Raw genomic sequence first — 72089 nt, forward strand, 5'->3', positions numbered from 1 at the left:
TGTAGTTTCCCGTTGCTTTCAGCCGTGTAGCAGTATCAACACAGCTAAGCCATGTTGAGTATTATTACAAGGCCGTATCAGTCAATCATCTAAACTGCCGCCCTTGCAACTACCGAAAGGCTGCTACCCCCCTTTCGATGAACCATTCGTTAGTCTGGTCTCTCGACAGATACCCATCCGATATGGTTGCACCTGCGGCTCGGCTATCTGCATCATTGGGACACGCAAGCCTCCCCACCGCGGCAAGGTCACATGGTTCGCAGAGGAGGGTAAAAGTATTAAGAAATAAAAAAGAAAAATTCTTAACATGTTCAAATATTAAGGATACCCTTTTTCACAGAAACAACCTCAAATCTAATCGACATGTCAATATCGAGCCCACTATCTTGAAAATAGTAGGACTACGACCACAACCGATTATTTCAACGAGTTCGGCTGGAGGTGGAGTACGTAATTGGATTTCTCGATAGCAGTTCGTAAAATACGGAAATTAGACTACCACTGCTGTGGAGGCACATGGCCCTTGAGTTCATTCAGCCCACAATTAAAATAAGTATGTAGCTACTTAATGGGGATAAATATTTTTGGATGTAGAACTTTTCACTTATTTGAATTGCTGTCAAGATTGACTTCACTATAACGGAATATGGCTTTAACATCTTTTGGTCTTCTTTACCAATTTAAAGCAACTGCTGCAGTATTTAGAGGAGAAAATCCTTTGAACTTCGTATTTGCTCCCCAAATTAGAAAATGAGTAATTTCTAGAGCCTGTTTTACAAGCGCTCTTGTACCTGGGATATTTTTACCGCGGTGTGGATCAAATAAGCTCTCGACACGTTCACGATTCTCTTCACGTACCAGTTATAGAGAAGTGACTCCAAAGACTATTCAATCTCTTGATCATTTATTTCTAACTAGATGGATACCACTTTATGGAATTTATAGGCATTTTATAATAGAGTGGAGAGAAGAACGGACTCAATAATTATACTGTAAGTTCCAAATTTCAAGATATTCGTTTAAACAGAAATAGAAACAAATGTTAATGCATTTCTAAATATTATGAGTGTGATTTTATCTAATCTGATAAAGAATGAAATTGAGAGTTTTCCAATATAGTTTTTTGCGATTTGGCTTTCGAATCAGCAGCATCGGCAGCAGCTGTCTATGTTCTAGCGTTATTTTGAAGAATAAAGATGCTGTAGATCGGAATTTTGTATCCATTTGAACGATCGGCAAACCTAAGCTTACCCAAGAGTTCACAAAAATATAAAGCATTGACAGTTCATCATTCTAGTAGAAAATCGATGTCCACAACACCTTCAGCATTCCTAAAGACGACCGTGAGAATCTTACCAACTGACAAACATGTTTCTGCGTTCACAAGAGTTGTTCCCCATTTTTCACGCCACTCATTACTTCATGTCTCCATTTCAGGGGAATATTGGTGCATGAGAAATGATTCTCCTTCGACCTCGAATCAGTCCAAAAGTGTACGATGTGTTTCACTGTTCCACTGTTGCGCCAGAGCCGAGGAGGACGCAGATCTGTCCTGCAATGCCATTCGGATGAGGTGTCGATCTTCTCGGGAGCTGGTCTCAGTGGTGCAACCAGACCAATCTCGTCCTGTTCTACGGCCTTCTCTGAACCATTCTGAACACACCCGTTGTACTGCCGATACACTTCGTCCCATACGAGCAGCAATTTCCTGGATGGATTCATCACATTCTCTCATGGAAATAATGCTCCCTCTCTCAAACTCACTCATTTGACGGTACGGTTCTCGCATACATCTCCTCAAGCCACACTGATAAATTAACCTTAGGTTTATAGAGACAGCGAGATCCGCTGACACATTTTACCAGTCGGTGGTGGTGCGCCGAGATATCGATGTGGACCATGAACCTGAGGTTCAAATGCTAATAATTCCTTCAGTGCATAGTAATGCACATGCCCTGTGAACTTCCTATTTCTAGTCTTTTATGGTGTTCTGGTTTTTATGAACATGAGTGTATACTATTATAATATAACATACCTGTAAAAAACGCATCATTAAACAAAGAATGACAAGTTTCGTTCGTAAAAGAACATCATCACATTCTATGAAGTCACATTCAATATTTAGAAATATTTATGTATTTTTCCGTCCAAATACCTGTGCATTTAAAATTTTGGAAATTATCTTAATGAAGTACTGTCTTGTTTCAACTCCAGCGAACACTGCCAGCTGGCTGCTCATTGGATTAAAGGGTTTTTCAAATGCTTCTTTCCCCATTTCCATTCGAGGTGAGAATGTCTCCCAGGTACTGCAATTTCCGAACAGGTTGGATGCACTTTTTCACAAGATATTCTTAAACTTGTTTTGGCGGCCACGTTTTGTAATAGACCTACCTCTACTTTATTTGCGACTGAGTGTAGATTGTCAGTTAGAAGCACTACATCATCTGTGAAGGTCAACTACGATCGCACCTTTTCTCCATTCTATCTTTATCCCTTTATGTTGTTCAATCAATCAATCAATCAATTAATCAATCAATCAATCAATCAATCAATCAATCAATCAATCAATCAAAATCAATCAATCAATCAATCAATCAATCAATCAATCAATCAATCAATCAATCAATAAATAAATAAATAAATTCAATCAATCAGTGACACCTTTCGGTCATTCTTGATCTCTAATATCTGATGACCTTTTCCAGGATACAATTAAACAGCAGTGGTGAATGGCAGTTCTCTTATCTCATAACCGTTTTTATCTCAAATGGTTCTGAGATTACAACCATGAACTGAACTTGAGATGAGGTGTCTGTCAATGTCTCCTTGACTAACTCTAGGGATTTATAATCTAAACCAAACTGACGAAGGACTTTAACTGAGTCGTATGCCTTTTTGAAGTCTTTCTTGACTTCTTACTTCTGTTATTTTAATTAGAAGCCTAAGGACGAAATTATTTAATTTTTAGACGTATTCACGCCTTTAAATTTAACACTGTCACACCGATTATTTTGTTAGTGCAAGGTAAATTAATCTCCCCAGACAGCTAAAATAGACTACCGACCACAACACCCATATATATTTTGTCTACAACCTGTGCCAAATACGATGTATGCTCTAATGTGTGCATATTGCACTAACTGGACTGGAGTTCTTGAATTTAGCCTTAGAAACACCTGTCATTTGAGGAATTCAGAAGTAGAGTGAAGACCTATGACAACAATTGGGGTAAAAGAAATCTAGATATGTTTAATAAATTTATTTCACTGAAGTTGTAATGTAAATATGAATATGGCGATATAGATAGATTAATTTCTCAGTCGGTATATTGCACAATTACAAATTAATTTAACATGGATATGATTTTGGCTTGGAGTAGACAATTTTGCGGAGGGCAGAAAACCGACACTGTTTTAAACAGGCAAACAGTGTTCGTCAACTGTGTATTGTAAGTCTTCGCCATCTTCCTCCTCACATTATTACCGTGTGTCAAAACTCTGCCTTCTATATACAGTAGTTACAAATGATGCAAATTTTTAAATGAATTTCCACTCTCTTTCACTGGTGTTTCGTCTAGGTCACAGCAAAGCCCCATACAGAACGTAACGTCACCGGGGGCAGCAGAATTTTCTCATAATACGTATATTGCGAATATTTACTGTCATAAAATTGTGTGCTAAATCAGCGACCTTTTTGCTGGACGTAGATCCTGATAGGTGGAGCTATCTTGTGACATGGCACGGGAATGTTGTGTATTAAATCAGCGACCTTTTTGTTGGACGTAGATCTTGAGAGGTGGGACTATCTTGTGACATGGCTTGGGAACGTTGTTCGCTGGATCAGCTGCCACTTTATTGGACGTAGGTCTTGATTGGTGAGGCTACCTTATGACATGGCATGGGAATGTTGTGTGTTAAATCAGCGACCATTTTGTCGGACGTAGATCTTGATAGGTGGGACTATCTTGTGACATGCCTTGGGAACGTTGTTCGCTGGATCAGCTGCCATTTTATTGGACGTAGGTCTTGATTGGTGAGGCTACCTTATGACATGGCATGGGAATGTTGTGTGTTAAATCACCGACCATTTTGTCGGACGTAGATCTTGATAGGTGGGACTATCTTGTGACATGGCTTGGGAATGGTATTCGCTGGATCAGCTGCCATTTTGTTGGACGTAGGTCTTGATAGACGAGGCTACCATATGACATGGCATGGAAATGTTGTGTGTTAAATCAGCGACCTTTTTGTTGGACGTAGATCTTGATAGGTGGGACTATCTTGTGACATGGGTTGGGATGTGCTGGATCAGCTGCCATATTGTTGGACGTAGTTCATGATGATGCCTTTGCTGGCGGGACATAGTGTTTACAGTGCACTATGCCTTTTGGTGTGCGTTAGAGCAATTTTGTTATTTTCATTAATTTTCCTCTGCCTTATCCTTGGCTATGACAATATGAAAGTGACTGAGGTATGAACTATGCTAGTAATACCATTCCTTCTGCAGCCAGTCACTGCTATGAATGGTGTGAAAATGTTGCTGATAAGGTTGGTTAGTGCATCTATTTCTGTGGGCTTGGCAGACTGATAGGTAATAGCAACTTCTGGCTCGGTGAAGAAAACAACGGGAAACTACCTCACTCTTTATTTCCCTAGTACGCCTCTTCAGTGATGCCTAGGCCAACTATGACAGCTGATGGCGGAACTGTTGAGGATACAACCAGCCTTCGGGCTGAGGACTGAACATACACACATACATACATAGTACATGATGCTACATATTTCTTTCGATTCATCAGAACTCTTTATCTCCTCTGTGGGTGGAGTGATAGGGTCTGTACCGGGGGAGTTGGCCGTGCGGTTAGGGGCACGCAGCTGTGAGCTTGCATCCCGGAGATAGAGAGTTCGGACCCCAGTGTCCGCAGCTCTGAAAATGGTTTTCCGTGGTTTCCCATTTTCACGCCAGGCAAATTCTGAGGCTGTACCTTAATTAAGGCCACGGCCGCTTCCTTCCCACTCCTAGACCTTTCCTCTCCCATCGTCGTCATAAGACCTACCTATGTCGGTGCGACGTAAAACAAATAGCAAAAAGAAAGAAGAAAAGAATTGTACCCCTGCATGTCGTAAGAGACTACTAAGAGAAGAACTACCAAAGAATCTATACTCACTCTCTCGTTTTATAAGCCCAAAAACATATCAATGATTCTATTCATTTCCGTGTAGCGGAGGAAATGTACATACACATTTTTTTCTTAATATGTTCGCTTACCATGGTTAAACTCATCTCAGGATTCAAGTGAGGAACATATTCTTCACCAGAAGATTCAAAATTATTACCGGTACTGTACTCATTTTCCTTAGTTATTTACTTTATTATAATTTTCGCAATATACTACTATAATATGGTACTAGCTTAGAATGACTGTCAAGGAGATGAGAAATATTTTTTTCACATCTTCTTTGCACATATACCAACCCAGGAAAAGCAAATGTACTAATTATTTGGTTCACTATGGTGCTGAATGGAACAGAGTTTCCTGTAACTTTTGTACCAGCCATCATCATATTCCTCTTTTCCCCTCATCCAGCACTTGCTGGGTAAGGGCATTTATGGCACTTCTCCAACTTCCTCTCTCCTTCCACCATTCCTCTTCCATTATTTTGTCTCAGTCCAGGCTTCTCCTTCTTGCACTCCTCTTTATTGAATCGGTCCACCTTGTTCTATGTCGCCTTTCCGCTCTCTTTCCCTCGAACTTCACTGTATATTTTGGTATTCCCCTTCATCCTTTTTACATGTCCAAACCAACAATCTTAGTTTACTTCTATCATTTCTCTCATTTAGGTTTCCCATTCAGACCTCCTTTCTCACATCTTTGTTTCTCAACCTGTCTTTTCTTGTCCTTTCTATCATTTCACTTCAATGGCTTGACTTCCACTCTCCTCCCTACTTGTCATTGCCCAGGTCTCAGCCACATGGGTGCTTAATACATTTTTTTTACATTATCTCTTTACACGTCCTTATTCCAGACATGTTTTCTTACACTCTGTTTGAATTGCCCTGTTGCATCATTGTGCTAAGTTCTGTTTGTACCAGCCATATCAATATATAAAAAATCGGACTTAGGTCACTATAGCTTTGAACACCTTTTATCAGTCACGTTTCCGAGGTTTATGGCTAGTACAGGCGAGGGTGGCAAAAACAGGTCCTTAAAATAAGTTCGGTATTGCTTCAAACTACGTTGCACGAAGGCTCAACTCTTTAACTTTAACAATGGTAGTAGCTCCGGGCTTTTGGAGCGCTAGCAAGTGTGAGGCAGGCAAAAGTTGAATTCAAAACTTACTGTCGAACGTTCTTTAAATAGTTCCTCTATTATAAGAAAACGCTGGTACTCCATCAAAGTATGAACAAACATTTCTGCCTTCTCATTTCTTATTTCTCATTTTCTGTTGTAATGTGAAGGTAAGTTTACAGGTGCAATCTGCACTATCCTTTAGCCGCTTCAGCCTTCTCTCACTGCCATTAGAAAAGTTAACTTGCACGGAAATTTACCTCCAAGTAGGGCAGAAGATGAGCGCCCATGTCTAAAACATAATGTTGCGCTTCAAATTTTCTTTAAACGCTTTCGTTGCACCGTCTTAGGGCCACGATGGCATAAGAAAGGCCTAGGTGTAGGAAGGAAGTGGTCGTATACTCAACTAAGGTACAGCCTCAGCGTTTGCCTCGTGTGAAAATGGGAAACCCACGGATACCATCTTTAGGGCTGCCGACACTGGGGTTCAAACCCACTATCTTCCGGATGCAAGTTCATAGCTGCGCGCCCCCAACCACACTGCCAACTCGCCCAGTAAAATATGTATTAATATGTCCATATCCATGCAATATGTTACTGAAAGAGTAGAACATTTTTGTCATTAGACAACGTAGGGTTGTTGTTATTGGCAAACTCGATCATGTAGTAAGGTAACTGAATTTTTTATTACTTGCGTTCTTTAATGAGCACGTTCAGCTTCAAGTCCCCTGACGAGTGCCTAATAATGTTTTCTTGCCACTTTTACTTATACGCTCGTGTGATCGTGCGAATGATAATCAGAAATCTAAATGGGAGATAATTGATTTTTCGTTATTTGTCCAAAGCAACTCGCTTACTTATTTCTTCGCTTCCAATGCTCACCTTGTATTTTTCTTCTTTCTTCTTCTTCTTCTTCTTTGTCGTTTAGGCCTACTGAGGACCACGGGGCTCGTATCTACTCTTGGGTAAAGGTGTTGCTTTCTTCATCTTCCAATACTCCTTCATTTGCTGACTATGAGCCAGCTTTCTCTCCTCGGTCCACTTAGTTCCTGTAGTCTTCTTACTTTTAAGGGACGTTGGGAAAACTCCCTGTCGGATGGCTTGGCGGAACAGTAGTCGGTCATGAGTTTGTCCCAGTGGGATATCTAGTTGTTCCATATCCGACTTAACTGACGTGATCCATTTGTTCTTAGAAGTCTTGCCTCTTCCTGTTACTGTGAATCCAGACGAGCCAAGTGTTCATAAAAGGTCAGGTGCATTTTCCTTATAGATGTGACGATGTCCTTCTGGTGTTCATAGAGTTTATCATTATGGCGGATTCTGTAAGTGCCTTCTTCCTCTCTGATTGGTCCTAATAACCTCCTCAGGATCTTCCTCTCTTTTAACTCCAGCTTTCTGAGTTGGCCCTTCCTAGCCATTACAAGACTCGGAAGCATACAGAACAGATGGTTTGACGACCAAGTTGTAGAGTTTGAGGTTCTTGGAGAGGCACTTAGATGAATAGATACTACGACACGAGTAATAAGCCCTTTCTACTTGGTACATCTGATATCTATGGCTAGGTTCTCGCTCTGATTCGGAGAGATCCATTCTCCCAAGTACTTAATTGCAGGTACTTTTCGTATGGCAGCGTCTGTGAGAGAAATTGTAGAAGGGGCCTCCTTGATATTGGTCATAACACCTTGTATTTAATTATATATGAGCACATATATTACTTACGCATACGCAGGTCCTTAAATTCCAACAGTGAGTTCACTCCACGTGTAGTAAAGATGCAAACGTCAGTATGCTGTTGATCACTGCTATTGGAGAACAAGACAGATGACGCAGCTCATTGGTGCGGTGAGAAGAATCAGGTTTCACTGCTCTGCTAACATTGTTACTTACTGTTACCAACGGCCTGTTGGTCCGAGAATAGTGCGCGAGTAATACAAGTAAATTAATTAATTTCTTACTCTCTATCAATGCAGAAGGCAACAGTCTACAAATTATTGCTCTGAAGCTATTAAGTGCATGATAACTTTCATTGCTCATACTTGTGATGGATGCTGTCACGAAGGCCAGCACACGGAACAAGGAACTCTTGAAGGCGCAGGAATGAACACAATATTGTTTGTTGATGGAAATGAGATTTGAGAACAGGATTCTTTTTTTATTTTTATTTTTATTTTACAATTTGCTGTACGTCGCACCGACATAGGTAGGTCCTATGGCGACAATGCGGTAGGAAAAGCCTAGGAGTGGGAAGGAGGCGGCCATGGCTTTAATGAAGGTAGAGCCTCAGCATTTGCCTTGCGTGAAAATGGGAAACCACGGAAAACTATCTTCAAGGATGCGGACCGTGGGGTTCGAACCCACAATCTCTCGGATTCAAGCCTACAGCTTCCCACCTCTAACCGCACGGCCAATTCGCCCGGTAGAACAGGATGAAGGCTGCCTTTTGTTCATTAAACAACTTCTAATTATACCAAAGTTAAATTTCATTCAAGATAAGAATATATTCCAGAACATTAAAAAATATATATTATCTCGTAACAGCGGAAAGATTGCTATTACTCTATCAAGCGTATGTCGCCATGCTCATGATGTGTTGCTCCTTTATTATTCTAAGTTCACCAACTTCTGATGGGGAATCCGTGTGAATGTAAGCAAAACCATAGAATTCGTTGAACATCGAAGTCCTTTTGGAACGTATTAAGTTGCGATGAATTATTTCGAAATAAATTTCAGACAAAAATATAATTAAGAATTTGCAGTTTTATGTGAATGTTCATATAGTGATTATATCCACTACAGAGTTCAACGATTGAGGGCTCACTACTTAGATGTATAGAGAGGGCCCCAGTTCAACTTATTAAATGCAAAATGTCCAGAAAAAAATCAAAATTACAAATTACAAGCGCATGCTACAAGTAATGAAGCAACAAACTCCTCCTATACAGCATGTTTATACCTAAAGTATTTTCCTCTTTCCTTTACGAACACAAATTTGCCAATCTTTGCCTCATTGAAGTCACCAGTATCTCTAATTAATTCTTTTCGAATTGAAAGCATTCCTAAATCCGCCAATCTTCCCTCCTCCATGGTTTGCGTAGACAAGTTATATGCTCTTAAGAGTAGAAAAGCAGCGTTTGGCTTCAGGAATACTCATGGGAATGGTTATTAATATTTTGCGGATCTTAACACATTCACAACGAAACGTTATTTATAGAGTCTAGAATACATCCTCATGAATTTTCTTTTCTTTTCTTTTTTTTTTGCTAGTTGATTTACGTCGCACCGACACAGATAGGTCTTATGGCGACGATGAGATAGGAAAGGGCTAAGAGTGGGAAGGAAGCGGCCATGGCCTTAATTAAAGTACAGCCCCAGCATTTGCCTGGTGTAAAAATGGGAAACCACGGAAAACCATTTTCAGGGCTGCCGACAGTGGGGTTGGAACCTACTATCTCCCGAATACTGGATACTGGCCGCACTTAAGCGACTGCAGCTATCGAGCTCGGTACATCCTCATGAATATCCTTACTACTAGCTATATACATCATCTCTGTGTTTGCTTCCGCCACTCTCATATGTTTATTGAATAAAATACAATGATTTCTCTTAATTTGTATTCTTATAAATTTACTTGTATGAGTTGTTAACTACCAAATTATCCCTCTCATTTCCTTTTTAGTAAATATTTCCATCCTTATTATCATATATTTCCCTTAATTTACAAAATTATGCTCTTCTTCTTCTTTCACTGTTGCATTCTGTCATCACTGTTTGTTTATCTGTGTGTCCCTTTGTATCAACTTTCCTTTTCTCCTTCTTTGAGTACAAACAGGACCGAGGCATCTAATAGCAAGAACGCTCGTGGTTTTAAATGATCATATCAACCAGTCTTCCAATCTTACGCGGAATTTTAACCAAAGGGATTTTTTTTTTCATTTCAAACTATCCAACTATGTGACAGCCGAGTAGCGTTATCACAGGGTTCTCAGTTAGGAAGCCCCAGTTGGAATTCAGGCCAATGCATGTGAGGTTCTTTCAAACAAAAAATGACATACTTTTGACTTTAGATTTTTTATTTGTCTGTAGAAATCATTTAGATATAGATCAAATGTTGGCGCTGGCGCACCTATGTAGACTAGTAGTCTCCTAAATCTCCACTCCGAGGACCCGTTGAAGAGATAGTGAAAATTTCACAAACTTGCTCTGAATTTTGAAATAAACAAACAGTAAATAATATAAAAACTCTTATAATTGAATTAAACTAAAATAAAAGACAAAATTATGATATGAATAGCATCAAATACAGTTTAATATGAACATTGAAGTTACGCAATTAGCTCTGCATTGCTGGGCTTAATGTGTGATATTTAAATATTAAGTCACTCTCGGCTTCAAACCAACATTAATTTCAAACACGGGAAGTTGGACAATGCAGTTTAATACAAGTAAATAGCGGGAAGCACAGATAAATTTCAGACAGTCTAGTTGTAATTGTGGAAACTATGATATCAGTGAACTATCAGAATAATTTTCTGGCAAAGAATCTTCTTGTAGCATAAGACAGAAGGGCTGGTTGATAGCCTATTAGCAAACAGATTCTTTATCCACATGTCACTTTCATTCCTTACCGGGAGTGACTCACTCAGTCGCAAGTCTAATTGGTCTAAATGTAATTTAATAACGGTAAGGATCGCCTTTGAAACATTCTTTCCGAATATCTGCAAAAAAATCTGGCATAGAAAGGATTTGTTCTAACACTTCAGAGTTTCATCTCTGAATTCATACCTTCAGGTATTTATCATTCCCTCGGTTGAATTTCTAACATCAAGAGACTGAGAAACGGAACACACATACATACAAATTCATCACAGATTGTTATGCCTTTTAGTGTTTAGTCTGCTAGTCTCTATGAAATTTTATAGATGCCTTCGCAAACCTCTACTTATAACCAGCTCTTTGTACATGAGATCATTCTGGATACTTTTATGTCTGTTCACTTATAAATTTTCGTCTATAAACGACCGATGTAATGATATGATTGTCTGGGAGCTGCTTTCTCTATATTACAGGATACTGTTTATCGCAATTTGAGATCACTGCAGTAGCTTTGCTGCACCTTGATTCAATCTCACTTACTATACTAAATTTCATTTGGGAGATAGTAGGTTCGATCCTCCATGTCGGCAGCCCTGAAGACGGGTTTCCGTGGTTTTCCATTTTTACACCAGGAAAATGCTGGGGCTATACCTTACTTAAGGCCATGGCCGCTTTCTTCCCCACTCCTAGGCCTTTCCTATCCCATAGTCGCCATAAGACCTACCTGTGTCGGTGCGACGTAAAGCCACGAGTAAATATGTATATTTAACTTGTGTGTTTGACAGACTGGAAATTTTTAAGTTACATTTAACTGAGCAGACACTGGAGAGTATGCCTTTCTTCTTAAAAAAAATTTTTGTGTTTTTCTTTCACAGCTATCTTTTGAAATGTTTGCGCAAAAATGTAAGGAAGGCATGAAGGAAGATTAAATTTTGGACATTCTAGGGACTGGTGGTGAGCCTGTCTTTTATGAGTATAATGAAGAGTTGCAGTGAAACAAACTGTGGACATTCATCACATTGTCAAGCTCTGATAAAAGAGCCAAGAGAAAACTCTGGCTAATTTTATCGTTCAATAACTGGATACTTAACTGTAGGAAGGTGCAAAGTGCCAAATTCATGAAAAATGTGATAGGTTGGTTTGAAATGTGCAGGATACCGAGGAGGATAACATGTGAAAAGGGCTATGTCCGTTGACAAATTCATGAAAAATGTGATACGTTGGTTTGAAATGTGCAGGATACATGTGAAAAGGGCTATATCTGCTGAGAATTCCAAGCGGTTATACATGCCGCCGCTAGATGGCAATATTGCTAAGTTTACTGATGATTTCTTAAGAATTGCGCAATGTTCCATTCAATTGTTTCTATATCTATTTCCTGGTGTGATAAATGTATATATAGACTTTTATTCTGTCTTGTTTGGTGAATAATTGCTCTTCAAATTATAAGGTATGTGTATAAATATTCCCTGTGACTCCGAGTTTGCCTTGATAGAGAGAAGGACGTCAGTGACGAAGGTAGTTGTACCCTGTAACCTATGCAAAATGGTCGAGGAAGCAAAGGTCTTTAAACCTTTGAAAGTAATTTCTATTATTAATTCAAATACTTTTAACATTCAAGCTGGGGAAGACGAGATAATCTCTACAAAAATCAGTACATTTCAAAAGCTATCTGCATCACATACGATTCATCAGACATAGGAAATATAACAGCAAAACAATGCTACATCGACACAGAAAGGGTCCGTAAGGTGGAAGTCTTCAAACAACAAGAAACATTCAATCCGATCTTTGAATCTAGTTCCTCAATGAAATTAAAGATGAACAAATTAGGATTTAAAGGCTATTATCCCTTATCTGGAAAGGAATGAGCATAAAAAATAATAGTATATGCAGATCTGTGGAAAGTGTCAGAATACGTCACCTAGAATAATTTGATGGAACTTATACCTTTCATAAATGTCCATGTTTGAATTTCCTTCAGCACCAGAATATTCTAACATTGTCAAGAAACTGCCGATGATGTATGAAAGGAAACTCTCATTTGTAACTTTGAAACGTTCGAGGAATAAATAATTAAAACACTGCACTACATGCAGGTGTTTGTAATAACATCTGTTCATAAATTTGTCACTTTGCACTTTTCTACAGTTAAGTATCCAATTCTTCAGTAGCTGTGTAAATATAAGGTATTTTAGTATATTTCAACAATTGGTGAAACATCCAGAAAAATCTGGTATGGGATATGCATAAGGCTGAAAAGAACGTGGGAGTGAAAAGGTTAAGGAAATTGACCTCGCCGGAAGTCATCCAAGTCTTGCAACAAGGAATGTCAGATATTAACAAAGAAAATGAGTGCATAGAGCTGTGCTATACATGTCACTGTGACGCGGTTTGTAGATTACTGAAGTAATATTGTTTTTGAGTATTTCACGAGCAGAATCCCGCCGTGTAAGTTTAAAAACTAAATCTGCTTTAACTGTGGTGGCCGAACTCTGCATCCCGTTTGTAAATTGAGCCACGCCTGCCAGCTTGTTCGGTGTCGCTCGCCACAAAGTTTAACCCTGACAACTGAAGCTGCTACCACACAACATGGGTGTGCAAAGTCCACACACACACTTCATAACTTGATGCCTTTCATCTGATCTCGTCCAGTGGTTCCTTTGTTGCTCGGTATGGCTTTTTGTACACTTTAGAACTTAACTCTCTCCCCTCGACCCATATTTTATATTCAAATCAATATACAGAGTGACCCAAAAGTCCGTTAACATTTGACGAGGCAATACTTCACGAAATATTGGAGGTAGAGAGTTAATAATTGACACACATGATCATCATGACCAGTGGCGTGCAGTGAACATGTTCGTTACCCCAGCTGCAAACATTTTTTGTTTAAATATAAACAATCGTAGCCTCACTACACTCTCTAAAGTCAACATTACCATGTTATAAGGTTGCTTTTTTCGTAGAAAGGTCTACCTGAGAAGGATCTTTGAAGAATATTTTCAACCACACGCTCGCGCATACTTCCGAATTGACATTCACGACAATGGAGACACAATCATAACTTAATCAATAGCAGATTTTAAACAATGTACTTACAGTTTCATCCGGTGACGCTTCGTGATAGTACAGTCATGGTTTTCACAAAAATACACTGGGACTAACTATTTGTTTTTTGTTTTCTTTTTGCTTAAAACGCCTAATCTAAACTAATCAGCAAAATTTAACTGGTATTTTACCGTCGTTGAAGATTTGTAGTTTTACTCGCATACTAAGTGTACGTGCATCAACGACAAACGAGGGAAAATATTTATTACGACGTATAAGACACGTTGTATTCGTGAAGAATGCCACAGAACTCCCGAAAGCTTCACCTGTAATTCAAGAGGAACACTACAAAATTCACTATATACCATCACCACAGACCACCATTCGCGCTAAACTCTGTGTTCATGCTGGGCAACCTAAATATCTTTCTGCGGCTATCGGAACACACACTCTACCCGTGCCATCAATGAATTACTCGAATAAACTGTATAAATGCCGAAACCCAAGCCTGAAATATATTCTTCTAATGATTTCATATGCTGGCTCTATTTTTATTAGCACGACGATGTGCAAGTGGCTATCCTGCTAAGATGTTGATATTTTTCTTCCAGTCTCTAGTGTGTGGCGCTGAAGACTTCGAGTGTCAAGTATTAAAACTAACACCCCGTACTTAAGCTACCTGGCCTGTCGCCGTAAATTGCTGTCGGGGGAGGGGCCACAGCTTCGTCTCGAGGAAGCTTAAAGTGCATGCGTCACCCAAGCGACCTTCAATTTCGCTGGGGGTAGCTCTATATCGCGCCGGCAAGGAAAACCAGCTCGCTGGAATAGCTGAACTGCGGTAGTGCGAGCGGACTGTCGAGGCAGCTATACTTGGCTTGGCTTAGATGTTCGCAATTTTTTAAACATTATAAAAGACGTTCTTAGGAACTATTAGAAAATGTTAATACAAAGTTCTTTACCCGAGTAGCGGTGGGGTAGAAGGGGTTCAGTGCACGCCAGTGGGGTTTTATTGATACCAAAATAAAGTACATACAATGACCAACAGATGGCGTTTCTTACGATTCATAACAATCGCGATTGCAGGCGCATGTGATGTCCTCCCTCACGACAGCTTATTTTATACCGTATACGGGTTTCATGCGGCATTACTGACGTGTTGCTGTCCATCGCCATCTGTTGTCCTGTTTGTGCACTCATTTTTGGTGTCAATAAAATCCCATATCTTGTGAAGCAATTGTGGCCATTTTGATCTCACGCGTTGTTGTCCAGCGTCATCTGTCAGTCATTATGTGTACTTTATTTTCGTTTCAATAAAACCCCATCCCTTGACAATCATGTGGGTCAGTTATTTCTATCTACCTCCAATATTCCGTAAAGTATTGCCTCGTCAATTGTTAACGCACTGTTCGGTCACTCTATACTTCGATGATGCTATTGGTCAAGATTTGGCTTATAAATCTGGTCTCTAAAGAAGAAATCTAACAGCTGGAAAGGTGAAGTGTTGAATGTGAACAGTATCGTCACAAATACTTCGTCATACCTAATATATGCCCAGGTTTTTTCATGTTTACCGCTTATTCTATTAGTGAAGGCATTTTCTATATTTTGTACGATTCCTTGGCTGAATGTTCAGCGTTTGGCCCTACGGGAAGGGTCTTGGTTTTAATTCCCGGATGAGTCGGGGGATTTTACTCGCAACTGGTTAGTATTTTTCTGACTCGGGGACTGGATGTTTGCGTTTGTCGTAACACACTCCCCGTCATATTCTCACTAAAAGCACGCACAACACTACCATCCACCACGAAGATTTGGCGTCAGAAAGGGCATCCGGTCGCAAAAACGGGCCTAATCCATATGTGCTACATAGCTCGCAACCGCGACCCCACCAGGGTGTTGGAAAAATGGTATCAGAAGAATAAGAAAAAGAAGAAAAGAATTGAAAACTTTCCCAGATTAAGTATGTAACCAACAACTCAGTAATTTTTCACCAGAGAGGAAAATTATTTTTGGAGTTTATTGCATTGTATACACTACTTGAACTAACTGCATGTGTGTAAATGAATTTATATGTAAAACTTAGGGTTTTAATAATAATGTATGAATCTGAAGTAATACAGCGGAAAATAATCTGTGAGTATGTCTTACATATTTTGTATATAAGAGAAGAAGAGAAATCTTGTGCATGCACTTGGAAGACAAATGATAGCAAATAACATTAGTGTAATAAAAAAAATAACAACAATACAAATGTCAAGAAAATATCTCAAAATATATTTGTGATTTCGCCTATGGTCTTTATTTATGATCTTTTACACCTAGTGATGAAGCTCTATCCATCATTTTGTCTGATGTTTCATCCTTACACCACTCAGGACAAAGTTCTTCTGGCTGTAAACCAGCTTGAGGTTCAAATGTAAGACATAAGATGACACCACAGCAAAGAGGCGTGATGATACACACTATTTCCACTGAAATCCCGTTTTCCAAAATTTGTTGTCACACCCTCACTCCGGGGATGTCTTCAATTGAATATGTTTATACAAATAAATGAACGAAAATTCACGAATATTCACGTTATAAAAGTGGAAAATAAAATTGTCCAACTCCGGGAAGAAGCAAGTAAGACACAATACATGACCAACATCGAAATAGCACCCAGATAGATGACAGTTGAGAGAGAGAAAATATTCATAAAGTGAGGAAATTAAAATATTTCGGAGCGTGGATAGACAATAACTTGTCGGAAGGAAAGGTTCTGTTATCGAGAATCAACAAGATGAACTTGGCATATAAACTAAATATGAACACTTACAACAAGAATGTCTAGATCAATGCAAAACTCAGACACTACCAGACAGTGATCCGTCCGAAGGATTTATATGTGGCTGAATGTGTGAACCTTATGAAAACAGGATTGGTCAAGAAGCTGGAACTGGTGGAGAAAAAGATTCTGATAAAGATACTGGGACGCCAAAGAAGAGAGGATGGAACATGCAGAAATAAACTAAACCAAGAATAATAACTCAAGATGGAAAATATATCAGATACCATCCGGAAGAGGAGAGTCATGGTCTTCGGAGATATCTACCGAATGAACCCGGGAAGACTAACCAATCAGATAATAAGATTTTTGAGATCAGGAAAACCACAGTGCGCTGGTGTCAGGAGGTGAAGAAGGGCCTGGAAGAAACAGATATCAGCAACAGGGATGCTTACAAGTCGGTAATCAGGCCACCAAGAGGTTTTAAGAAAAAGTTCGACTGTACCCGAGTACCGTGGACAGAACAAAGGAGGATATTGCAGAGTGAAAGAATAAACGAGTACTGGACGAGGGTTAAAGCCCAGAGACGGATTAAGCTGAATTCGAATTAACGTGGTCTACAGTCGGCCAAAACGAAAGAAGAAGAAGAACAACAACCAAAGAGTAATATCTGTGAGGAAAAAAATGTGTTTCTTCTTAGAGCGCATACATGTTTTCATGTGACTATACGAATACTTAATTCCATGTCTGTATTTCAAAAGTGCTTGAACAATAAGAATCGAAACCGACAACGTTGGCACAGAAAGCCAGCGCTTTACCGTTTCAGCAAATCTACCCGGCACTAACATCCATTAATAAAGATGTATGCGTGTATATTTATGTGTAACTATATATGTATTTATGTATCAATATATGTACATTATCAGCAATCGGTAAATTCTACTTCACAGTAAAAAATAACCAACCTCATAGCAATTTTAGAAACCAAACTTTAATTTTCATCACCAAAAATACAGTGGTGACGTTATTGCTACAGCGGTCGAGAGTTCTGCTTTCAGGCAATCCAGTCTGTGGTGACCGCTCGTCGTATAATCCCACACTGAAAACAAACATGGCATGGAAAAAAATGTGGACAAAGGTCGCGTTGATTAACATTACGGTTAGGAGCACCGTAAGGGAACCACTATATACGTTTAATTTTGTTGAGTGGATGGCGTTATATTGTTCTTCCTTTTACGACATTTGCACATCTACAGGTTGTTCAAAATTTTGTAACAGATAATCCATGACACTTAAACATGAATAATAATAATAATAATAATAATAATAATTGTTACCGAGTTTTTGTGGTAGTTAAGCATGAAAGAAGGTGCTGGGTGGTGAATAGGTCTCAAGCTACTAAAGAGAAATTAAATTTTAAAATTTAACAAGGTTATATTTTCTTTTCAAAATTAGGTAACAACAAATAGAACAGGTACTTAGTAGCCAAAATACAACTTGAAATGTACAATTACAGGGATTAAAGAATTTGGGCTTCGAGCCCTGAAAACACAATTCTTGAGCAACTAGCTCAACTTTACGATATACCAATTTCAACAAAAGGGGCAGAAGACCCCAATCAAACCCTGGAGCCCTTGCTCCAAATTACACAGCAAAGCCTGCTCGAGGCATACAACTCTCAGTTTTAGAAAAGAGCCACTCGCTCTTAAAGTTAAGCCTCTCCCAGGCCACACCAAACTCAACTTTCAAGTTGTCCTCAAAGGACATATACACAGGGGTAAAATACCCAACCTACTGAGGTCTATTAGGAGAGAAAAGATTAATACATGACCTCTAAAATACAACTTGAGAGGAGGCGAACTTGCACTCCTAATACACTTTGTTTTTAAAACCTATTCTGGCTCTGGGCCACTAACGCAGGGGCTAATCCCATACTACAGAGGTGACTTAGAGAAGAACACTTTACATTACATAAACGAAGAATAGTTTGAGAAAATAAGTTCACCTCAAAACAAATGTGAGTGGGAGCTCGAGAGGGTTAGCACTCTCTATCCCAATATGTAGCTTTACAAAAAAAGATGAAAAGAGTAATTACATTTTAGGAAAAGGTTACATGATGGAAATGCTTCGAACCCGCCGCGAGTGTTAAACTGCCGACCTAGCAAGAAAAGAAGTAATTAATAGGCCATTACCTGGTGTTGAACGGCTGAAGAAGAAAGAGGCACTTCCCGCCTCCTGCTATGTACTTAATACACTGAAAGATGGAACAGAAGTGGCCCGGAGACCCCAAAATCAGCAGTTTATATCCTCTCGCGGAAGATTCTAGGCGTTAGGGGAAAGAAAACACCCTCCCACAAAATCTTTATTGGTTCGGGAAAAGAAACCCCTACATAGAGGAAAAGAAACACATTATTGGTGGAAAATTAATTAAAGAAATTCGGGATTGGCTAGATCCAAAATAAGGGGAAAAAGAGGGGTATACAGCCAACTTAAACCATGACAGAAAGAAATTTAACAAAGAACAAACTCTTGAAATAAAAATTTCTCCAACAAAATAGTTCTTTGATTTCGCACTAGGTCGCACTATTGTTGATCTTCAGTAGTGTCCTCTAGAAGAGAAAGTTCACACTTCTTACTTCAAGCGAAACAAAAACACATCAAAAGTGACACAGTTCAAAAACTCAAAATTTTCCATGTGGTGACATCTTCTGAGAAAGTAGAGAATTAATAGAATAGATAAAGTTCAACCTTCCTCCAGAAGAGGAGTTTCAACTGGCGCAACTTTTAAATAAACGGTGTAGAGGTGTACCGCCCGGTACAGACCTCCCCCCCCAAAAGTTCCTCCAGGGGTGACACATGAAATCAGTTTGAAACAAAGTCCAAGAAATGATGTTGATACGAAGGTAGATAGCAGAAGCATTTACAAGATTTCTTAATTCAGTTTCAAAATGTTGTTGTTGCAGGTGAATGAAAGTCTTTATGTTTGTAGAATTTGAATTTGTGAAGATAAACTTTTAATACTTAAAGGTGAAGAAAAATTTGGAAATGTCCACCAAATATTGTAGTTGAATTCCCAAGTATAGTTATTGCTTATGGTGACTGTCCATATAGCTGATGTAGATTAAGAAGGATGGCCAGACCGGCCGTTGCAGCTTGCGTCCAAGGGAGGCCGCTCGGACCCCTTAAGTACCCTGAGATACCGCTCGCCCGCACTATGAGGGGAGCAGAGGTGTTGAAGTACGCCGCGCCCGCGGTGAACAGATACAGGCTGCGGGCATGTAGCAGGTCGCGCGCCGCACATCAGCCTTGGCCGGGAGGTGAGCTCCGGCTCGCCGTGCACATGTCGTCCTCGCTGGAGAGGAGGGGGCCCATCCCCCTCCCCAGTCGCTGCACGGCGCTGCGCGGCTGCGGGGGCGCTGAAACATTAAAGCTAGGCGGCAGAATTGTGTTGGACTATCATCTTCTTTGAGGGTACAGGCTTGTGGAGAGGTTGAGGGGCCAGCGGCGTGTAGATATCCATGGCATTTACTATTATGAAGCCACAGTGTAAGGTGAAGCAGGAGACGGGAGCGTGGTAATGGCCGTGGCAAGAACAGGATGGCAGTTTAACGGGTCGGGGCAGGTTTTACAAAAGGCTTACATCTAAAACCCAAAATATTATAGAAGGGGCAGAATGCCATAAAAGTGAAACTCAAAAAAATATAACCTTCATATCCTTTCAAAATAATATGAAGCAAGTTAACACAAAATTACACCGGTTTCACCTGGGACAGGTGAACCCTAAATATCCTCTCGGTGGCTGGATTACTTAACAATAAGGTAACCGGCGTAAGAAAATCGAGAATGATACAAGGCCCATGAAATCTGGGGGCAAGCTTGCCCGCGGGAACAAAATTTTTGACCATAACCTGGTCGCCTACCTTCAAAGGGGTGGGTCTCCGTCCACGATCATACCTTTCCCTAACCTTTTCATGAGACACTTTAAGATTGGCTTTAGCCTTCTTCCAAAGATCTTTGATGTTGTCCGGATCTATTGTCTCGGGCAGAATGTCACTCAGAGACCAGAGGTTAGAGAGCGGCGAGTTGGGAACAAACTTGAACATCAAAGAAGCTGGAGTAAACTTGTGAGATTCATGAACCGCCGAATTCAAAGCAAAAGCTATCCAATGCAGGGACGTGTCCCACCTGGAAGGATCTTCATGATGATAGGCAATGAGTGCGGACCTGAGATTACGGTTAACCCGTTCAGCCAGAGATGGTTGAGGATAATAAGCAGATGTAGTTACATGAGAGATGGACAAGTCAAAACAGAATTTACGAAACAGATTTGATGTAAAAGCTTTAGCATTATCAGATACAATGTATTGGCACGGACCAAAAGAAGCAAAAATAGAATTTAGGCAAGTAATGGTGGACTGAGCGGTAGCCAGCTTAGTCGGAAATAACCAGGAAAATCTTGTAAAACCATCTACACACACAAAGATGAACTTGTTGGCATTACCCTTTGACTGGGGGAAGGGTCCCACATAATCGATATACAGGCGTTCCATGGGGCGCGACGCTTGATGAGAAGACAAAAGGCCTACTTTAGTGGACATGGTGGGTTTACTGATCAAACAAGATTTACAAGCTTTTACAAGTTCCCGAATTTCACCGTCCATACCTTTCCATATGAACATTTCACGAATCTTTTCACGAGTTTTAAAGATTCCAAGATGCCCCCCCAATGGGGTCTCATGATAGTATTTGAAGATCATAGGTACAAGAACCGCTGGAACAACAACTTTCATCAACTTATCATGCCTCGAAGGGCAACATAGAACACCATTCCTTAGAACATAAGGGACAGCATGTTCCCCAGAAGAAAGGGTTTCCATTATCGGAGCCAGCGTCGGATCTTCACGTTGGTATTTCTCAATATCCCTAAAAAGCATGGGAGCATCTGTTAAGATGGCATTAGCACCAGATAGTATGGACTCGGAAGGTGATGAACTGTCGACCGGTTCGTGGGTCTCTACGTCGTTATGAAACATACGGCTGAGTCCATCGGCAACAACATTTTCAGTACCTCTGATATGCCGTACATCGAATTGGAAGGCAGAAATACGGATGGCCCAACGGGCTATACGACCAGTACGACGCGGCCTACCTAAGACCCAGCTTAAGGCTTGGTTATCTGTCTCCAGGTCGAATTTGACATGTTCCAGATAGAGACGGAACTTTTCTAAGGCAAATAAAACTGCCAAACCTTCGAGCTCATAGATGGAATACTTGGCTTCTTGAGCCGACAAAGTCCTAGATGCATAGGCGATGGGACGCCTCCCTAGTTCAGTCTCTTGAAGAAGGACTGCAGCTACAGCTGATGATGACGCGTCCGTTTGGACGATGAATTTCTTCGAGAAATCAGGCATAGCAAGTACAGGGGCATTACAGAGAGCTAATTTAAGATCTTCGAAAGCGGCTTGTTGAGAAGGTCCCCACTCGAATTTGATGCCTTTCCTACGAAGAAGGTTTAAGGGCGCCGCTCTATTAGCGAAGTTAGGAATAAACTTCCTGAAGAAATTCACCATACCAATGAACCTGGCGATACCTTTAATGTCCTTGGGAGGTTTAAAATCACGGATGGCCTGTGTTCTAGAATGATCGACTGCTACACCATCAGGTGACACAATATGCCCTAGGAATGACATAGAGGGCTTAGCAAAGGCAACCTTGGACAACTTGACAGTTAACCCAGCCTTACGAAGGCGATTCAGAACTTCTCGCAGATGATCTAGATGTTCTTCAAAAGTCTCGGAAAATACGACGACATCATCCAAGTAGTGATATAAGTACTCAAATTTGATGTCGGAGAAGACCCTATCTAGTAGCCTAGTGAGCACAGCTGCCCCGGTGGGGAGCCCGAAAGGCACGCGGTTGTATTCATATAAATTCCAGTCCGTGGCAAACGCTGTAAGGTGTTTAGACTCTTCGGCAAGGGGAATTTGATTATAGGCCTGATTCAAGTCCAAGATGGTGAAGAACTTGGCCTTACGAAACCATGAAAAGCAAGAATGAAGGTCGGGAAGGGGCACAGATTGCAACACCACCTTCCGATTGAGAGCCCTGTAATCAATGACAGGCCTGAAGCCTCCTTGAGGTTTCGGTACTAGAAAAATAGGCGAAGAATACGCTGACTTAGAGGGCCTAATAATACCATCCTTCAACATCTGATCGATGATTTCTTTCAGAGCCTTCATTTTAGGTGGAGATAGCCTATACGGTGGAAAACGGACAGGAATAGAATCCGTGACCTCAATTTTGTATTCAATAAGGTCAGTAACACCAAGAGTATCAGAGAACACCTCGGGAAACGACTGACACAATTTCCGAATACTATCAGCCTGCTCCTCAGGTAGATGTCTAAGGTCTAACAACATCTCATCCTGGGTAGGCGAAATAGATGAACATGATACAGAATTACACTTTAACAAGGGAATTCTACAATTGGACGCAAATTTGAATGTGCACGACCTACTCTGGAGATCGAGCACAAGACCAGTGTGAGAAATGAAGTCCGCTCCCAATATGATGGGGCAAGACAAATGCTTGGCCACAAACAATTTGATTTTCCATGTAAATTTAAAAACACGAATTTTGACATGTAAGGAACCTAGAATTTCTAATGGAGATGAATTAGCCGAAACATATTTAACAGGAGATGAGTCAAGGTCAGGGAGTTTACAAACAGATTTCAATTTAGAATACCAATCAGCCGAAATAATGGAACAAACACTGCCTGAATCTAGGAGAGCTGTTATAGGCTCGTTATTTAACTCAATCTTAAGAAAAGGAACAGGTGCGGGGGTATCCGCCGCAATCCTAAGACACTCTCTGGGGCATTCAAAAAAAGAATTTGAAGATTGCTCATTCCCTGAATTCTCGACCCTTTTGCCCGGGGCTGAGCCTTGGAAAGCAGAATTAGTCGACTCAGCCGAAGCCGCTAGTCACTTTTTATTATTGGCATGGGTGGAATTTGCACCAGAGCAGGAGGGGGTGCTATTTGAGTTTGGGCAATTCTTGGCGATATGTGAGAAAGCCCCACATTTAAAGCAGCCTTGTGATGACCCTGCCCCATTCCTTGTCCCACTTGACTTGATCAGAGGACACTTATTCCGCAGATGGTCAGGCGACCCGCAAGCATAACATTTACGGGGATTGACTGGTCGGCGAGGTGGAGGCCGAGTGTTACTAAAGGAAGGCGGGGGTTCTTTCGCGACACGCAAAGAATCGGCGTATCTAACTCCTTCCGCTGAGACTGCCAATGCTTCAAGTTCCGAGAACGTTTGCGGGCACGCCGCGAAACACAAATATGACCTATAGGATGGTGAAATACCTTCCACAATAGCTTGTACAATTTGATCCTCAGGGAAGTGAAGAGCAAACACCCTAGTATAAAACTTAATATCTTGGATGAAGTCAGCCAAGTTTTCCTCCAAGCGCTGTACACGGTAATAGTACTTCTGAATCAGGGAGGACCTGGCCCTAGCCGGGATGAAGTTAGCTAGCAAATGGGCATGGAAATCCTCAATAGATGATTGCTCGGCAATGGCTCTTACGATTTTATCAGAGAGAATACCAATAGCATACGGATAGATAATTTGCAAAATTTGACATGGCGAAAGAGAAAAAACAAGAGCATGATCCTGAAATTCCACTAGAAATCTTAAAAATGAAATTACGTCACTGGTGGTATTAACGGAAAACTTGGATATACCTCTGAGCAACATTGCCAATGGATGAGGCAAGCTGCTAAACCCGGGCGACATAGTAGGTAAAGGTTTCAATGGCAAGGAAGTTAATTCAGCACGTACATTGTTCAACGATGTGCGGCGTTCAGACTCGTTGTCCAATGGGGCAGAGATAGTTTGAGCAGCAACGGTTATCCTATTGCCTTCTCCCTTAGCAGGTTCTTCCTCACTACTTACATTCACAACGGTGGGCTGATCAGATTTGGGAGGAACTTCCCCAGTTAACAATTGAGTGACTTTACTAGACAATTCAGAGATAGTTTCAAGGAGCGTATTAGCTTGCTTCCTCTGAACGTCATTCACCTTCAGAGACAACAGATCATTAACTCTATTTGAAAAGTGATATAGCCTGCCTTGCACACGCTTAATTTGATTAGGAGACGGATCGTTTTCATCAAAAAAACTGACTACAGATGCTAGCCCAGTAATATTCTCGACGATCGTGGAAAGAGACTCATCAATTTCTTTCTCTCCCAAATTGGGGATGGAAATGGGCAAATCAAGGGACTCTCTAAGCTTGTTGGTGTCGATTGCAACCGTGCCTCCAGATTGCACATTTCTGATAGTTAACTCGTATATCAACTCCTCTTTGCGCAAATAGTTAAGGAGGAGAACATCGCGAGGGCCGGGCATGATGACAGAACAATTTTGAAAAACTCAAAAAATTCCAGCAACTGAGACAATTATTAGAGTTCGAATCAAAGCAATGTTAGCCGTCAAAAGGGGCTAAATTGAGACCCATTCAACCACGCTCTGCTACCACTTGTTACCGAGTTTTTGTGGTAGTTAAGCATGAAAGAAGGTGCTGGGTGGTGAATAGGTCTCAAGCTACTAAAGAGAAATTAAATTTTAAAATTTAACAAGGTTATATTTTCTTTTCAAAATTAGGTAACAACAAATAGAACAGGTACTTAGTAGCCAAAATACAACTTGAAATGTACAATTACAGGGATTAAAGAATTTGGGCTTCGAGCCCTGAAAACACAATTCTTGAGCAACTAGCTCAACTTTACGATATACCAATTTCAACAAAAGGGGCAGAAGACCCCAATCAAACCCTGGAGCCCTTGCTCCAAATTACACAGCAAAGCCTGATCGAGGCATACAACTCTCAGTTTTAGAAAAGAGCCACTCGCTCTTAAAGTTAAGCCTCTCCCAGGCCACACCAAACTCAACTTTCAAGTTGTCCTCAAAGGACATATACACAGGGGTAAAATACCCAACCTACTGAGGTCTATTAGGAGAGAAAAGATTAATACATGACCTCTAAAATACAACTTGAGAGGAGGCGAACTTGCACTCCTAATACACTTTGTTTTTAAAACCTATTCTGGCTCTGGGCCACTAACGCAGGGGCTAATCCCATACTACAGAGGTGACTTAGAGAAGAACACTTTACATTACATAAACGAAGAATAGTTTGAGAAAATAAGTTCACCTCAAAACAAATGTGAGTGGGAGCTCGAGAGGGTTAGCACTCTCTATCCCAATATGTAGCTTTACAAAAAAAGATGAAAAGAGTAATTACATTTTAGGAAAAGGTTACATGATGGAAATGCTTCGAACCCGCCGCGAGTGTTAAACTGCCGACCTAGCAAGAAAAGAAGTAATTAATAGGCCATTACCTGGTGTTGAACGGCTGAAGAAGAAAGAGGCACTTCCCGCCTCCTGCTATGTACTTAATACACTGAAAGATGGAACAGAAGTGGCCCGGAGACCCCAAAATCAGCAGTTTATATCCTCTCGCGGAAGATTCTAGGCGTTAGGGGAAAGAAAACACCCTCCCACAAAATCTTTATTGGTTCGGGAAAAGAAACCCCTACATAGAGGAAAAGAAACACATTATTGGTGGAAAATTAATTAAAGAAATTCGGGATTGGCTAGATCCAAAATAAGGGGAAAAAGAGGGGTATACAGCCAACTTAAACCATGACAGAAAGAAATTTAACAAAGAACAAACTCTTGAAATAAAAATTTCTCCAACAAAATAGTTCTTTGATTTCGCACTAGGTCGCACTATTGTTGATCTTCAGTAGTGTCCTCTAGAAGAGAAAGTTCACACTTCTTACTTCAAGCGAAACAAAAACACATCAAAAGTGACACAGTTCAAAAACTCAAAATTTTCCATGTGGTGACATCTTCTGAGAAAGTAGAGAATTAATAGAATAGATAAAGTTCAACCTTCCTCCAGAAGAGGAGTTTCAACTGGCGCAACTTTTAAATAAACGGTGTAGAGGTGTACCGCCCGGTACAATAATAATAATAATAATAATAATAATAATAATAATAATAATAATAATAATAATAATAATAATAATAATAATAATAATCAGATATCTTTTGAAAATACAGAATACAAGACCTGCAACAAACAAACACCAAAATTCATGGAAGCAAAATATGACAAAATTCAACGAGTATCACAATTTAAGTATCTTGGTGAAACAATTTAGAAATTGGATTCGAAACACAAGTCAATGAAATTAGATGCCAAAATATGGAACTTTCATACTGACTAACCCAAAATATCTATAACAAAAAAGTATCTCAAAACACTCAAAACTAAGACATTAGGATACAGTCATTAAACCAGAATGTCTTCATTGGTCACTAACGCTAATATTGAACAGGAGAGTAGTCAATGAAAACATTGAGATAAAGGAACGTAAAATCATAAGAAGATTTCTGGGCCCAAAACTAGCCAACGAACAATACAAATTCAGATTTAAATAGGAAATCAAACAATACACTAATCTTCGCAGTGAAATTAGAGAACGCAGGTTAATATTCTATGGACATATTAAAAAATGCATCCATACACCCAAAACAAATAGTTGAATTCTCCAAAAACAGGTGTAAAGCTAAAAACAGACAGAATGAAATGAATTGATGAACACAGATTTGAAACGGGCAGCAGCAGATGTCCAAAATAGAATAATTTGCAGGTCCAAAATTAACAAGTGGCAAGTTTACCATGACGAAAAACTAAAAAATGTTAGGGATGTACCTTAATTAAGACGACGGCTGCTTCCTTCCCTCTTCTAGCCCATTCCTATCTGTCTGAAGAAAGAAAGGAAGCCCATAGTAAAAAACTGAAAGAAATGTGCACACAAAGGAAGGCAAGTGTACGCCTCTGAGAACTTTGCGTAGTCCTGTCGGGAAGTTCACATATATTACAAAAGTAATAATCAAACCTTCAATATCTTTAAGTAAATAGGCTAGAGAGCAAGCCTGCACATTTCCGACGAGAAAACAGAATGTATGTACTTTTGAAAAGAGTAGATCCGATCAACGAATATGGGACTAATTATAGATCCGAGAAATTCAAGTACTTAGGCGAGATTCTAACTCCAGAAGTGATTGAGAAAGCTGCTATTGAGGAGAGGGTGTGAAAAATAGAGATAGCATTCAAGTTCTCTCTAACAACATGCTTATCAAAATCCTTCTTGTATCAAGTCAAGTACAGGTACCACAATACAGTAGTCAAGCTGGAGTGTCTATACGCAACAGCACCCTTAGTCAGAGTGGAAATTTATGATAAAAGAAAAAAGAAAGAAGGTTCTAAAATGCTCCTGAATATTGATTCTCGTTGGAGTGAAATAAGGAGCTTTACCAAAAGTTCGAACCGCACGAGCTGGCCGTGCGGTAAGGGAGGCGCTGCTGTGAGCTTGCATTCGAGAGATATTGGGTTCGAACCCCACTGTCCGCAGCCCTTAAAATGGTTTTCCGTTGTTTCCCATTTTAACACCGACAAATGCTAGGGATGTACCTTAACTAAGACAACGGCTGCTTCCTTCCTTCTCCTAGCCCTTTCCTATCCCATTATCGACATAAGGGCTGCCTGTGTCAGACGACGTAGAGAAAATTGTAAACATACGTGTATATCGTTGGGTGCGATGAGGATAAGAGTTAGCCAAGAGAGCTAAAACAGGAAAGCTGAAGAAATAGAACTAGACGCAAAAAGTAGATGATATCCCTTGGTCACTACCGGTTGAATGACTTGGAAAGTAGGGCACTGGCCTTCGGAGCCCAAGTTGGTGGGTTGGATCCAACCACTGTCCGGCGGCATTTGTAGGTGCACAAATACGCGAGCCTTGTGTCGGTAGACTGTCCTTCTTCTTCTTCTTCTTCTTCTTCTTCTTCTTCTTCTTCTTCTTCTTCTTCTTCTTCTTTTTCTCTCGGTGTCTATCCGTTTCGGACGTTAGCGATCATAATGGCTATTTTCGTCTTGTTTGTGACAGCGCGAAACAGTTCTACTGACATATTGCACCAGCCTCTAAGATTGTCAAGCCAAGATATTCTTCTTCTTCCAGGAGCTCTTTTGCTGTTTATTTTCCCCTGGGGTATTTTTTGGAGTAGGTTGTATCTATCTGTGTTGCGCATTATATGTCCCAGATACTGCAAGCCTTCGGCATTTCACTATCTTGATCAACTGAGGTGCTGTGTTCATCCTTCTCATTACTTTCACGTCTGTCATTCTCTGGGTCCAAGATATTCTCAGGATCCGCCTATAAAGCCATGTTTCAGAGGCCTCCAGCTTCTTCTCTGTGTTTTTATTTAAGGTCCATACCTCTACACCATATAAAAGAACAGAAAATGCATAACAGTGCAGAAGTCTGATTTTAGTCCCTAAAGTTAGATTGTGGCTTTTAAACACATTACTCATTTTCCTTCTCATTTTCATTTTCATTGTCCTGCTAGACAAAATTTCGGCATCTTGGTGGTCATAAAACTATTCAAATAGTCAGAGGGACGTTTTACAAGTAACATAACACTTAGTCGCGACACGTCTTCTCACCGCTCGTGAGCGCCTGAGGGTAACATTCTAGAATCTATGACAAAAATTACGAACTCAAATCATGATTTTTGTACCCTACCATTGATTATACAAGTGGCCTGCAAATGTTATTTACGTTACATGTGAATTTCTGTACAATTCTTCTTATTATTATTTTGCCGTTTTTCCACACCTAGTGGTGGTGGTGGTGGTGGGGGGGAGATTTGACCCTGTTTTACGGGCAGATGGTCTTCCTGACGCCAATCCTATGTGGGGAGGGGGGCGTAATCACTATTGCACCTTTCTGTGATGTTTGGTGGTGTGGTACGTTGTCTCAACATAAAACGAAGGGTATTGGGACACACACCAACACCCAATGTCCGAGACAAGAATTAATAAGATTCGATTGAAATCCCTGACCCAGCCGGGAATCGAACCCTGGACCCTATGAACCGAAGGCCTCAACGCTCACCATTTAGCCAAGGAATCGGACTGAATTTATATACGATTGCATTGTAATTATTACGTCAGTGTCAAAAATTTTCAGTTCCATTTTGTAACATTTATGTGAATTTCTATGCAGTTGATTGTATTGAAAATCCACAGCCAGTTTCCAGTCATTGACCGGCTCAGGGATGGAACGAATGAAATCCCCATCTAGCGGCGAGGTTAGGAATTGTGCCGGCTGCCGAAGCCTGCCGCACTCCTCTGGGGAAATGATTAATGAATGACAGATGAAATGAAATGATAATGGAGAGTGTTGTTGGAATGAAATATGACAGGGAAAACCGGAGTACCCGGAGAAAAACCTGTACCGCCTCCACGTTGTCCAGCACAAATCTCACATGGAGTGACCGGGATTTAAACCACAGAACCCAGCGGTGAGAGGCCGGCGCGCTGCCTCCTGCGCCACGGAGGCTCACTGTTCATTGTATTCATAAGTAATTTTTAATTTTCCTCTATTCTTACTTTTAATTGCTTTTTTTCATATTTTTAGTCATCTTTTTCGTATAACTTCCTGTTTTCATACACATTCTTGTACTATTTTGTTTTGATTTATTACCTTCGTTGTTGTTATGTAATGTACACTGACTGACAGAGCAAATGCAACACCAAGAAGGAGTGGTTCGAAAGGGATGAAAGTTGGGGAAAAAACAGAGCCGGTACGGACGAATAATTGATGTTTATTTCAAACCGATATGCAGGTTACACAATGCGCACGGCATCGACTCAGTAGGATGTAGGACCACCGCGAGCGGTGATGCACGCAGAAACACGTCGAGGTACAGAGTCAATAAGAGTGCGGATGGTGTCCTGAGGGATGGTTCTCCATTCTCTGTCAACCATTTGCCACAGTTGGTCGTCCGTACGAGGCTGGGGCAGAGTTTGCAAACGGCGTCCAATGAGATCCCACACGTGTTCGATTGGTGAGAGATCCGGAGAGTACGCTGGCCACGGAAGCATCTGTACACCTCGTAGAGCCTGTTGGGAGATGCGAGCAGTGTGTGGGCGGGCATTATCCTGCTGAAACAGAGCATTGGGCAGCCCCTGAAGGTACGGGAGTGCCACCGGCCGCAGCACATGCTGCACGTAGAGTTGGGCATTTAACGTGCCTTGAATACGCACTAGAGGTGACGTGGAATCATACGCAATAGCGCCCCAAACCATGATGCCGCGTTGTCTAGCGGTAGGGCGCTCCACAGTTCCTGCCGGATTTGACCTTTCTCCACGCCGACGCCACACTCATCTGCGGTGACTATCACTGACAGAACAGAAGCGTGACTCATCGGAGAACACGACGTTCCGCCATTCCCTCATCCAAGTGGCTCTAGCCCGGCACCATGCCAGGCGTGCACGTCTATGCTGTGGAGTCAATGGTAGTCTTCTGAGCGGACGCCGGGAGTGCAGGCCTCCTTCAACCAATCGACGGGAAATTGTTCTGGTCGATATTGGAACAGCCAGGGTGTCTTGCACATGCTGAAGAATGGCGGTTGACGTGGCGTGCGGGGCTGCCACCGCTTGGCGGCGGATGCGCCGATCCTCGCGTGCTGACGTCACTCGGGCTGCGCCTGGACCCCTCGCACGTGCCACATGTCCCTGCGCCAACCATCTTCGCCACAAGCGCTGCACCGTGGACACATCCCTATGGGTATCGGCTGCGATTTGACGAAGCGACCAACCTGCCCTTCTCAGCCCGATCACCATACCCCTCGTAAAGTCGTCTGTCTGCTGGAAATGCCTCCGTTGACGGCGGCCTGGCATTCATAGCTATACACGTGTCCTGTGGCACACGACAACACGTTCTACAATGACTGTCGGCTGAGAAATCACGGTACGAAGTGGGCCATTCGCCAACGCCGTGTCCCATTTATCGTTCGCTACGTGCGCAGCACAGCGGCGCATTTCACATCATGAGCATACCTCAGTGACGTCAGTCTACCCTGCAATTGGCATAAAGTTCTGACCACTCCTTCTTGGTGTTGCATTTGCTCTGTCAGTCAGTGTATGTTTTAATTTAATGTCCTTACTGTGCTATTGTAAGCACATGGATATCTCCCAATTGCTTTCTATCTAATAATAATAATAATAATAATAATAATAATAATAATGAGAAATCGAATGGAAAAGAAGAAATGAAAGTAGGCCTACTAAGGACAATTCTGTATTTAAAAAATTAATGGCACCGAGCTCGATAGCTGCAGTCGCTTAAGTGCGGCCAGTATCCAGTATTCGGGAAATAGTAGGTTCGAACCCCACTGTCGGCAGCCCTGAAGATGGTTTTCCGTGGTTTCCCGTTTTCACACCAGGCAAATGCTGGGGCTGTACCTTAATTAAGGCCACGGCTGCTTCCTTGCCACTCCTGGCCCTTCCCTGTCCAATCGTCGCCATAAAACCTATCTGTGTCGGTGCGACGTAAAACAACTAGCAAAAAAAGTAAAAATATAATGGAGGAAAAGGAACAATAAAGAAATTTGAGAACTGAAATGCTTTCAGATAATAGCAGAAAATGGAATATTACGTTTTCATGGCTATTTGGTCCGGATGAATCCGCAGAGGCTGACGAAGATAATATTTGATCATTCTGATAAAAATCCTAAAACACAAATCCGATCCGGATCACAAGAAACGACATATTAGATTAAGCCATTTTCAGAAAACGGATTAAGGATTTTGGAGAGTTCCGGCAGAAAGAGAAGAAGCAAAGGAAATCGGTTTGTATGGAGGAAAAAGGAGGGAACATAGTGAATGAATGAAGAAATACTAGAAATACTAACTCGTCAAATTAGAAGAAGAAAAGTGTAATATTCAAGTGACACATGATTACCCTAAGGACTCTGTCACTCCTATTGCTTTACATGTATTACTGTATTCATTGAAATAGCTTGTAACCAGGAGGATAAAACCATACAAAGTATTACAGACCTTCAGACTATGATTACACACAGTTTACGGGCCAAGACTCGAACTGGAAGGTCCATATGAGAGTCAGAAATAAAACTCTGTGTTCGGTGGCGATTTTTATTTATTTTTAGTTCGTTTAGGCCACCTGAGGACCACGATGCTTGTGCTTTCGCTGTATTGTTGCCGAGGTGTGCCACTTCTGGTGTTCTTGATGGTGGTTTGGTTGCTGCCTTCTTCTTGGTACCTTGAGCTTTTCTGATGGTCCAGTTTTCTTGCTGGACTCAAGGCCTATCTTGCGTTCATCAGACCATTTCGTGTTGTCCCACCGTTAAATGCTTCTGTATGGAATGTTAGGAGGGGTGTGATTTTAATACAAGTAGTTAAACGGTAGTTGAAAGAAATTAAAATCCTCAGCCCGTTTCCAGTCATTCGATCGTGTCAGGAATGGAATGACTGAAGCCCCATCTTGCGACGAGGATAGGAATTGTGCCGAAACCTGTCGCACTCCTCTGGGGCAATGATTGAAGAATGACAGATGAAATGAAATGATATTGGAGAGTGTTGCTGGAATGAACGATAACAGGGAAAACCGGAGTACCCAGAGAAAAACCTGTCCCGCCTCCGCTTTGTCCAGCACAAATCTCACATGGAGTGACCGGGATTTGAACCACGAAACCCAGCGGTGAGAGGCCTGCGCGCTTCCCCCTGAGTCACGGAGGCTCTTGTACGGAATAAAGAGCGCGGTTGAACTTATTTAGCTGATGTTGTTGCCTTTTCCTCTCCAAAAATCTCTTTATCTTCTCGCTGTGGCTTTTCTTGCGATCTTTTGACCAGGTTTTTTTGGCGGCAGTGCTTGGATGGTGCGTAAAGTGGTGACTGTCGACTAATTTCCTGAAATTAGATCTGTCTAATACAGTGTCATCTGTGATGTCTATTTCCTGAAGATCTTTCCCAGCCAATTGTTGTTACTTGCATTAATAGCGCAAGGTTCAGAATTCTTTTGGTCATTGTCTGATTTCTCATTCTGAGAATATATCGTTAAAATTTCAAACGTCTTTTCCTAAATGTGTCTGAGGTTTTATCTGAGTGTTGGTACAGGTCACGAGATTCCTTATAATACAGATTACCCCTGTTCAGACTGGTCAAAACATTTTACTTAAGATTTTTCTTTCTTGCTTTTCTAAATTTTTAATCAATTATCTGCCCCCAATGATCAATGTGTCAGATTCATATAATACTTCAGACTTGATTACAGTGTTGTAATTCTTAATCTTGCATTTCGAGATATGGATTTTTTATTGTATCCGTTCGTAGTGAATCTACGCTTTACAGAGTATGGCACTATTTCACATATTTATTTATTTATTTATTTATTTATTTATTTATTTATTTATTTATTTATTTATTTATTTATTTAGTCATTTATTTATTCTTTCTTCCATTTCGGCCTACTTTGGACCAAGGTAAACAATTGACTTTCTGGTTAGTCCATTTTTCTTCTCCCAGAACTTCTTCATAAATTAGCTCTGATTTCTCTTTCTCTTTGGACTTTTCATTTTGCTTTTCCTCAAACCCCTTGAATTTATCAATTTTAGCTCGAAACGTATCTCTATTAAAGATGTCTTTTTGATTGATGCCAACTTCCTCCATGTCTTTTCTTGTTTCTTCTACCCATTTAGCAGTTGCTTTTAATTTGATGTGTAATTAAAGATTTTCTTTGTTGGTCGACTCTCGCTCATTCTTGTGAGGTGCCCATAAAACTTCAGTTTCCTCTTACGTATGGTGTCTGTCTGTCTGTCTGTCTGTCTGTCTGTCTGTCTGTCTGTCTGTCTGTCTGTCTGTCTGTCTGTCTGTCTGTCTGTCTGTCTGTCTGTCTGTCTGTCTGTCTGTCTGTCTGTCTGTCTGTCTGTCTGTCTAGATCTTCATTTCTTCTCTTCATCCAGGTACCATCCTTTCTTTCTTCGGATCCTAAGATAATTCTCAAGGCTTTCTTTCTTCTCCAGCTCATCAATTTCCCCTTTCTTATTCAGTATCAGACATTCTGAACTGTAAAGTCCCTCTGGCTTGATAACCGTGGTATAGTGTCTGATCTACCTTCTGTAAGATATTGTACTTTTATTGCATTTATTTTCTACTAATTTATGGGCTAATCACATCTTTCTTGCCCTTCCCTTATTTGCTCCCTTATAAAACCCATTCAAGTTGATCCATTCTACAAGATATTTAAATTTATCTGACCTCTTGACTTTGCCATACTTTGATTCCAGATGTTTTTCTTTATTATGTTTATATTCTATGTACTCTGTCTTTTCATATGAGATCCTGAGTCCTGATTTCTCTGCGATTTCATGAAATTTTTCAAGCAATATTTGGGCTTCTTTTTATTTATTTATTTATTTATTTATTTATTTATTTATTTATTTATTTATTTATTTATTTATTTATTTATTTATTTATTTATTTGGGTACTGATTTAAGTGGCACCAACTCAGAAAGGTTTCACGATGACGATGGGATCAGAAAGCATTAGGGCTGAGAGAGAAACGACCGTGGCCTTAATTAAGTCAAATCCCGAGCATTGCCTGATGTGAAAATAGGAGGTTTTGAAATCACCATCTTCCAAATGTAGGTAAACAGCTACACGGAGCGAACATCGCAGCCGGCTTACTGGGTGATATATTCTTCATCATGAGTATCACTGTAATATTGTGTTCTTTGAAAGGACAGAATAATACGTGCCCTGAAGATCATATTATGCCAACCTCCATCCACCTTTCTCTCCCTCTCTCTTCAGTTGCACTCTCAAAGCTTTTTGTCCCCACGAGTTATGACAGCCATTGAGTCAAGCCCATGCTTGCACCTTTCATAATAAAATATTCACTCTGCTGCTGGTTGGAAATTGAACTCATAACTTATGAAGGCTTTTGTTTAGTTCACTTTGTGTTGTGGTGGTTCAGTGAGGTTGTCTGGGGAATTCACGGTGTCGTCTTCATATAGTTCGTGAGATATATTACCAGCTCGTGCTCACGGAATGTATCGGGTACTGGTACATGAATAATTGTGAACTGTATACATTCTGATCGTCATCTACGTAGTAAACTTGTCAAATGCATACTGAAGGCCAGTGATCAAAGTAGGGGTATGGTATCTGGATTATTATTATTATTATTATTATTATTACCGTGGTTTCCAATTTTCACAGCAGTTCTCTCAAGTAAAAAATAGTTTTTAATACTTTTAAAGGAGATTTCAAATACCTATTTCCACATCTGTAACATCTTCAGGTTTTGAGGTATACGTATCCCAATAAAAAGAATTTAACCCCTTTATCAGCCCTTCCTCTGCTCCCACCTAAGTGAAATTTTTCGAACACAAAAAAAGATATGTTTCTTTACTTTTAAAGGAATTTCCGTGTACCAAGTTGGTACAGCTTCAAACAGAACCCTATCAAGCATAACTACCACACCAAGGGAAGTTCATAACCTTCTTCAAACTCTTCGTACGAACAAAGCTACCGGTGCCGACACTATAGGTCCTCTTTTCCTAAAAAATACTGCCAGCACTCTTTGCGTCCCTCTCTCTAAATTATTTAACAGATGTTTTGCCGCGGGCTATTTTCCTATTACCTGGAAACAGGCAAATATTGTTCCACTTCTCAAATCAGGCAACAAATTTAATGTTTCATCTTACCGACCAATCTTTATCCTCCCCACACCATCCTTTATCTTTGAAAAAATTATACACCAGCGTCTCCTCGCATTCACTTTGCCGTATATCTCAACCAAGCAGCATGGTTTTCTACCAGGTGGCTCTTGTCTAACAAACCTGGCCACTCTGCATAGCTTTGCATCATACGCCATTGCAGCTAAATCACAGCTGGATATCTGCTACGTAGACATTTCGAAAGCTTTCGATTCTGTTGACCATACTCTGTTGCTCCATAAACTCTCCGAACGATTTAATATACATGGCAGTCTTCTGACCCTTCTTGCTGGCTTCCTACATAACCGTTGGCAGAGAGTGGTATTATCAGGCACTTCATCCTCATGGTTACCAGTCACCTCCGGTGTCCCACAAAGCAGTACTCTTGGCCCCTTGCTGTTGTTTTTGTTTATGGACGATCTGCCGTCCGAACTCAACGAAACAGTGAATACCCTACTCTTTGCTGACGACTGCAAGATAATTAGGGAGATCAGGAATCCAGCAGATGCAGCTCTGCTACAGTCCTCACTTAATGCCCTCTCGAACTGGTGCCGTACTTGAAAACTTATCCCCAATCCACAAAAATGCAGCCACATGACCATAACACTGCGTAAATCTCCTCTACCGACATCATATTACCTACTCGACAAGCCCATCACCGTGGTTACGCAACAGCGTGACCTAGGTGTAATATTCGATACAAAATTACAATTTAAGACCCATATAGAAACATATACAACCAAGGCTATGAAATTACTAGGCATTCTCTATCGCTTCACAGAAATTTCTGACCCCATTGCCCTTCGTCACTTCTTCCTCACGATCGTTCAACCTCTCTTAAACTACTGCTCCCCGATTTGGACAACAGCCGCCCCCTCCAATACTAAGCAGTTAGACAGAGCAGTGTCCTTCTTTGCTGCAATTGTAAGGAACAGAAACCCCAAGCTCAGAAATCTGTCTACGCAGCAGGTATTAATGGCAATTAATGTGTCACCGCTGCACATCAGGCGACAGGTAGCTGACCTGAGTTTCCTCCACGAGATCTTAAATGGACATTACCGCTCGGAACATCGTGTTTCTCTCTTCTCTCTCCACGTTCCTTCCCGCTCCACCAGAACCAAAGACCTTCTCCACATTCCCCACACTCAGCACTCAATACTTCAACGAGCTTTCCTAATCCGCCTCCCAACACTCTTTAACTATATTAATAGGAGACAAGAGCTTGATATAGCATCAAATAAAAGTGTATTCGAGAGGTGTGTAAATAGTATCTTAAAGATAAGTTGATGTGAAGGGATTATACCGCCATCTTGACCCACGACGACTTGGCTATGAACATGGACATTCTCATGGTTTTCGATTTGGACAGTTATTAGTAGGATGTTTACCTGATCTTGTTATATTTTGTTATGTTTGTTATATTTTATTATGAAAGTTTACGTTTGTTAAATTGTCTGTTGACAGTGCAAGTGAAATTTGCTCAGTGTAGCTGTATCTTGTGCTTCGTGAATAAATAAATAAATAAATAAATAAATAAATAAATAAATAAATAATAAATGTCTGTAACATGTTACGTTTTTGACATTGTAGGTATTCCTGTACTCATTTTAAAAATTCACATGCTTTTCCAATTCTTTTCAGCCCCTTAAGTGGTTTTCCGACAACAAAAAATATGTGTTTATTCTTAAAGCTACCGAGCTCGATAGCTGCAGTCGCTTAAGTGCGGCCAGTATCTAACCGGGAGATAGTAGGTTCGAGCCCCACTGTCGGCAGCCCTGAAGATGGTTTTCCGTGGTTTCCTATTTTCACACCAGGCAAATGCCGGGGCTGTACCTTAATTAAGGCCACGGCCGCTTCTTTCCAATTCCTAGGCCTTTCCTATCCCATCGTCGCCATAAGACATACCTGTGTCGGTGCGACGTAAAGCAAATAGCAAAAAAAAACTCTTAAAGGAAAATCCAGATACACATCTGTAACATCTTCAGCTTTTGAGTTATAAGTATGTTCATAAAAGTTCAACTTTTTCGTCATTTCTTTCCAACCCCCTCTCACTTAAGTGAATTTTCCGAAAAAAAAAAATACGCGTTTATTTATAAATACCAATAATCAATACTGTAACATCTTCAGTTTTTGAGATGTTAGTATCCTCATGAAATGAATTCAACTCTTATTTCTCACCTCCCCCTGAATTTGATTCCCCCCCCAAAATGCGTGTTTCCAATTTTTAAAGGAGATTCCAAATACCCATTTTCACGTCTGTAACATCTTTAGTTTTTTTAGATGTAAGTATCCTCATATAAATAATTCAAGTAATGTTTCAGTCCTTTCATCCCCCTTTAAGTGGATTTTCCGAAAACAAAAGAATACGTATTTCATTCCTTCAATAGGAGACTCAAAGTACCAATTTTTACGTCTGAAACATCTTCAGTTTTTGAAATATAAGTATCCTTATAAAAACAATTCAACCCCATTTTCAGTCCCTTTCACACGCCCATCCCACGTTAAGTGGAATTTCCAAAAACAAACCAATGCCTGTTTTTTGTTTTCAAAATATTAAAAATGTAAATTTTCACATCTGTAACATGTTACGCTTTTTAGATATACTGTAGTTAGGCTCAGGGATTTTATGTACCAATTTTCGTTGGCAGCTGTGCCCAAACGTACACGCATAATCTCGCTGCTGTAGAATCCTGGAACCGACGTTGCCATGGTTACGGAGTTCATTTCTTTATCCGATTCCTACAGCAGTGGTAATTTGGTACCAATATCTTCATAATGGTTGGTTTTTAGGACCTTAAAACATGGTTTTGTTCTTTGCGTCAAGGGGGTTAAATGAGCTTTGCCTCATCTTTGTATGACAAATTCGATATTTCGCCTATATGAGCCTAATATTTTTATATCTTCCCCCCACCTTAAATTTGTTTGAAGATAAAATATAGCCTATAGCACTCAGGGATAATGTATATTTCTATTAGTGAAAGAATTTTTAGAATCGGCGCAGTAGTTTCTGAGATTACCCTCCAGATATGAACAAAGTCACAAAATTCGCACTTTCTATTATATTAGTATAGATTACTCCTTAATTTCCATTTCTCTGTTGTTTTCATTGGATCTAAGATTTCTCTCCTTATTATTTCTAGTACTCCAAGTTTATCTAAATTGTAGTTCAAAACTAGACACTCAGTTGTTTAAAGTAATTCTGGTTTCACTATTGTACTGTAGTGCCTTATTTTAAGATTTTTAGATACACATTTCTTGTAAAAATTCTTAGTGATGCCATATGCTTTTTCCATCTTTTGTAGCCATTCTTCTACAGTAGATATTTATGAACCATTTTCTTGAATTATTTCTTCCAGATATTTGAATTTCTTTACATTCTCCATTCGGCCAAAGTGGGCTGTCAACCTTTTTCTTATTTTGGTAATTAAATTGTTTTTGTCCAAATTATTGTTGTATTAATAATAATTTACAATTCCACTAACTACTCTCATGGTTTTCAGAGATTTTACGTTGTTTTAATTGTACCTGAAATTATTTCGGACCCAGCTAGTTAGCCGTGTCGTTAGGGTCGAGCAGCTGTGAGCTTGCATTCGGGAGAAAGTGGATTCGAATCCCACCGTCGGCAGCACTGCAGATGGTTTTCTGCGGTTTCCTATTTTCACACCTGGCAAATGCTGGGGTTGTGCCTTAATTAAGGCCACGGGCGCTACCTTCCAAAGCCTAGCCCTTTCTCATCCTTGCGTCGCCAAAAATATTCGATGTGTTAGTGGGACGTTAAAACAAGTAGTAAAAACAAATTTACCAGGCGAGTTGACCGTGCGGTTAGAGGCGCGCGGCTATGAACTTGCATGCGGGAGATAGTAGTTTCGAATCCCACTGTCAGCAGCCCTGAAGATGGCTTTCCGTGGTTTCCCATTTTCACACCAGGAAAACACTGGGGCTGTACCTTAATTAAGGCCACGGCTGCTTCCCTCCAACTCCCAGGCCTTTCCTATCCCATCGTTGCCATAAGACCTATCTGTGTCTGTGCGACGTAAAGCAAATAGCAAAAATGAATAGAAATGAATAGAAAAATTGATTTCGGAAAATATGACAAAGAGTATAGGTGTATCTACGCCTAATACACCAATAAAAAGTACATATTAATTAGACAAGTGACCCCATTAATTAAACGTTTTCCTTTACCTTTACTTTGCCCCATATTATAAACGGGCTTGATTTTATAAATAAGAGTTCAGTTTCTTTCAGTATTTGTAGTACACAGTCGTATAATTGAAACATTACTCTTAATGATTTGAAATTCCGCTCTTTTGTTACCTTACGCAGATCCTTGTTCAAGCATGTAACTGTAATTGGATGAGATAAATAATGTCCTTCACAATATCATCTTACTGAAATACGTCACTTTGTTTCCATCAATGTGTTGCGAGCAAGCACGTTCATTTCCATTAAAGTGAAATATTACGAGTCAGGCAGCAATTAGATAAACTATTATATGTGGCTACAAGCGGCATTTATCATTCAGCGCTCTCCAAATTACGGTGCTGTTCACTTTGAAAAACATTCTTAACTTTGAAGTGACAATTTCAGAAATTCTCATGACTGGCTGGATGAGTTCTAAAATAAGATACATTTCTTGTCCTAGATTACTACCTTATATCCTTTTAAGTGAAATTTACCTTGGATTACCTTGCTGATGTTTCAGTACCGAGCATATATGTCAGCGCAGTTTGGGTCACGTAGCTGTTAGCTTGCATTCGAAGATAGTGGGTTCGAACCCCAATGTCGGGAAACCTGATGACAGTTTTCCGTGGTTTCCCATTTTCACACCAGGTAAATGCTGGGGCTATACCTTAAAACCACAATCGCTTCCTTCCCACTCCTAGCCCTTTCTTCCCCCATCGTCACCGTAAGACCTATCTGTGTCGGTGCAACGTAAAGCACATTCCACACACACAAAGAAAGACTTGCACTTTTCTTCAGAATTATTTTACTTCAGAAATTTTCTAACTCCTTTGGAGGGGCAGTACTAGTGTATCAGTTTTCAGATTTTTGGTTAGCAGGTCCAGACTCTGGAGAAAGTGACGAAAGGTGTCCATTCGGTATTCCATGCCGTAAGATTCTGCTGGCATGTAAAGTATCTCCCCTAACACAGCCGGTGTTACCAGATAAAATTAATTTAAATTCAGCGTTCGGTCACCCACTAGAGCTCCTGTTTCTCTGTCATTTCGTAAAGTAAATCGGAAAATCGAAATTGACAAGCAGACACCCTGATCGGCATCACATCAGAATGCCTGCACAGGGTAGTTGAGACATTATTATTATTATTATTATTATTATTATTATTATTATTATTATTATTATTATTATTATTATTATTATTATTATTATTATTATTATTTGCTAGGGGCTTTTACGTCGCACCGACACAGATAGGTCTTATGGCGACGATGGGATAGGAAAGGCCTAGGAATTGGAAGGAAGCGGCCGTGGCCTTAATTAAGGTACAGCCCCAGCATTTGCTGGTGTGAAAATGGGAAACCACGGAAAACCATCTTCAGGGCTGCCGATAGTGGGATTCGAACCTACTATCTCCCGGATGCAAGCTCACAGCTGTGCGTTATTATTATTATTATTATTATTATTATTATTATTATTATTATTATTATTATTATTTACATCGTTACGCCCTACTTAGCAGCTCGATTGAACCAGCTTAGCTGGTGTGTTGGCCTCCTCCTCCTCCTCCTCCCAAAATCTCTTCATCCTCTCGCTGAGCTTCTTCCTGCGTTCTTCTGTCCAAGTTATAGTAGCTCTGGTGTTGGATTTGTCTTCAAAGTGGTGATTGTCGATTTTGGTTCTGAATTAACATCTGTCCTGTATAATGTCTTCCGAGATGTTGATTTCCTGGAGATATGTTTCAATTGGCCGAATTTATTTATCATAGGTTTTCCGTCTAAATATCATGTATTGAGTTTTCTCATTCGAGATTTGAAGCCCCGTTTTGATGGTAATTTCATGTAATTTTTCAATGGAATGAATTGCTTCTTGCCTGCAAGTGACTTCTATCTTTAACCCTCAAGCACACGCGCCAGATCTTACGACGCAGACACACGCGTGGGAGGTGCTTTCCACCCCACATATCATTGTATTGTAAAATATGAATTACTGTATTAATTGGAGATTTTAAGATAGTTAATGTAAGAATGACTCTTTCTGCGGAGATCCAGCCATAAATGTACAAGAGCGGGGAGAGCACAGGAAAGTTATTTGTACATTTCACTAGCAAATAAAATGACCTGGGGTGGATTTCACCTCATACGCGTGTGTTTGAAGGTTAAGTAGTCTGCCACGGGTTATTCGTTTATTTTCCTTTTATCAAGTCCTGATTACTGTCTAAAGTACGAGATTAAACAGTGATGGAGTTAATACGTCTCCTTGACGGATCCCGGTGTTAAGCGTAAATGGCTCAGATATTTTGCCTAGGAATTGAACTTTTGAAGTAGGTCAGTTAATGTTTGCATGATTAATCCCCTTGTTTTTTATCCATTCTAGAGTATTGAAAAGTGTTTGACGGTCTACAGAGTCACATGCTTTCTTGAAATCTACAAAGGTAATGACATTTTGTATGATTTTGTGCACTTGTAGGATATTTTAAGATTAAGGATTTGTTCTGTACAATATCTTCCTTTTCGGAAACCTGCCTGGTGTTCACCAATTAGATGGTCTGTTGGTTTCTCAAGTCTAGTGATCAGGGCGTTGGAAAAAATGTCGTAAGCAACTGTTATCAAGCTAATTCCTCTATAATTATGTTGATTTAATCCCCTTTCTTGTGTAGCGGATGGATTAGCGCAAATTTCCAATCTTCAGGGATTACTTCAGTGATCCAGATGTCTTCAAGAATGGAATGGATTTTCCGGGCTACGCTCTCACCTCCTATCTTCAGCATTTCAGCAAATATGCCATCTTCCCCTGAGGCTTTATTTTAGAGACCATGGATTATTGCTTTGACTTCTTCCGATGTTGGGGGTTCTAAATCTTCATTATATGAGGGTGTTTCAAAGGTGAGTTGTTCATTAGGGGATTCACAGTTTAAAAGATCGTTGAAATACACTGCTAGAAGTTTGCAATTTTCTTGATTATTAGTTTCTAGCGCTCCATCCGGGCGTTTAAAGCAAAGACCAGGTGCCTGATAATTTGATAATTCTTCTCGGAAAGTTTTGTAGAAGTTACATGTATTGCTTTTTTTTCTATAAACTTGTTCAATTTCTGCCAGTCTGTAGCGATCATATTTGCGTTTCTCAGACCTGATAATTGTTTATGTTTGTTTCTGTATTTTGTTGAATTCCCGCCAGGTTAGTTCAGTTTTATGAGAATTACATTTTTGCCAGGCTTGAATTCTAAAGTTTATGGCCTTATCGCTGGTTTCATTCCACCACCTATGTTTGCGTTTCCTGGGTGGTGTGCCAACATCTTGAGAAGCCTTCAAAAGGATGTCTTCGAGTTCTATCCAGTTCGAAGGTTTAAGAGTAGGGATACAATCAATGACAGTACTGGTGTTCTGTTTAAGAATTTCCGGATAGACGCATAGGGTTTTTGTTATTCTTTGTTTGGACCTGTTTGGTTGAAATTTTACCTTTATTAAGGAAAGATAGTGGTCAGAGTCAATGATTCCTTTTTTAACATTAACATGCGGAATTTCTTTTTTGATTGTTCTTGGAAACAGCCACATGATCTATTTGAAATTCTCCAGTAAAATTTTGGGGACATCCAGGTTTTTCTTTTTCCTTTTTTTGTGGAAGCGCCCGAAAATGTGTTGACATTAATTTGAGATCAAAATTTTTGGAAAAGTCAATTAATCTTTCTCCTTTTTTTTTTTTTTTTGCTTTTTGCTATTGGCTTAACGTCGCACCGCCACAGATATGTCTTATGGCGACGGTAGGACAAGAAAGGGCTAGGACTGTGAAGGAAGTGGCCGTGGCCTTAATTACGATACATCCCCAGCATTTGCCTGGTGTGAAAATAGGAAACCACGGAAAACCATCTTCAGGGCTGCCGACAGTGGGGTTCGAACCTACTATCTGCCGAATACTGGATACTGGCCGCACTTCAGCGACTGCAGCTAGCAACCTCGGTCTCCATTTTTACTAGTCCTATTGTGCGCTGGATATAGTCCTACAATGGTCCTGAATTCGTTTTCTCTATCAATTTGGACATTAACATCTCCCAATAGAATGTTTATGTGGTTTTTTGGAATTGTGGCTGAAGTTTCTTCTAGCAATTCACAGAAGTTTTGCATCATTTGTGGATATTTTCGTTTTTAGCTATTGGTGGGAGCATGCGCATTAATCAATGTACAAGCTTTGTTTTCTGACTTAATGGATAATGTTGAAATTTTTTCAGAACGTGAAGAAAAGTTAAGTGTTTCTTGCTACAGCGAATCCAGTGCCAAATTGTAATGGCTTCTTATAAAGGGAGATTGCTGGCTTGTCTTTGTAAATTTCCTGAGTCAAAATGGTTTTCATCCGTATATCTGGTTTCCTGAAGTACTAAAAGTTCGATGTTTAAGTTATCTAACATGTATGCTAATTGCTTTAACTTCCCAGTCTTCTGAAGTGTGTTGATGTTCAGACTACCAATGAAAGTCTTACATTTTGGGCGAAGAGATTTGGGAAGCTCCGAAACATTCCCGCATGATGTTCTCGGTACCCCAGAATCCGATGACCGAGAAAAACTGGTGCCTGGGGTAGGTGCATCGTTGAAAAACGACATCATGCTAATAGGTTGAAGGTATTGGGGAAATTGATTGTGATCAACCTAAATGTTACAACTAAGGTATTGAGCCTTAGAGGTTGCCTCAAGATGTTCTCTGGCTGTCATTTTACGGCATTGAGCCAACCCTCCTCCTTTCCCCGGAATTGGGACGGGCAACAGCAACTACTGAGCTATTCAATCCACCCAGTAGGTACTGCAGGCGGAATAATAATAATAATAATAATAATAATAATAATAATAATAATAATAATAATAATAATAATATAATATAATATAATATAATATAATATAATATAATATAATATAATATAATATAATATAATATAATATAATATTATTATTATTATTATTATTATTATTATTATTATTATTATTATTATTATTATTATTATTATTGGTATTGGTATTGAAGCCAACGCTGCGGCGTAGGGTAGCGTCTCTTCCTCTTACTCGGAATTCCCGGGTTCGATTCCTAGCCAGCCCCACGCAGTCACTTGGTCGGATTATTATTATTATTATTATTATTATTATTATTATTATTATTATTATTATTATTATTATTATTATTATTATTATTATTATTATTATATTCGTTTATGGTCATTTGATACAACGTTAAGCAACAATCACACGTTACTGGAAGCCTTCTTTCAAGCCCAAAATCTTCGCATTATTTCTTTGGCAGCTTGTCTTCTTTCCTCTAACCATCCCCCATTCAGTTTCTGTTCGTCGTAGAAGCCTCTGAAGCTATCGATCACTTATCTATACTTTTCTCGGTTTAAGATGTCTTCCAGACTTAATCCAGACTGCTCAAGATCCTTTCTTACCTCCCTGACTATTCTTCGCGTCATATTTTTCTTCTGAAGAAGCAGAACTAAGTCTTCGTGAGATATAAATGTCCCCTCTATTTACGCCTTTCCCACGGCAAAACCCAAAAGATACCATGTTTATTATTATTATTTTTTTTTCTCCGATGGCCAGACTTCTTGTCTGAATAATCAGCGTATTGGCCTTCAGTTCAGGGGGTTCTGGGTTAGATCCCAGGCCGAATCAGGTATTTTCAACTGCGTATGTTAAATTCTTCCAGCTAGGAGAAAAGGTGTTGTATTCATCTTAATACACTTCTCTTCATCTAAGATACAGAAACACACCTCACGACCAATCACCACACAAACACGCAAGATAGAATATATTCCATCACATAGCATTGGCGATAGGAAAATGGACAGGCGGCCGTAAAACTATATTGAACCTCAAGGGTTCAATATCAAGTGCCGACTTCAATAAATTGAGAAAGAGGTCAGAAAAAGATGATTTCCTTCGATGCTCTTATTTAAATTAGTCAGTTAAATTTTGAGCGTACTGAACTGAGGTTCAGAGCGCCTCGGGTTCGATACCCGGTCGGAGCGAAAATTTTAAATGGTTAAAATTAACTCTTCGGGCTGCACTTTTATGTCTGTGTTCGAACTTAATAAACTGATTTTTCATCTACACACACAATACGGTACACTACGTACCACCAAAGGAACACGTGGTAATGAATACATTCTTCCACAGAAGGTGGACGTCAGGAAGGCATCCATCCGTAGAACAGGGCCGAATAAATCTAGGAAAGGGTCGGCAAGTAGAAGCAGAAGAAGGAGAATACTTATTCAAAGTAGGTCTATATATTAAAGTAGAAGGCATTTTTGTTTGTTAAAGGACAGGTAAAGTATTTCATGTCTTATGGCGACGATGGGATAGGAGTGGGATGGAAGCAGCCGTAATCTTAATTAAGGTAAAATCACAGCATTTGCCTGGGGTGAAAATGGGTAAGCATGTTAAAGGCTGCCGACGGTGGGGTTCGAACCCACTATCTCACGGTACTGGATACTGGCCGCACTTAAGCGACTGCAGCTATCGAGCTTGGTCATATATTATTACCCCTTCCTCTTAATAATTAACTAGCAGTTTCCCGCTGGCTCCGCTCGCAATGTACAAAGTATGGTTGTTGTTCGTTACTATCCTCACGGATGTATTTGCAAAGTTTCGAGTTAATGAAATAAAGCACATGATCTGCTGTGGTAATAGAATGTAATATTATGTCAACAAAACACTTGAGATTATATCACACAAAGAAATTGAATTAAACGCTCGTTGGAAAAACACTACGCGCTGAACTGTTAAAAAGTTCTTCAAAGATCTTCGTCATGGAGACAAATGTACTCATAACTTTTCTCAGAATCTACCAGTTTAAGTAGTTTTTACCTCAAAAGAAAGCATTTGATCCATTGAGTGTTTTTCGACCAAAACGAACTGCGTACCTCAATTAGAGCGAAAGATATGATTGCTTCAATGAGAAAAAATGTTGAAGAAGCGAGATGTCAAATTGAATGTGCACGCATAACATTCCTCAGAATCAACCAATTCGAATAGATAAAAGCTAAAATTAAAGAGCTTGATCCACTGAGTGTTCTTAGGCCAAAACGAACTCTGTACCTCAATTAGAACCAAAGATATGATTGCTTCAAAGAGAGAAAAAAATGAAAAATCAAATAATTTGAGGAAGGCGGAAGTTAAGTGATTTATAGTACCTGATGACAAATCTGTGCATGAATACCTTTCAGTTAAAAAAAGAATGAAGGAAATCGACCGGATAGAAAGGCCGGACTGACTGACTTTAGTTTTCATAAAAAAATTTAATATATAGATGTATGCTGTAAGATAATTCAGTATAGTCAAAATGTGACAGAATTGTTTCATCAGCTTACATACGCGAGAACGAAATCGCGAGTGCCTCGGCAAATTCATCACGTAAAACAAAGGAAATAGGGCATGTGCGGTGAAATCTCTGGATAATCAAGATATGTTTCGACGTCAAAACTTTCACAGGGAGACGAGAAGGCAAAATTAACAAGAAGCTCGAGTACGCTAGTTTGAAACAAAGTTTCTAAACATTCCAGCTGCGTATTGTTGGTATCGCGGAATACAGGCGAGCAGAATTAATTTCGTCAAGTAACTTCAGACACAGAGTAATGGAAACTAGGTTATGTTAGCGTAGCTTGTACACAGAGAGTTCATAAAAGTAATATTATTTACACATTTCCCTGAATTAGTTCGTCTTAAAGAAGTGGGGTTTCTTTTTACAATTTTCTTTACGTCGCACCAACGCAGGTTTTGTGGCAACGATGGGATAGGAAAGGGCTAGGAGTGGGAAGGAAGCGGCCGTGGCTTTAATTTGTGAACAGCCCCTGCATTGGCTGGTGTGAAATAAGAAAACCATCTTCAAGGCTGCCGACAGTAGGGCTCGAATCCACTATCTCCTGGATGCAAGCTCACAGGTACGCGCCCTTAACCGCAAGGCCAACTCGCCCAGTTTAAAGAAGTGCCATACAAGACAAATTTAGTACGGTAAATCTAATGAAGACGTCTCAAAGTTTATGACGTGAACTCACTGAAAAGAAATTACCGTTACACCGGTCTATTTTCAGACCGTCTTTGCTATATGGGAGTGAAAGCTGGGCCCAGCATATTTTCTTCACAAGTTGGAGGTAACAGATATAAAGGTAACGTGAATGACTGGTGGTAGAACATATGGGAACAATTGCAGAAGGTGCTCCGAATGGAGAAGCAAAGTCTATGGATGAACTTGTGCTTGTAAACAGACTGCGGTGCTAGGACGAAAGTATGAGGATAGGTTACCGAATATTGGACTCGGCTACTGAGGGTAGGAGAGGCAGACAGAGACTAAGGTGGTTATGATTGAACTCAGTTTTTTCAATGTTTTCGGAGTCGCTGAGGTAACGGAATTTAGCCCCGCAGGAGTTCTTTTACGTGCCAGTAAATCAACCGACACGAGGCTGACGTACTTCAGCACCTTTAAATACAGCTGGACTGAGCCAGAATCGACCCTGCCGACTTGTGTTCCGAAGGCCAGAGCCTCAACCGTCTGAAGCACTCAGCCCGGTTTAATATTTTAAAGAAAGGAGGTGTAGAATTAAGTGAATTCATAGATCTTTTTAAAAATGAAGTAACCGAGTGAGTTGGCTTTGCGGTTAGGGTCGCGTAGCTGTGAGGTTGCATTCGGGAGATGGTAGTTTCGAATCCCAACATCGGCAGCCCTTAATATGGTTTCCCATGTTTTCCCATTTTCACACCAGCCAAATGCTGAGGCTGTATCTTAATTACGGCCATGCCTGCTTCCTTCCTACTCCTAGTCCTTTCCCATCACTGCACCGACGAAAACTTTCAATGTGATAGTGCGACGTTAAACCACCACTAAAAAATGAAATGAAGTAGAAAGATTGATATGGTATTTAGTTACATCAATTTGGCAGCCGAATATAATTATAAACCCAAATCTCACTTCATTCTTGGAAATATTCTATACAGAGTGTCCAAGGAGCAATGGTCAATATTTGATAGTACATATATCACACCCTCACACTACGTGTAGAAGTGTGAGATATTATTGTCAGTATTCGATTTATTATTATATTTATTATTATTATTAGCATTTTATTTGTATATTTTGTTATTTATATATGTAAGCTGGGAGGTCTCCATATATGTAGTACTAGCTGATGTACCCGTGCTTCGCTACGGGATTCTCAGAAAGACTGACTTGATGGTTTTCCTAACTTAATTCAACATAGGTCATTACAAAAACATCAGTAGGAATGTAGCGATTGAAAGCAATATGATGATATAAAATACTCGATCAAATGCAAAACCGCACACTTTCTCGCTTTCAACGAAGAGTACTACGGTGCCGATCTAACAGTCCAAAGTTCCAGAGCTGGAATAACCAGGTCGCAGACTGCCGAAAACACTCCTCTGTCATTATTCCGTTAAATATGCACACTACTCATTCCAATCAGTGGCTCAGAGTAGGGATTGAATAGCTCGAATACTATGATGAACCAGTGTGTTACGTACCAGATATATCAGAAAATGTATGAACCAGAGGAATGGCATGCTAAAGAAGAAAGTTATCTTAAAACCCAGCTACTTCCCGCCAATATGCAGGCAGGCTGTTATAGTCGGTACAACCAAGCGTGTTGGCCCTGTGGTTAGGGGCGCGCAGCTGCAAGATTGCATTCGGGAGATAGTGGATTCGAACCCCACTGCCGGCAACCCTGAAGATGGAATTCGGGAGATGGTGGGTTCGAGCCCCACTGTCGGCAGCCCTGACGATGGTTCTCCGTGGTTTCCCATTTTCACACCAGGCAAATGCCGGGACTGTACCTTAATTAAAGCCACGGCTGCTTCCTTCCACTTTCTAGACCTTTCCGATCCCATCGTCGCATAAGACATATCTGTGTCGGTACGACGTTAAGAAAAAGAAATGGTATTCCGTGGTTTCCCATTTTCACACCAGTCACACCAGGCTGTACCTTAAATCCAAGGCCGCTTCCTTCACACCACTATTCATTTCCTATCCCATCGACACCATAAGACCTACCTGTGTCGGTGCGACGTCAAGCAAATTTAAAAAAATCTCGGTACGCTGCAGTAATCCTATCTATCGGGGATGAGAGGAAAGAGAAGACAAAAAGCACATCACAACAAACAATGGTCAATGTAGTGTTATTGTTGAAGTTTATGAGCTTTCTATATTGCAGGCCTTCACATAAATTTTCTTTCGACTCTGTGATATTAGGGTGTCTTACAAAATTATTTATATCGTAGAGTGTAGTTCCTTATTCTAAGACTTTACATACCGATTTTCACTAAATTCGGTTTACCTATTTTCTCGTGATTCGGCGCTGATATGGACTTACTAACAAAAAATCAAAATTCATGAATATCTCCGATTATATGCGGTACAGTAACAATGTATACGATATAAGTGATCTTACATAACTACTACTAACTTCCGACATGACTAAAGTTAGGTTAGTTATGTAGTATTTATGGATACGACCACTAATAACAAAATAACTTATTTGAGAATTACATTTCAGACCTTCCCCTAAACTACCATTTCACTCAGCGTGAATAAAATAATTTGTAGCCTAGATTACAGTGGTTCATTACCCGTCATTACATACCGATTTTCATTAAATTCTCTTCAGCCGTTTTCTATTGATGCATGTACAATCATACAGAGAGACAGACAGACAGACAGACAGACAGACAGACAGACAGACAGACAGACAGACAGACAGACAGACAGACAGAAATTACGGAAAAGTAAAAAATGCATTTTCTTGTTACTGTGGACATGACCGATACAGAAATACAATTCTTTTCAAATTCTGAGCAATGTACAGACAAAACTCTTATTTTATATATATAGATGAGTAATTTGATTTGAACAACGAGTGGGAAAACATTGCTATATTGGACTCTGGTAATTTGTATGACTCATGAGACCATCCCAGTGTCTTATGAGATGTACTTGTTGTTATCGGGAAGTTCGATGAATTATGTGAATAGCCCAGAATCACATGAGCTTGTCGATGTTGTACTAGGAAAGTTCTATGACTCATGTGAAACATCCCAGCGTTTGTTTATGTCTTGGGACCAAGGATGAGTTCACGGCGTGGTCTTGACAAGAGGATCTACCATGATTGGCTGGCAAGGACCAATCCAGACGTATCATGTGAGACGAAGGGGAATGCTGATGTCTATAAAGGTTGATCAAACAGCGGAAAGGAATCACAACAGAGAGACAGTACGAGAAGGATGGAGACCACACACGGTACGGGAATGAAGTAGTGCTGATACACGGTACTGGAGTGGGACTGCTGCACTACACTGGACTGGACTTCAAACGTTCGTGGAACGTAGTCTTGTTATGTTCACGGAAATTGGCTGATCGACAGATTGTGGAGTGCTTACGCATTAGGTATTGTAGCACTTATGGCGGCCTGGTATTATATGTTTGGTGAAAGCTATCTCAGACTTCCCACAATTTATGTTCAGGATCGACAAGCGTGTGTTGTTCAAATGTATATATCTTTAAAACAAGTGTTAAAATCAGTGAACACAGTATTCTGAGGTACAGTATCTGTGTGATATTATAAGTGCCGATTATGAGAATCGGCAAGTCGTGTTGATACAGAGACACTGAAGGGTGTTTATCTACATATATGTGCATTGTTCAACGGACTATCTGCAATTGGTGGTAGAGTTCTCGCTTTCGTTTTCCCACTGTTTTCTTTGTTGTTGTTGTAAATATGGAGTCTTCCAGCAATCTTTTGTTTGTGTATTATAAGTGTATTTTGTTGTGTTGATGAGGTGCTCATGCACGGATTTGATTGAGAATATAGTTAGATATTTTAGAATCAGTGGAGGTATTGATGAAGCTAGGTGCAGTTCCTTCCTATTTAGTCGTTTTCAGAAGGTTAGGTAAGGCCTGAAGCAGATGTAGCAGTACGCAGCATTATGTACACGCCCTGGGATATAAAGAATTATCATGCTCTATCTATATTCGAGGGATCCATTCTGATGAACTCTGGCGCCCATACTATGGACATTTCGATTAATTATGTTTATTAATTTTATTATGTTTTTGAGTAATGTTATTTATTTATATATTTTATTCATATTTTTTTTCATCACAAAGTTACAATATTAAGGGAGATGGAACACATTTAATATGCATTTGTTTCTGGGCTAGTGGCGCGCACGTATGTGTCTTTTCCGCCCAATCTCTTTGTGACGTATTGAAATGGGTACAAGTTTTCCGAAAGTAATGTTCACCAAACACGTGATCGTGGGACATTGATAGTCACCGTGTGCTGGTAGGAGGACTACGCTTTACTACTTGTTACTTGTTACTTTTCCTGCACAGGTTGTTGAACCACACGTTCAGAAGTAAATGAGAACTTAGAAGATTACCTTTTTCATGCAATGTGCTGAAAAATCTTATAAACAATCTACGATCCGGAATTCGACGTGTTACAAAGCACCACCGCTATTCCTCGACAGAAGCAGGAGCACCACCATCGCAGAAGCCGTAATCATACACAATATCTGCATATTCTTCAAGAGTGTAGATGTGTGGCATTTCAGCCAGTGCGTGCGCAAACGCAGTTAACCGGTGTTTCTCTGATACACTCTCAGTCCCTCGAACTACTTCACTCGCAACACACCATGGACAACTGCGCGATCAACGGGCTAGTTTAATGCCAAAAACATCCCAAGCAAAGAGGTTGAAAGCAACGAGGTAGGTTGGGCTAGAATAAAACATCAAAGCGGTTGGGTGGGAAAGACACATACGTGCGCACCACTAGCCCCTAAAACAAATGTGCATTAAATCTCGGAAACCAATCGGAATAGGGCATATGACCATATGAAGATTTTGGCTTCAAATTATCGTTCCTGCCATATCTCTGAATGTTGACCGCCTGGAACACTCTGTATAATGACGTGGCATTAATAGCCTTACGAGGCTCTCTTCAACTTCTAAGGAATCAATTCCATAACGAGCAATAATGTCTTCGTCAAAGTTGCATAATTTCAAAAAAAGAAAAGAGGAAGTAGTGAATATGGTAGCAGAGCGTGGTTCACAGGTTAATTCCTGGGGTCAAGGGTGGCTGAACATAGAGTTAATTACTACATCCCAGACATAACTGAGTTTTTTTGGAGTTTACTCCTTTACTTCCAGTCCTCCAAGGGCCTAAACGCACAGTGGAAGCGTCACAATTTGACGATCTAACATGGCACTTCTACAAGTTTGCCTTTTGCGAATTTGTGTAAAAATGAGTTATTTATTATTTAGTTAATCAGTTTACCCTCATAGGTTGTTTTTCCCTCGTACTCAGCGATGTATCCTACCTCTACCGCCTCAAGGCCAGTGTCCTGGAGCGTGAGACATTATACTATAGCAATATACTTTGTGTGGTATAAGCTGCTTTGTCCTGTGGCAACCCATAAATTCGGAAGTATGAATAAATAAATAAATAAATTTTAAAAATCTGGAAATCTTTTTTTTTTTTGAAATTAGGCCTTGGGTTGTAAAGGCAAGGACTGCATTCAAGAGAAGGAGTAAAATCCTCTCTAACAGGGACTTTAATATTGATCTCAGGCTCAGCTTACTTCAGTGTTAGGTATTCTCTATTTTATTTTACGGTGCTTCGACCTAGACCATAACGGAGATTACCACCGAAAAATTTCGATCCTTTGAGATGTGGTGCTATCAACGCCTGCTCATAATATAATGGTTTGATATATTACTCAACACTGGAATACTCCAACACCTGAAGAAACAGCTAGAGGTCATTAACAACATCAAAAAGAAGAACCTTGACTATTTTGGCCATATCATATGAAATAAAAAGTACAGACTCCTATAGCTTATCTTAGAAGGTAAAATTGTTGGAAGGAGTAATAGAAGAAGAAGGAGAGTATCTTGGCTACGGATTCTACGAGAATGGTATGAACTAAGCATTCCTACTCTTCTCCGAGTTGCGGAGAACAAGAATTAGATCCCCCTGACGAACCCGTCATCCGATGAGGATATGGTATAAGAAGAAGAAAATATACTACTTACTTTATCTCATCCCTTGGCGCAACGATCAGGGTCCGACTTTGTGAACCCGGGTAAAGTGAAATGTTGTGCCTCGTTTCCAGAATTTTACCCAATCTTCAGATGCACACGGCTCTAAGTTTCACGTCTTCTACACTAAAAAGTGATACCAGGTGTACGAGTTGAAAATATGATTAGGGGAGAAATATTTGATTACTTTGACATGATATCGGTGTTTTTAAGAAGAGAAAGAAATACTCAAGCATCTTTTTGGGTCAAAGTTTGATATATCGTAAGTGTGAAGAAAAAGAGTAAACTCAAAATATTGTATAGATGGTAAAGATCGGTTTTAAGCGAAGAGAAAAATAATGTCTTGACTAATGTTGAAGAGATTCTAAGAGTTACGTAATGTGAGTAAAACAATTTAAATTTTCTTTTTATTTTATTCCATGAGGATCATTTTCTTTGTTTTTTTTTGCTCCTTGTTTAATTCTAATAAAACTTTGCTTTTCCTTGTATCTCTATTCTGATGTTACTTTACACGATAGCCTCCTACCTCGACAACTTTGGTTTTGAGAGACACGAATCCAGCTCCTGACCGTTCTCTGTCAGTTTCAGTCTGGTGCGATATTCAGCTCCATTAAGATTGTATTGGCCCTTTGTATTTCCACTGCGTCGATTATATTATATAAGTCTTCAAAAAAGAAAAGGGGAAGTAGTGAATATGGTTACAGAGCGTGGTTCACCGGTTAATTCCTGGGGGTCAACGGTGGCTGACAATACTACATTCTAGACATAGATGAGGCTTTTTAGAGTATATTCCTTTACTTCCACACCTCCCAGGGCCTACGTCGCATTTGGAGGTGGCATCAAAATAATAATTTAATTAAACCACTTAATTATTATATATTGTTGTTGGGCATGAATAAACGTAAAGGAAAACTTATGGAAATATGTACCATTCGTATGACAATTTTCGTCAAAATCTCCCTTTGTCTTGGCCTGAGATTGTTATGATTCTTAGGAGAAGGATTGCAAATCCTTTTCTTGCAATATGCTTTACGTAGCACTGACACAGATAGGTCTTATGGCGACGGTGGGACAGGAAAGGCCCAGGAGTGGGAAGGAATCAGTTGTGGTCATAATAAGGTACAGCCCCAGCATTTGCCTGGTGTGAAAATGGAAAACCACGGAAACCCATCTTCAGAGCTGGTGACAGTGGGGTTCAAACCCACTATCTCCCGAATACTAGACACTGGCTGCACTTAAGTGACTGCAGCTATCGTGCTCGGTGATTTTATAACCAACTCGTCAATTAGAAGTATGAAGTTATAGTTGTTAAGGTCGAATATATTGCACCCGCCCACCCCCCCCCCCATAAATGGCACCGGCATGGAATCTACAGGGTCGCACATGGGTCAAGAAGAATGAAATAAATAGGCGCTGAACTAAAGTAAACTTAAAGGCGTACAGGGGAGGAGAAGCGGGGCATACATAACTAAAATGAGAACACATTCGAATTAAAATATTTGACTCACAAACCGGTTTATTCAACCTTAATGATGATGCGAAATGGCGCATTAAATAACACTAATGAATTACATTAAAATTTATAAATGTTTGTTGTGACTTGTTATGTGAACATCTGTCCGTTATGCTTGATAGAAATGAGTACGTTTATCGCGAAGCGGTGTATCGTGACATGTAGCGAATGGTAATTTTATCATAATACTGAGGCTATATTATCACTAACACATAAAACTAACATGCCCCCGACAACACGTCTGAGCAATCCCTATTCTAATGAAGACCTAGATTCCCCAATGAAATGACGTAAAAGAAAATACACACATATGATACAACACCTGGGTTCGAACCGACCCTCGCTATTATAGACATCGCCAAGCTGATGGACAGAACCACCACTGACCTTATTTACAACCACACATGACATAAAGAACACATAAATCATACATGATATGCAACAAAATACGTAAAGGCACTTTGATCTTCCTTCTGACGCTGTAGGCCTCCTGTGCCTACGTTGAGCATCGAACTGACAACCTCTTGCGATGAAGGCAGGGTCCTGTAATCCCTATCTATATTATACTCGAACAATTAACAATGATTCATTGGCAAACATTATCATTATCGGCCGGGTCGCTTGTTAATAACTACACTGTTCTGGCGTGTTAGGTAAATCACATATTTTGCCGTTCAAAGAAGCCAACTTCTCTTTAACAGCAATGTCCCTCCTTCCTCAGCTTACGGGACATCCAAACAAAAAAAGGAAACACAACTGGGGCAAGGTCAGACGGCCGCGTCCGCCACCCCAAGGGTCAACAGCCCACATAACACGCGTGACATTCCCTTTTCAAAAGGAAACAGTAACACTTCACTCGGAAGTACGTCTACAATAAACTGCGGTCTCAAAGACCCGCGCAAATCACCTTGAATTCAACACATGTTTACCCAACAGTATCACGTCATTTTCAGAACGCGACTCCGGTATTACAATGCTAATCTTTGCCCGATCACTATTATTATTATTATTATTATTATTATTATTATTATTATTATTATTATTATTATTATTATTATTATTATTATTATTCCTGCCGTCCTACATGGCTTACCCGCTACATTAATAATACATGGACATCGTGCGGAATCTATTCAGCAATTACAACACAATTAAGTGCTCGCGCGGCAATTAACATCTGATTACTGACTGCTAATTAATCGATGATCAACACATGGTTACTTTATCGTCACACGGCGGTACATTCATTAATTAATTAATATTCACACGGATTGATGTTTGACACACGCATTATGATCACTTCCTGGTAAATTTAATCACATAATCAAATTTAATCATATCACTTCCTATCTAAGTATTTCAAAGGGTGGGGTTTTTGGCTATCAGTTCGGCCGCTGAGCCTTGTAGTTACGTGCCCTACGCACTGTAGTACTTACCGTTTTACTTGCCAGGCACTTATCAAATTAATGATTACTCTAATTAATAACTACTCTCACTGCACTCCCCTAAACTGATTAGACATCTGGTCTTCTGACGCCAATAAACAAACAGAATCTCCCAAGAAAGAAATAATTGAATAAATCTCTACCCCATGCAAAGCTAAAGTATTATATTCCCTAAATTATTTACAATCAATTACTCAGACCTGTCGTCGTTTTCCTAAACTAAGAATTAACAACTACGCGCCCATTTCGGCGCTCTATTTCAACAGGACTACATCTTTAATCTCTTATAGCGTCAGTTTACAATTAACATATCCCATCCCCTCTATGCATGCCAGATATTAAAACTTTGTACTCATCTCTATCACATGATGACACCTTCGTCAGCTCAGGAGGTCCATCCTGACCTTACTCCTGGTCCATGGGCACCGCTGTGATTACTTCCATTTCCATTCCACCTTGAAGTTGAGAGTCCATGGTTCCGTGCTGGTGGAGCCGCTGGCAGTTAATCCTGTACACACACAACGCCACTGTTTAATTCCACACTCTGTCTAACAGCGTTCACTGTGAACGTCCGGTCACGATCTCGTAAGCGACTACGTAGTCCGCGGTTCAGTACCGAATCTCGTCTATCTCTCGGCCACTATTCAGTCTGCTGCTACGTTAGATTATTATACTATAGTAATGATAATAATATTACTTTACACATCACGGTTTTATAAAAAGGTTAACAATGGCGTCACAGAGACCAAACTATACACTGTTTTTGCGAATTCTATTATTTCACTTAAAATGGGAGTTAACTTCACTTGAACAAAGAACTAACGAGGGCTTAACCGAGCATAGCTTCGCCGTCGATGATCCGCTAGCCCCGAATGACGCTCGTCCCTTACTGCAGTAGTTTTTACAAGGGAGCGATACCCCTTCCACTAATCTGCGTATTGCCTAATCACGGCATACTCGAGGTATAATAGTACGGCTAATCGGTGACCAATATTTAGTTGATGCGATTGAGACATGACCATTCAATTATCCTTCGATGGATCTCCTTCAATTAATTAAAATCTGTCCGGCTTCCCCCTCCTTGCGTGGTGAATTCCCTTCTTCGAGGACGTGTCATGAGACTAACCAGATGGCCCAGTACTTTTCCACGCAGAAACCACACAGTATTCTTTCTTCTTCTGAAAGTTATCAAGAAAAGGGACATTAAACACTCTAAATAAATGTCCCAGCGACATTTATCTCTTTTAAATCGGGAGACGACTCCATAATTTGAGTTTCATTAATTTTCTGGATCGTAGGTAATTAAGTTGGCTAGTCCGAGTCCAAGATGGCTCCTATATTTCGTTTCGAAAAAGTTGGTTTTCCCTCATTCTCTGAGTCTTAAGGAGGGATGTCTTCTCTCGAGCGATGTCACGGGGAATCCCCATTCATGACCCCTCCCGGGTCTAAGTTGGCTTGGCTTCCTCTGCGGGCCCCCGCTACACAAAGGATAATACTGCGCAATAAGTCGCAGACAAAGAAATCTCGTAGAATAATTTTAATAGACACAATTTATCTACCCCCATGGTATGAATATTAATTAGTTTCGGTATTACCTCTATTAATGATATGAATATTAATCAGTTTCAGCATTGTTTCCCTTAAATAGCATTGCGTGCGTAATTACGAAGATCAATATCAACCAAAGGTCCTTGGATCATGCCCCTGTCGGGTTCAATATGACCGTAGTAGCTTGAAGGGCCTTAGGGAGCGCCACTACGGGTAGACCCATTGACGGTACTTACACTTCTGTTCCTTAAAATTCTGCTCCATGGACGTTTGTTTACAAAATGTAAAATTGTGTTCTCATCCCAAGGTGGTTACGCTCTTTTCTGGCACTCTTCCAATGGAAGTGAGTTACATGTGCTATTTTAAACTTTACGTGCACTCCTGCCATTCATAAATCTCGGCTAGTACCGGGAATAAAATCCAGTCCAGCGATGATGGCAGCTAATAGTCCCAACTTTAACGCTACGTCGGCGGACTTCATATGGAGTGAGAACATATATGACGCTGTTGATGTGAAAATTAAGCCTAGAGCGGTCTGGTGTTTTTCGACAGGAGTAGGCTACTCTCTCTACCTCATTGACATCATCACACACACACACACATGCGTGCAGGTTACCCGGGCATTAAATAGAAAGACCAGCACCAGGCGAGCCCAGCGTGTTCCCGGACTCTCGGACACCCCAGGTACTAAACGCCATACGCTACATTATGGGTGTCTACTCCTTAGTCCCGCTTTTTTCATACGCTGTCGTTGATGAGATTAGATGAATTTATATGTTATGCTTTTACGAACGGATGCCCTTCCTGATGTCAGACTCAGTTGAGGAGTTAATGGAGATTTAATGAATGATGGTGAATGAAACTGGGTAAAGAGGTAGAAGGAATTGGTTTTGGTCTCTGAATATGAACTCTCCCGGCATTTGCCTGGTAATAAAAATCGAAAACCACAGAAAACCACAGTGGGACTCGAACCCACGTATCTCCTGAAAACAGAGCTTGGCTCCGTAATGCACAGCCACTCCACTCGGTACTAAAAGCCATACGCCAAATCTGTACATTAATAATTTCCCGCCTCTAGAGTGTTAATATGGTCGTTGCTACTAGTGAGTAGTACAGAGAACGCTATACTGGTCCGGCACAGATATTTCTTCACTGATATTTATTTTCACACGCTGATATTACTAATACGTTGTGGTGCTGTGGGTCACCTCGTCTTTAAAACTCCACTGAAGTCAGCCAAGCTCGAACTCGTAATCTTAAATGCACAGTGGAAGCTCCACAATTCGACGATCTAACGTAGTACTTCAAGTTTGCCCTTTGCGAATTTGTGTAAAAATGAATTATTTATTATTTAGTTAATCAGTTTACCCTCCAAGGTTGGTTTTCCCTCGGACTAAGCGAGGGATCCCACCTCTACCGCCTCAAGGGCAGTGTTCTGGAGCTTGAGACATATGGTTTGGGGATACAACTGGGGAAGAGGACTAGTACGTTGCCTAGGCGGCCTCACCTGATATGCTGAACAGGGGCCTTGTGAGGTGGAAAGAGTGGAAGGTGTAGGCAAGGAAGAGGGAAGGAAGCGGCCGTGGCCTTAGGTTAGGTACCATCCCGACATTTGCTTGGAGAAGAAGTGGGAAAACACTGAAAACTACTTCGAGGATGACTGAGGTGGGAATCGAACCCCCTCTACTTAGTTGATCCCCCTAGGCTCAGTGGACACCTTTCCAGCCCTCGTACCACTTTTCAAATTTCGTGGCAGAGCCGGGAATCAAACCCGAGCCACTGGGGATTATAGTTAATCACGCTAAGCACTTCACCACGGAGGCGGACGAGTATAATAAATATGGACCATAAATGCAGCTCTAAAATTCGTACATATTAAACACAGATTTTATTGCAAGTTCTATTCCTGCTTCCAGTACAGAATTCTCCTCCGGCATTATACATTTATTGAGAAGCGTGCGCAGTTATCCTAGATGGGTTGCTGGGCATTACCATTATGGAAATTATCGAGTGATTTTCTTGGAGCGCACTCCGAGAGTCCACTTCGTTCTTATATTTCTGAGTGGAGCTTTCTCATTTCATTATCATTATACGGATAAGTGCCTCGTAAATGTAGGTACAGGTTGAATGAACTACGGAAAGAAAGTTGAGTATATATAGCCAAGCACTAGAATGAATATATGATCATTATAAATATATAGCAGTTATATCTGGCGTCGTATCCACAATAATATACAGAGTATTTCAAAAATACACGGCATTACTTCAGAGTTGGATTCCTCAAACAGAGAGAAGGAAAATAGTATATTATGCAACAAGGCTATAATGGCAATAATTAATTACCATAATAGGCGAGTTGCATACGACTGTTTAGGCTCGACGATAATTTTAACTCTATTCTTTAAATATTCATACATGTCTGTCCAGATGTCGTTTGACACTTGTGTTTACTGAACAGAGTGCAGAGCGCATGCGCTGGGTAATTGACTTTCCGCCGGGCTGAGTGGCTCAGACGGTTAAGGCGCTGGTCTTCTAACCCCAACTTGGCAGGTTCGATCCTGGCTCAGTCCGTTGGTTTTGAAGGTGCTCAAATACGTCAGCCTCGTGTCGGTAGATTTACTGGCACGTAAAAGAACTCCTGCGGGACTAAATTCCGGCACCTCGGCGTCTCCGAAAATCGTAAAAGAGTAGTTAGTGGCACGTAAAACAAATAACATTATTATTATTATTATTATTATTATTATTATTATTATTATTATTATTATTATTATTATTATTATTGACTTTCCGTGAGTGGATCAGAGACCTTGACAATGTCATATGTTTTCAAAGATTTGATGGAAGGTTATCATAACCTAGCTTTATTTCAAATAAAAATTGTTTATTGTAGAGTTGGTAACGTGAGTTTGCGGGAATATGCCGTGTGGTTGTGGAATATTGGAAGTAGAAAGTATATTTATGTTAGTATGTGCGTACGACATATTTGATTTTGGAATCAAGTGCGAAGCTAGTGGGTTGATCGCAGGTGCGATGCTATCCTTACCTAATTTGTCAAACCGTGTATCATAATGAAAATCTGAACTCTGATTGGTGAAGAACATAAATCATAATGAAACTTGAACTATACTGAGCCTCATTAAGATTCAGTGTTCTGGCATATAATGTTTATATTTCGGCATCGTCGAGCATAAAAGTCTATATAAGCACAGGACCGCAAATACGTACTTTCTGAGATATCAGACTCTATCTGGGGTAGAATCTCAAGTGTTGTGGGCTATCTTGCATTACCTTAAAGGAGGTGTTTAAAATAACCACCTTCTACCACACTGCTGGCTTGTACTCTTCGCGTCGTCGCATGGAGTTATGAACACACTCGAAAATGCCCGGTGTTGTACGTGCTGTTTGAAAGGACCTAACAATTCTGCCCTGAAGTGTTGCCTTGTCCTCCACAACAGTCACGTGCACCAATGAATTTGCTTATACCCACAAAAAGAACGCCAACGGATTCAGATCAGGTGATCGTAGAGGCCAAGAAAGTACGCATTTTCGGACCCAAGTTTATGTACATTTTCCCTTCCCTGTATGTTAGGAATCTAACCCAGAAATTATGCCATGTATTTTTGAAACAAGCTCTATATTACAAGCATCCGGCTCCTTCTGTGAATGGTCAGCATCGTGATCCAGAGAAACCAGGATTATTATTATTATTATTATTATTATTATTATTATTATTATTATTATTATTATTATTATTACCTTTCAACAGTGGGGCAAGTCGCTTGAATAGTCACGGTTTACACCGAAGCGTAGAGCGAATTTAATATTAGTATATTTGAGTAGTGACAGTATGCTGCTTACAGACTTTGTAGATGAGCTTAAGATCATTTACGATATACATGACATAGATCCACTCTTTACAGCCTCCCTCCTCTCAAATACACTGACTGACAGAGCAAATGCAACACCAAGAAGGAGTGGTTCGAAAGGGATGAAAGTTGGGGAAAAAACAGAGACGGCACGGACGAATAATTCATGTTTATTTCAAACCGATATGCAGGTTACACAATGCGCACGGCATCGACTCAGTAGGATGTAGGACCACCGCGAGCGGCGATGCACGCAGAAACACGTCGAGGTACAGAGTCAATAAGAGTGCGGATGGTGTCCTGAGGGATGGTTCTCCATTCTCTGTCAACCATTTGCCACAGTTGGTCGTCCGTACGAGGCTGGGGCAGAGTTTGCAAACGGCGTCCAATGAGATCCCACACGTGTTCGATTGGTGAGAGATCCGGAGAGTACGCTGGCCACGGAAGCATCTGTACACCTCGTAGAGCCTGTTGGGAGATGCGAGCAGTGTGTGGGCGGGCATTATCCTGCTGAAACAGAGCATTGGGCAGCCCCTGAAGGTACGGGAGTGCCACCGGCCGCAGCACATGCTGCACTTAGCGGTGGGCATTTAACGTGCCTTGAATACGCACTAGAGGTGACGTGGAATCATACGCAATAGCGCCCCAAACCATGATGCCGCGTTGTCTAGCGGTAGGGCGCTCCACAGTTCCTGCCGGATTTGACCTTTCTCCACGCCGACGCCACACTCGTCTGCGGTGACTATCACTGACAGAACAGAAGCGTGACTCATCGGAGAACACGACGTTCCGCCATTCCCTCATCCAAGTCGCTCTAGCCCGGCACCATGCCAGGCGTGCACGTCTATGCTGTAGAGTCAATGGTAGTCTTCTGAGCGGACGCCGGGAGTGCAGGCCTCCTTCAACCAATCGACGGGAAATTGTTCTGGTCGATATTGGAACAGCCAGGGTGTCTTGCACATGCTGAAGAATGGCGGTTGACGTGGCGTGCGGGGCTGCCACCGCTTGGCGGCGGATGCGCCGATCCTCGCGTGCTGACGTCACTCGGGCTGCGCCTGGACCCCTCGCACGTGCCACATGTCCCTGCGCCAACCATCTTCGCCACAGGCGCTGCACCGTGGACACATCCCTATGGGTATCGGCTGCGATTTGACGAAGCGACCAACCTGCCCTTCTCAGCCCGATCACCATACCCCTCGTAAAGTCGTCTGTCTGCTGGAAATGCCTCCGTTGACGGCGGCCTGGCATTCTTAGCTATACACGTGTCCTGTGGCACACGACAACACGTTCTACAATGACTGTCGGCTGAGAAATCACGGTACGAAGTGGGCCATTCGCCAACGCCGTGTCCCATTTATCGTTCGCTACGTGCGCAGCACAGCGGCGCATATCACATCATGAGCATATCTCAGTGACGTCAGTCTACCCTGCAATTGGCATAAAGTTCCGACCACTCCTTCTTGGTGTTGCATTTGCTCTGTCAGTCAGTGTATAATCCTGAGACCACACATAAAATAAAGTGTTGATTCCATTGGGATGTATCACGGAACTAGGGGCAACAAACATACATAGTCACTCTGTTGTCGGAACTTGTCACAGAGGAAGAAGAAGGATTGAACTCTTAACATCTATTGCCATAAGTCTTCCTTTCAAGCTCCATTTAATGCGAAGTTCCTCTTAAATGTTCCTTGTTTTTCTGTCGCCGGAGAGACCATTAGACCGTGACAGGGAGGCCGTACAATTGATGTGCCCAACACCAAGTGTCTTTTGCCTTGGATATAACACTTCGAAAAATCGTCTTCTACTTGCTCTTTCCCGTCTCTTAATGCATTAGATGCTTGTTTACCATTCCCCTGGAAATACAGGAGCTACAAGACGCCAGCCAGCGGAGTTAGCTGGTACAAACTAGAGTAATGGATTAAATTTTCGCCCCACTTCCTGCGAGCAAACATTAATGAGTTGTTAAGTCATTATCATGATCGATAATCAATACGCTCACTTGTAATTTCCTTGTTAATATCCAGTCATCGAGTATCAGTTTATTTTATTTATTTGATTTATTGTTCAACATGGATTTCTGCCCAATTACATAACATTTCCATTTCTTATTTCTAGTTCTATAAATAATTTACAATAAAAATTAAAATATGAAACCTAACACTATACTTATGAACTATGAACAGTGGTAAGTGCGTGTTTCTACTTATCACTTTAATTTCTCCTAAAATATACATTTTTATCTAAATTAATCTAAGGACTAATTATTCATGGTACACAAATATGCTACTTTATTTTATTTAAGTCTTCTCACTGTGTGAATTCCTCTCTGACTGACCTTAACAAGATACTCTCCACATGAAATATGTCCACGTTTGGTATTTTATTAATTGACTGACATATTCTGTTTAATGGTGAATTCATTTGGTGATTTGTGCTTGACCTTTTAATAAAGAAGGTTAAATTATTTCTATTACTTCCAAACGATGCATAAAGGTTTATTTGGTGAAGTAACTGTCGGTTATCTGCCTTACCTTCGAGAATTCTCTGTAGGTATTTTACCTGATAAGAAAAACATATCTGGTGGACAGGGTGCGTAATACAAATGGTACTAAGTGGCCGGTCATCAGTAGAACTGAATAGAAGGGAAATTATATTGGATCTCTGTCCCTTCCTAGTGTATATGGGACATATTACTCCTTCTTGCCAAATTCTTGGGATTTTCCTGCCATCAAAAATTATGTTAAATATGTTGTTATAGTTCCCAGCATATCAATGTTTTTGCCTAGCTCTTTCCGAAATTCGTAAGTTATTCCATTTAGAGCACCTGATTTTGCCCTCTTCCCTTTTTTCTTATCCTCTAATACTTCCCCCGTTGTTAGTGCATCATCTGATAAGGGTATTATGTTCTCCATAGTTGTAGGTATTGAAATCTCGTTTTTCCTCGGTTTCCATTTATCCTGACCCCCTAATAAGCTCTTTAAATTCTCTGTCCAATCAATATTACTCATATTGCTTTATGACTATTATTATTATTATTATTATTATTATTATTATTATTATTATTATTATTATTATTATTATTATTATTATTATTATTATTATTATTTTGTTTTATTTCTCAGCACCCTTGACGTTGACCACACTTCGATTACTTCAACGAGTGTGCTGCGAACTCTTTCCACACGGAACGTTCTAGATATTCCCTTCCACTCCTTAACATCAAATATTCAAACAGTTCCTTTTCTCCCGACATCTCTTATCATTCTGTTTTCCTTTCCAATAACCATCGCAATATCTACTAGCGAATATTTCTTAACATACGGTTAAAGTTTCCCGGCATTGGTTTGCCTTGAATTGTGCTCCACAAATTGTTGCCAATTGGGCACTAGTTCTTTTGTCAGCAGCTCAATCTTCCAAATATTTATCATTCTACGATGAGTCCACATTTCAAGGGCTTAGTTAAAATTGAAGATCTTTGGAGGTTCGTGTTCCACAGTATAGAGTATAACTATTATACAGACCTAACATGATCTTTGACAACCTGCTGCCTTAGTTTTATGTTTTAACTGACCGGAAAGTGGCTGCGGATTTTGGGTCACGTAACCTCAGCTTGCATTCGAGAGGAACCCCAGTGTTGGCAGCCCTTAAGATGGTTTTCCATGGTTTCCCATTTTTACACCTTAATCAAGGCCACATTGCCGGGCTGAGCAGCTCAGACGGTTGAGGCGCTGGCATTCTGACCCCAACTTGGCAGGTTCGATCCTGGCTCAGTCCGGTGGTATTTGAAGGTGCTCAAATACGTCAGCCTCGTGTCGGTAGATTTACTGGCACGTAAAAGAACTCCTGCGGGACCAAATTCCGGCACCTCGGCGTCTCCGAAAACCGTAAAAGACTAGTTAGTGGGACGTAAAGCAAATAACATTATTATTTTATTAATCAAGGCCACGGCCGATTCCTTCCTACTCCTAGCCCTTTCCTATCCCATTGTCACCATGAAGACCTATCTGCGTCGGTGCGACGTAAAGCAAATTACAAAAACAAAATAGGTGTAAAGTATTATTATAAACTAATTACATCAGTTTTGAGAAGGTGTTTTCTTTCCATTACAACCCGCTACTTCATATCCTTTTCAGGATCTAATTGATCGTAATAGGGACTTTCAGGTACCGGTATTTGAAGAAACTATATTATGTTTGCTCATTCGACCTCAATTCATCCATGTTATTCCTTACATAACACACACACATATTACTAATAATAACAAAATCAAGCCCGATAGCGCATCAGTCCTCCTGGTCCTTGGCCTACAAAGCGACCGCTGCTCAGCCCGAAAGCCTGAAGATTACGACGTGACGCGATGAATTCTTCCGGCTGTCTTGTCTGGGACACAGTAATAATAAACATGAAATAATATAGTCCCACGTCCAGATATTATAATACACACGATACCTTGTTAACGACTGATATTAAATTACGTATTAGCACCTTTTAACTACTGACGTGTGGTCCCAGAAATTTCGCTGAACTTGTTGCTGATAAGAATACCCACAGCATTCATTACGCTAGGAGGATTCTACATAGGACACGTTACAAAGCCTTACAGTAGGAGGAAAATAGGCCTACGTCGCGTTTGACCTCAAGAGAAGATATGAATGACCTACTGAATGTTAAGAATGTAGAAGAAAATGTTTGGTATATTCCAAAAAAAAAAAAATATGAAAACTAAAGTCAGTCAGTCCGGCCATTCTATCCGGTCGATTTCCTTCTTTTTTAACTGAAAGGTATTCATGCACAGATTTGTCAACATGTACTATAAATCCCTTAACTTCCGCCTTCCTCAAATAATTTGATTTTTCATTTTTGTCTCTTTGAAGCAATCATATCTTCGGTTCTAATTGAGGTACGGAGTTCGTTTGGTCTATAAACACTCAGTGGATCAAGCTCTTTCATTTCAACTCTTAACTATTCAAATTGGTTGATTTTGACGAAAGTTATGAGTGCACATTCAATTTAACGTCTCATCTCTTCAACATTTTTTTCCTCATTGAAGCAATCATATCTTTTGTTCTAATTGAGGCACGCAGATATTTTGGTCTAAAAACTCTCAGTGGATCGAGCGCTTTCTTTTGTGGTAATAACTACTTAAATTGGTAGATTCTGAGAAAATTTATGAGTACATTTGTCTCCATGACGAAGATCTTTGAAGGACTTTTTAACAGTTCGGCGCGTAGTGTTGTTCCAAGGAACATTTAATTCAATGTCTTTGTGTGATGTATTTTCAAGTGTTTTGTTGACATAATATTATATTCTATTACCACTGCAGATCATGTGCTTTATTTCATTAACTCGAAACTTTGCAAATACATCCGTGAGGATAGTAACGAACAACACCAAAAATTGTACATTGCGAGCGGAGCCAGCGGGAAACTGCTAGTTGTATTTAAAGTGCATTGAAAGAAGGAATGTTTGGCTTCAGGAAACGCACGGTTTTTCCATTGCATATGTTTTAGTGTTTCTTTTATGATACTTACTACTTATTTATTGCATCGCATTAACCATTATGAAAACATAAATAGTATGCGATTTCCAACGCATTTACATATCAATGTCTGTATGCAAGAACTTTGGTGTCTTAATCTCCTTAAAACTGAACATTTGTACTTTGGTACCAAGTATTAAAAAGCTCGATTTTTCAATTACTTATCCGTTCGAGATCAGTGTATTGAAAATATAACCTACTTTGTTCCTAATTTTAAAACATTCTTGTCAGCATGGCCCATAGTTTCACACGTCATTGTTAACGAACAGAAATGTTACGCCAGTTAACACTGAATAATTTAAGTCTGCTACAATAGATTTGTATTCCGTTAAAGATAATTCCTTGACAACTCCTACAAGTTTTATTGACGACTGGAGAAGTGTTGATAGTTTATAAATGTTGCACTAATTCAAACACTTTCCGACAACACCGGGATGGGGAATGGCTAAACTTAAATAAAAGCTGTAGACTTAATGAAGGTAGAAGTGAGTATTTTTTTAATTCAAGACTTCCGAAGATGGGATTACCCCATCATCTGCCGAATGCAAACTTACAGCTCCATATTCACTCGTGTAATATAGGAGGATACTGCTGTCTGTTAGAAGGAATGAGAAGTTTAGATGGGAAGTGTGATTTTATCTGTATTTATAACATAAGTTGGAGGATATGCACTTTTTTACTATTTCAAAGCAATGGTTGTAATTTCAATTAAGTGAAGAAAAGCGTGAGTGACATTAATGAGCACTATAGTGTAATGGGTACGTGAACAGTCCCGTGTGGCCTAATAACGTTTAAGTGGTCATAAACAAAAGTTCAACAAGCGACCGGAAGGTCTCACATTTTATATCTTCCTGGACTCGGGAAAATTACTTAATTGCCCAACTTCCACAGCACATAATGGACATCATAAAGGATACATACGCTGAGATGAGTCTACAGCTCTTCAATCAATATGGCAATTAGGGATCGTAATGGCTTTGTACGTGTGAGTACAAAATGTATTTAGAGTGATTCATATTATATCCGGGGTAATGAAAGTCGAAGATTGGCGTCACCTTGTTATAAAGATATGATCGAATTAAAGGGAAGACATGATATACAGTATATTAAATCCCAGAGTAAGATCTGAAGCACACTCCGACCAACCAGACGAAGTGGACCGAGTAAAGAAGTCTATCTACCTGCCTACAATGCCGTATTATAATAAATATGAACTGGACGACGTAGAAGTGAGGGGTCTCATGAAACCACTGGTATTCGCCAGACTTTACTTACATTGTTTTTATTTTTGAATGAAATTGTTTGTGTATTCTTTGCCTTAGGCAGCCTCTGAGTGGAGGAAGATTTTGAAAATAAAAAAATTGTAGTTGCTTCTTGAATACGAGGCCCCGTGTGCATGTGTGTTGTCTGCTGAATATAGAGTAGTGAAAATATATATCGGGCACAAGGAGAACAAACGTTCCGAGCGAGTTGGCCGTGCCGTTAGAGGCACGCAGCTATGAGCTTGCAATCGGGAGAGAGTGGGTTCGAACCCTACCGTCGGCAGCCTTGAAGATGGTTTCCCGTCGTTTCCCATTTTCACACCAGGCAAATGCTTCGCCTGTATCTTGACTCTCGGTCGCTTCCTTCCATTGCCTGCCCCTTTTCTATCCCATCGTTACCATAAGAATTTGGACCTATCGGTGCCAGTACCAATTGTAAAAAAGGGAGAGAACAAACTTTCATTTGAACGTAAATTCAAGTTAGGAATTAGAAAATGAAGAAAATCGCAATCAGAAATAAGAACGTGACTTTGAAATGTAATGAATTACCTCAGATCCTCCTGGTAAATCACAGTCTTTACATTTCTCTATGGCTTGTGTGTGTGTAACAACAAATTGGTTACTTTCATTGACTTGTCTGTGTCTCATCTTTGTCTTTAGCAATATGAAAAGGACTGAGATATGAGTTATGCCAGTAATACCATTCATATGCAGCCAATCCCTGTAATGAATGGTGTGAGAGTACCGCGCACCCGGTCGGTTGTTGTATACGTTTTAGTGGGCTTTGATTGAGCAACTTCTTGCTCATTGGGGAAAACTACTGTACCTGACTATTTATTCTCTAGTACACCACTTCAGTGACACAATGATATCTTTGACAGCTCGTGGTGGAGTTGTTGGGGATACAATCAGCTTTCGGGATAAACTCAATGTACATCTCAGGCCATACCCAGTGATTCAGGAATTCCAATCCGATGGTAGACCTCACCACATCCATAGTCCGACTCGTTGGCTGAATGGTCAGTGTACTGGCCTTCGGTTCAGAGAGTCCTGGGTTCGATTCCCGGCCGGGTCGGGGATTTTAACCTTCATTGATTAATTCCGATGGCCCGGGGGCTGGGTGTTTGTGCTGTCCCCAACATCCCTGCAACTCACACACCACGCATAACACTATCCTCCACCACAATAACACACAGTTACCTACACATAGCAGATGCCGCCCACCCTCATCGGAGGGTCTGCCTTACAAGGGCTGCACTCGGCTAGAAATAGCCACACGAAATTATTATTATTACCACATCCATACTTGTAAACTTCCTTCTGAGGATAGGATATAGATGGCCTAGTCCCAGTATCACGTATCTGAAAATGCTCTTCTTATCCATTATTTTCTTTAAGACTGGTCCGCCTTCCAGCTACATATGGATATGCAGTTCATTATTCATTTTCCTGTGCTAATGTGTAAAGGAAAATAACCTTACCGTACAGTACTGTAATAATGTGTATTTGCGTGTCTTATTTATGCAGTCTACAGAATAATTGTAAGGTTTATTTTCCTATTTAAACAATATTTTAATAGTTCGAGAGCTTCAAAATTTTACACCTGTTTTCCATCGCTCAATAAGTGTCTATCGACATATACTCCAACACGGTCAAAATTTTGCCCTTGAAACTTCAGTATTTATAGTTAAAGCAAATCGGTTTAGTACATGGAAGAAATACAAATTCACCGAGTGAGCTGGGTACGCGGTTCGGGTCACGTAGTTGTGAGTTTGCATTCAGGAGATGGCGGTCTAGAATCCTAACGTCCGCCACTATGAAGGTGGTTTTCCGTGATTTAATAATGGAATTCCACTTTAATTAAGTAGAAGGCCGCTACTTTAACAATACTAGCCCTCTCCTATCCTTGTACCACCGAAAACACTCGACAAGTTAGTGTGACGCAAAATTACTAGCAAAAAAAAAATACAACTTCTCTAGCATGATTCCCAGTCATCATTTTATACCCAGTTACATATTTATTATATTTAACGGTGTTTAAACGTGTACCATTGAAAAGCCCATCCTTAATTCCTTAATGGTTAGAATTTGAATATTCTTCCATGGCAATTCTGTGATTGGAAAGGAGTTATTCTCTTTTTCCTCACATAATAGGTGTATGTGTGTGTGTCGTCGGAGGGGGGTTCAACATTCCGATCCCTGAGAGATACAACTATTCGCATTGCCTTGTTCAGCAATTGCACTCTGGAATTCCTTTATGGCAAAAATGCATAACTCTATTTTATTTCA

The sequence above is a fragment of the Anabrus simplex genome, chromosome 1 (assembly GCF_040414725.1).
Source record: "Anabrus simplex isolate iqAnaSimp1 chromosome 1, ASM4041472v1, whole genome shotgun sequence".
Classification (NCBI taxonomy): domain Eukaryota; kingdom Metazoa; phylum Arthropoda; class Insecta; order Orthoptera; family Tettigoniidae; genus Anabrus; species Anabrus simplex.